A 72,089-nucleotide genomic window follows, 5' to 3' on the forward strand; every position below is an offset into this window, starting at 1 on the left:
GCGAGCCATAGCGATACTTATATATACATCCACCATAAACATTAGCGCATGCTACTGCTAGCGTAAGCAGCATCCTCTCCCTGAGAGGGGCGTGTAGCATGCAAGGCTCTCCAAGTAGGCGTTGACAGACGGAGCTCATTAGCATTTAAAGGTGCAGGCACAGAAACAGCCTGCTCTCAGTAGAACTCACTTGAGCGACTTTTAGACAGCTGAAATTCAGGACCACGGATGGGTTTGGGGCGATGCATATCAAATACAGAGTTGTTGGACCTCTGACAGCTGTGTGAAATTGATGAAAAACAGTATAATATGGGACCAGAGTGAATGAATGTTAGCAAAAACCTAAAAAAGGTGAACACTTCACTCAGATCAATAAAAGCAGATATCATATCAGAGTTAGCTCTGCATCCACTCTCAGACAGAACACGTGGAGATGGTTGTTTCCTGTTTTTCTGTAGTGATGGATGGGCTGATGAGGAGCACCAAGCATGGTGAGCAGGTTTCCAGGAGAAAGTAAGTATAATGGAAGTGCACAATTTGCTTTTTTAAAACAGTTCCATTAAATGCACGAACGTACATTTGTCTCAGTGATGTAAAAAACAAGATTAGAACAGGAGGGATTTTCATATTGGCCAGAGACTGTATGGTGACACAAGGACTAGACTATTTCCAATGCATATTGTAGAGACCAGGTTTACAGGAGCAGACAATGAAGCTAGAGGGCTCCTCTCCCCTGCCGTGCACAGACATGTTCAGTAGTCCATCCATGATTCTATACACATGGTTATGATGGTAACTATATAGGGTTGTGTTCTGGTTGATAATATGCAATATAAATAGTGCAGTAGTGCACTAAGAAAGGAAAGATGTTGTATAGAAGTGTCAGTGGAAGACAAACAGCTCTGACTGGTTACATACAGAGAGAGAAACACAGGTGAATCTCTGTCCGAGCAGACGCTGGAGAGTAACTTTTGATTTTTATTTATTTATTTTTGGATTTGAAGACAAAAAACATAATCCAAAGGATAACATGTTAAAATGATGACACTTATTTCCAACATGGTCCTCGGTGTCAACACATAAGACACAAAGACACAGAAACAAGAACACTGACATAATATCAGCCAAAATTTCCACAAGTACCAGATAACATCATTTTGCATAACTTGCCATTTGTTTTTAAGCTTGACAGACAATCCACAGAACCGTGCAGAGCAAGCATATTCAAAGTGGCACTGTATCAGACATAAAACAAGCCTTGTGCTATGATACAAAAACTTTAATTTACTGGCACATTTAGCTCATATTTTGGCTGCAATAGATTTACACGTTAGTGATTGTTCTAATGTTAATCCTAGATATGTGACACTTGACTGAAACACTATTTCAGTACCATAACACATGAGCCTTGTGCATTGAGTTTTGACACCTTCCTTTTTGTTACAAAAAAAATGGATTCAGTTTTCCCAGATGTATTGAGAGCTTGTTGTCTATATGCCACTGGCTGACCGTCTCAAGCTCTTCGCTAAGAGTATTCTCTGTTTCATGCACATCACTCCCCGGGACGAGTAAGGCAGAGTCATCAGCATATAAAGAAGCCCACATGTCACTGCAGCCAGCATGTCATTTATGTACACTAAAAATAAAAGGCGGCCCAGGATAGAACCTTTGGGCACTCCACATGTTATATGCTCAGGATCAGATGTGTTCCCTTCCACATCACAGTCCTGAGTCCTTCCGTCCTTCCTGTGAAGTATGAAGAGAACCATTTATCTGCAGTACCACTAAACCCCATGCACTGCAGTATAGAAAGCAGTATTTCATGGTTTACTGTATCAAATGCTTTTTGCAAATTGAGAAGAACCATCCCAACATAATTTCCTTTATCAAAATTCTGGCAAATGTAATCAAAAAGATTAATAAGACAGGTTTCTGTAGAGTGTGCCGCGCTAAAGCCAGACTGAAGCTCATACAGCAGATTCTGTCTGATAAAATACTCCTCCACCTGCTTATACACAAGATGCTCAAACACTTTTGATATAGAGGTCAGAATGGATACTGGATATCTGGAAGCAATAAGATGCAGTCCAGTAGCCTTGTTCGTTGACAGGTTGGATAGGCCTGTTCTCACCTCTTCCTCTGATACAGGTTTATTTCAAATGTGTCAGTAATAACATGTTCGCCTTTATAAAAAGAACCTAAACATCAGTGATGTTCTGCAAACATAGCTGCTATACTTTAAATGTCTTGTAGCACTTCATCTTCCCACTCAGCCTATACCAGCTCCACATAAGCCGTGCAAACTTTTCTAAAGCCTGTCAAGTATGTGAGGAATGCCAAAAGCTCAGATCTTTTTTTACTCATAAATACAAACTGGCAGCTCTTGGCATCTCTCCTGCTTGGCACTTGAACACCTTTCTTCAGTCTCGGTTCTTGAACAAACTGGTAGGTGATTTGAAAAGAAATAGTTTCCCACATTCCTTCCTGACATGACATGCACTCCGATTAGCCTGTTAAATTCCCCTCTGACATTTGCTAAGCTCTGCAGCATTTGTGATGGACTGGCAGGGATGGGAGAAAGGAACATTTCATTCTCAGGATGTCTTCATTCTGCATCTACATGCTGCTGTCGTCTGGCTGCGCTCCACATCTCCTGACTGATTGTCATTAGCTGATAACTGTCGAGATGGTGTTTATTTGAAAAGTTTCAACTCAAGTGTTGTAAATAGCGTTCAAATGGCATCTGCTCTCTTTACAGTGCCTCGCCTCGGGCCCCGAAACCATCAGCGAGACACTGTGCTGCGCTGTGCTGCGTGTGTCGGGGTGTGTGTGCCTGTGAGATAGTGTTCAATTTGCATAAGCTACTGAGATGTAATGCAGCGCGTGTACGTGTGTGTGCACATTGTGGTTGGCGGAGCATAGCTGCATGCTTGTCTGCAGTCAGTGTGTCTCCATGCTGACAGGTCTATCTTAAATCACGCTGCTGTGAATCTCCTCCAAACACACTGACAGCGGCATTCAAACCGCAGAGAGAAAACAATAACCCACTGTTTTCTGTTGGGCTGCCTGTTTACCTGCACTTACACACACAACATCACTTTACCGTTTCCACCCAGCTCCATCCTTCCTCTGTATTTCCATTGTGTTCAGGCCACACACCATGGTCACAGGGAGGAAATGGGACTGGATATAAAAGCTAGCTGAGTGTAATCAGTCTGACCACAGGACCTCTGGTGACCAGGTGCTGTGAGGACCAAAGTGTTGCCACAGTTTTCAGTTCAGGTTCAGGTCTCCTGGAACCACCACAGATAGAAAAGAACAGTACATATAGTTCAGAAAGCAAGTATTATCCTGTCACATCCAAAGTGCATTCAAACTGCTGACCAATGTGCATGCTATGACACCATCATACTCACAGTACTCATAAACAAGTAGTCGACCAGTGCTGATGTTATGTTAAAGACGTATATTGTGTCTTCTGAAGCTAGCATGCTAACCAGCTATCCCCAACCTGTCCTGCCTCATAACACCACTCTGTACTGCACGGTACAGTAGAGGTATAGGTGGACTGTTTGATGTCACAGACAGTTTCAGCTGGGAGATGTAGGCTGGTCTAATAAGTCAGATGAACTCCAGTGCCTGTTAACACATCCTAAAACACACTTTATTCTATCCTACAATTAGTCTGGTTGAAATTATTCTCCAATTCACCAACTAAGATATGAAACTATTCCGACTCTACATACCATTTGATACGACTTTCTGTATCGCCTGTCTTTAAACTGGCAGCTGTGGGTCTCAGCAGCTGTGTGAGGTCCCAGTCTGGTGTTCACTGGTAGACTGAGGAGCCCCGTTGCCGGCAATGACTCCGCCTGTGATCCGAGGTCGAACCACAGACAGCTAACACAGCCATTTAGCTCCAAGGACAACTGAGCTGCTTTCTAACTGCAGCTAGTCATTACAACCAAAGAAAGAGTATAGTGAGCAGCAGTTAGCAGTTATACTGCCCCCTATAGTTTTGGAACTGCCTTTGAATTCTGGCCATTTCTTTGAAGTTACACCATTGTTACCAACAAAAACACCTGTGTTGCAGAGAGGAGGCTCCTGATAGCATCTGAGATGGGCCTGTCTGACATGAGCAACACTAACTAACCAGGATTTATCTGTGTCATGATGTTGACTTCATAAACCTAATGAGATCACACTGAATCAAGACTTGTGAAGACAAAGCTACAGTGCTCGCAGCCACAGAGCAACACATTATACAGTTATTGAATAAAACAACTGCAATTAATAACACAGCAGAGAAGCTTTGGCAGCATGTTGCAGAGCAACTGTGAGCTCAGAGTGAGATGAACTAAACGTCTCCAACTCCTGTTGTAGCACAGTACTGTTGATGTAACCATCTTATCCTTATTCCAAAGTCATGTTTGAGATATGTGAATTTTCATTGTACCATTAAGAGTAAAAATGTGATTCTAAGATGTATCGGATGCGGCATGGCATTTAAATAACTTAGTACCTGATAGAACACCAGGTAATCTTATGAACTGATTAGTATTTCGGTAAATCCTCTATTAGTTAAAATTGCTCTACGTGGTTGTAAAATTTTCCCAACAGCTAATGTATGATGGGATATGACTTAGATAAAAAGATGACCCCGTGGCCACAAAAATCACAACATGAAGTCCAAAGAGCTCAATGCAAGTTTGTTCTGATGACTGGACGAACAGAAAACCTTCTGGAGGAGAGTTCAACACTGACATTCACCATTTAGATTTGGATTTAACATCATATTTAGATAAACTTTATCATAGGCAACTGTCCTCAAAGAACAGACGTGTCTCCCTCAGATGTGAGTGGACAGCAGAGTCTGCAGTCTTCCACAGGCCTCACTGTAAACACTCAGTATCTGTTCTACTTTGAGCAGCAATTAGTCTTTAGCTGAAATGAAACGCCTGTGAGCACTTTGAGACTGTACATGCTGAGTTTGAGAGGTCCTGACTGACTGACTGCCATTATAATTGATAATTACTAAGAACAGCTAATGTAGCGTGGCTGCATAAAACAGCATCAGTTCCTTGTTTCTCTGTCCGTCCCCAGAGCTTTAAGAGCTAATTGGCTGTGATTAATATCCCTCCTGACAGTAGACTTGTGGTTTCTGAAAAGAAACAATGCCTGGCCTGCTCACTTTGTTCTGACACCTGCTGTAAAGCTCCCACAGTCCTTTGCTCTCCTGACTGCTGCTCAGGCCCCCAATTACACCCAGTGTTACTGACTCCACCATCAGCGTCATTATGGTGCGGCTCTATAAGTAAATGTTTCCTTTTTAGCTACAGACCCAGACTAAGCTGACCACTGTCACATGTGGCACCATTCAAATGCTGCCCAAGTGGTCAAGTAGTGGTTCTGGTTCTGGCTCATCAGTCTCAATGGATGATGCACTGACTTACACACCATCTGGAGACAGAGTGGACCTGCCATGTGGGCTGGTACTTCAACCATGTCCTTTGTCACACTGTGCTGTGAGTGTGTGTGTGTGTGTGCGTGCGTATGTGCATGTGTGTGTGTTCTAGCTCTGTCCAGGCTAAGCAGACACCTGCATGGAAGCAGGTGTCTGAGCTGGCCTAACCAAACAGGGTCCAGTCCTCCTCCTGCTCCTCCTCTCCTCTTGCATAAACGGGTGACTGAGCGGCAAAATCCTTTGAAATCACACTGTACAAAGGCAGTCACTCACAATGTATGTGTTGTTCCCATCATCAGACATGAAAACACACCTTATGAAACTCAACACAGCCACATGGTCCAGTGTGGTGGAGGAGAGGCTCTTCAGTCTGAGCTGTTGTGCTGACTCTGAGGAGGAACAGGAGATTTAGGAGGCGACTCCTCAGGAGGTGTAACCACTGCTGAGAGATGAACACATCCAATCAGCTCAACGAGTCTTCTGTTACAAAGCCATGGTGTGTCTGAGTGTGTCTTAGTTTATTTGTCATTTAAACAGAGATGCCATGTGTGTACAGCAGGCACTGTGGTTGGTCAGCAGAGTCGGTCATGTCCTGTGTTCTCCATGACGAGTCACAGCGTGTTCTGATTGTGCCGCGGTCCCACACAGGGTGCAAAGTTAAAGCTCCGAGGTCCAAAGAATCAAAGTTCTCGTTGGCACCTGCTCAGTATGAAGCCGTCAGTCAGCATCAGCACACTTCTGTCTGACCAGGGCTGTAAGCACAGGCTGTGTGACGCATTCATGGGCTTTCATTGTAATTATAACTCTGTGTATAACGCTGCAACAGTAGAAAAAGTCATCGGCAAAAACATCAGCTGGTCTGGAGGTAATGATGCTACCTTGCTGTGATAGTTACTCATAGATTGCTGGCCCACCATGTCAGTGTATGTCATTTTAGGACAACACGTGGCTCTCTACATGTAAGTGCAGGACTAATGTGTCACACTTTAAAGACCACAATTAATGGCACTTAGCAGCTTCTTCTAGTCACAGCCCACACATTCTGTTTAAATGAGTGCTCTCTGTTTGCTCTCTAGCTCTACTTTTGGTTGCTCTCAGGAAATGAAAAGCCAATTTCATTTCCACCTTATTTACTTTCACACCATATGTATCTTTACAGCCGTGAGTTTTGATAACCTTTACTCTGCATTTCATATGGGTTTTGCAATTTTTGTCTTCCTTTTGGTATTTGAAAATGATATCTGAGTGCACTTGTAATAAATAACAGAGATATGGTCTGTGTGCGTGGGCTTCTAATGTCTACATCGACTCTGTTCCGGATTCAAGCTGCTGATAGCTGCAGCTCCACACTGCACATGATACCTCAAGATATAATACTTAAGAAATCTGCATTAAAATGTCTACGAAATGTTGTGAGAGCCAACAAGAGCAACATCATGCTCGGTAGGAGAGCAGAAGTTGTGGATGTGTTAAATATTAGAAATGTAAAGGCAGTGGTTATTGGTTGATTGTAGCTGCTTTGAACACATAAGACTTGAAAATCGTTAGAAGTCATCAGTCTGAATGTGTAGAGACTGAACAGAGTTGACGGGGTCAGAAAGGTGAGCAGACTTGTGGCTCCACCTGTGGACAAACACTCTGTCTCCGTCTCCGTCACTTACAGAAACAAACTCTCATTAGATTCACAGCCGCTTTATAAATGTCCTCCGCTCATTGTCAGTGTGTGATGCAGAGGAAAGAATGAGCTGCTGGTCTTCCACTGAGTCACATATATTTGTCTTCCCCTGTTGTTTATCTAAATCAGGAAAATGATGACTAAGAGACATTGTTATTGGTGTGTGTGACTGTTGAGAACAAAACAAAGAGAGAAACAGTGAGCCGGGCTCTATTGTGACGGTAAGCTGCTGAGTGCCAAGCTGCTATTTATGTAAAGCTACTTCCATTGCAGCATCTGCCTAACTTGGCTTTTATCTTATTATGCTAATACAAGAGACTGGGTTATAGCAATAAAAGCTGATTTACTGTCCCATTGTTGTCGACTGACTGATGGGGAAAAGTCGTCAGTTTTGAGAGGCGAGCGCACAGCCGCTGACATGGTGATGAAGATAAACAGCACTGAACCGACTTAAACGACCTTCCCGGTGTGTCTTCATGTTTCACGTCTGGTCCACATTTTCTGCATGAGTGGCGCCAGTGTGTGGTGCAAACAGTGTACACAGGTTATACCAGGAACCAGGGTTTCCCAGCAGAACATCACAGTGTACCCAGGATGATCAATGATGTTGACGTCATCTGCCAGTGCTGTTGATGTTTTGGCTGACAGCATGAGCCTCTCTGGGAGGTGGATGGCAGGCTTACAACTGCTCCATCAGAATCTAGGGCTGGCATCCAGTCGGTGTTCAGCGGCTCTCCACGTCCGTTGTTGTCCTGAGCTCTGTCGGCTCAGAACACAGTCCATCCGTTGAGCACAACAGTTTGATCAGAGATGCTGTGATGGAGCCAGCCTGAGTCCTATTTCTCTTTCTTTTTCCTGCATCCATTAATCAGGACTTCTAAGTGCTGTGTGCTATTCTCTCGTAGGCAACTGGACTTTCTTGAAAAGAAAGAAACTGAAATACAGTATTGTTTTCACATAGCAGCTAAAAGACGAGGTACTGCCTGAATGTGCCAATCATCACAAATACAGGATGAGTCACACCTGCACACACCTCAGAGCTGCATGGCAAAGGTGACAGAGCCTCATCAATGCTTTGCTAATTAGCTGTGCTACACAGTTACTCACAGCATTTATCTTATCCAGTTTGTGCTTCCCACCAAGGCAACACACACACACACACACACACGCACACACACACACACACACACACACACACACACACACACACACACACACACACACACACACCAGTGTATCAGGTTGAACTCTCACTGTTCCCTACAGGCTCTTCTGTTTACTCGTTAATGACAGATGAACTGAAGACACTTTATTCTGATGAATGTTTTGGCATCACTGTCAAAATCATATTTAAATCCAGATTACTTTTCACCCATAGTTGGCCTTAATACATGTGTTCATGCAGGAGGACTGACACACTGACTGCAGTGAAATACTTTAACTGTGACATGAGCGCTCAGGACTGCTGAGACTTCCCATCCGGAATCAAGAGACGGCTCTAAAAGAAGAATGTAAATATATTCTGCTTATGTTCAGTATATCCAGCTTGCTCTGATTCTTTCTGCTCGTTTGAATTGCAGATTTAAATCTCCTGAGTCACAACTACCACAGTGATGTCTGTGAGTGAGGAAACACAATTCCAATACTGCCATGTAAAAATATTGTGTTTGATTGTTAGATGGAGTATGTGGCTCCAACATGACTGTTCACACAGATATTTGATATGGCAAATGTTTCTCTTGATTTCAGCCTTTATTTTATCAGATAGCGTTCTTGAGATCACGAACTCTCGAGAACAGAAAACATCCATAAGAATAACAATGGGAGCAACAGAGCGCTTGAGTCTGATTACAGGAAGCAATAATATCATGAGCTGCACGTTAGAGCTGAAAGCTTTGTCTGCTGTTTCCCAACCGAGACATAGCATTAGGTCTTTATTCACAATCCAGCACTGTTTCTCACACTCTGTTTCTGTTTGCAAGCAGCCATTGGTTTGAATTCATCTCATATAAATATCCTAGAGTATGTATTAAAATGGAAAATATGCCCGTGTCTGCGCTCCCATGGTGTGAGGTGTTTCATTAATAATGCATGAGAAGCTGAAATAATGTGTTTTTGCTAATCTTCAGCAATCTGTCAGTTATCTTTGTTTTTTGATCAAAAGCTGAACTATACATATGCAAATGTATTAATTATTACAGCTGCTGTAACCAATTTTGAGTCATTTCTTGTTAGCATGGTTGTTCAGCAGCTGGATTGTCAGTGCAGGACACCTCAGTCAGTCAGCTATGAGTTCATCTTACCAGTAATAATAATAATAATAACACACTTAAACAGACACGTCTCTGATAACAGATATCACAGTTAATTGAACCGGCAACCATTCATATTAATTGTGTCTAACCTGACCTACCGTAAACTACACGTCACACAAATGCAATACTTTTGTTTTAGCTTTCAACCTTCAGTTAGTTAAGGTAAAATCCCTGTTAGTGAGCACTGGTACACTTGTACTGGTCACAATAAAAGACCATTCTGAAGTGTGTAGTCTTATGTCCAAACACAATGTCACAGATGTTATAGTTTATAGTTTTACACGTGTGCTGTTGGCTGCAGACTGAAGCAGTGTCTACCAGAGCAGCTGCACTGTCTTATGAAGTCCATCAGGCCAGTTCTCCTCAATGGCTCTTTGAAGATGTTGGATATTAAATAAGTAAAACATGTTGATCCAAAACATCAGTGACAGGTGTGGAGAGTGTGCAGGACCTGCAGAACTGGGATGTTCTTATTTGTTCAGGAATTGGATACATATTGTTGCAGCATGGTCTCATGGGACATCGTGCTGCTCCATGAAGTGACCCTGGTGGATAAATGGAACAACAGACCCTGCATGGTGCCTCAGCTGTCCCAGCGGCTGGTCTTGCAGGTGAAGAAGGTGGATGGGGGGTCCTGGGCTTACACCGTGGGGTGTTATGCCAAATTCTCAGAAACAAAATCGGACACTTTAATGAAATTAACATTTAATTAATAGTCAGCAGCCGACTGCACGTCCCCTTGAAACACATGACACACTGTGTGTTATCAAACTGCACATTTCAGAGAAGCCTTTTGTGAGCAGTGCAGAGCACATCTGTGCACTAATCAGCATCACTGTATGACACACCTGTCACACAGAAAGTGCTCACTAACATGGATTTCTACAAAAAGACTAAAAGGAAATTCAGTTCATGATCAGCTGACTGTTTCTCTGTCAGCACCTCTGCAGCTCTCCTCAGCTCTAAAGAACCTTTTAGCACCTTTGGCTCATTGTATTGGGTTTTCCGCCCACAAACTTTTCTTCCATTCACCAGCTGCAGCAGGGAGCCGTCTCCAGTATAAAAGTCAGAAAACAGCAGGTAGTTAGATAGAAACTAGCTTGTGAACATAGTGGAGCTAACATGTTGTCATGGTAATCCTGAGTGCTGTTTTGTAGGCAACCGGACTTGTTTCAGTTTCTTGAAGATGTTTCACCTCTCATCCTCGAGGCTTTTCAGTTTTGCCACTTTTCAACCAAAGTTGTGTTTTTTTTAAACACGGGTACAACCGCTAAAAATCTACTCAACCACACTGCTACTTCCTGCAGGCAAGGCAGCCCATCTGTGATGTTCATCTGAAGTTATTTCACTGACACGTTTCACATCACAAATGTGCTGGAAACTGTTGGAACAAAAGAGAAAACAACAGACCACTGTGAAAGAAGAGTCTGTAAAATGGTGGATACATTATTTTGAGCGTCACACCCACCATGTGATGACTCGTCTTACTGACATAGTTTGAGCTATTAGGACCAATAACATTTGGAAAGTCTAGAAGAGCTGCAGGATTACATTTTATTCTCATTCAAGTTAACTGGGCACTAAATCAGAAGTTCAGTTGGCGATCCAGGTAACTTGAGATTCGGGAAGTCCGCGAAGTTGATAACGCCTCATCACTTTGCGTGGTGGAGTTTAGCACGCTCATCCGGTCGTATGTTTAGATTAAATACAAACTTACCGCAGAGTGAACTGACCCGGGTGTAAATGCCGAGTTTACACATTCCCGTTGCACATAAAGCCTGATCTCTGTGTTCAGGTGGCCTCTTTGTCTCTTTGGCTTCACTAATTCTTTTTTCACTGGTCAAATATTTTCCTCAGGTGTTAGAGACCGACACTTGGAATTCTTCACTACATTTTACACTGACTTCATAAAAATGAGCAGTTGTTAATGAACATAACATTTGAAGAATAAAACCTCTTGGCTGATGGATGACCTTTTAGAAGTTGTACCATTTCTCTGACCATGTGTCAGAGCTCAGTGTGAGGCAGACAGTCACACTTCTCCAGCAGCTGGCATAAATGAATGCCAACTTGTTCTTCAGTGTCAGTTTGAAGCCAGTCTACATGTGAGGCAGACCAGAAGCTTCAGATGTAGACTGTCAAAGTGCTGGAGTAACTGGCCTGCTGCCAGCCCCCGGTCCCTGCCTCCAGATAAACCGGTCTCCAGTCCAGCATCCTGCCCTCCACCGTCCCAGCTGGGACCCTCCTTGACTGGGTCTCTTTAAGCAGACTCTTCAGATACAGTTTCTCCTCAGGCACTGACAGAGTGTGGAACAACCCCAAAGTACTGCACACCACTTCATGTGTGTGTTAAGTGCAGTCGTCTTATGTGATGCAGGAAGCAGCATTGGTTGCAGTCGCCACAGTTTTGATCCGTCACCTCCTGACCTGAGCTTTCAGATGTTTGCCTTTTATATTTCTGATGGCAATTTAACACGCCAGTCTGAAGACTGAACAAGAACCCTGGTTACTTTTCTATGGAAGTCACAAGAGCAGTGTTGAGGTCTGAAGTGAAGATAACATACAGACTACTGCAGATTAACATGGAAGAGGCAGTTTAACATCCACGTCATCCGTTTTACAACTCATTAAGATGAAAAGAGCAAAAGAGCAGTGTTCAAATCATTTTTAATGTTCCTTTTCATGTTGTGACTAGATATTTTTATGATGAAATATTTCTTGTTATGGCTACAATACCAGTGCCAAAATAATGGCTAATGTTTAAATGTTTTCAAAACGACACTGTTCAATTATAAACCAGTGTTTAACAGAGAAAGGCCATTCAGACAGATGCTGACATAAGATGATAGCCGGTTACTTGTCATCAGTGTCTCCCTCTAAAATGTCCATGTGGAAACATGCACACAATCCTATTATCCCATATTCTGCATTAATTAGCCATAATCCAGATACCCTCATGAAATCACTATGCAGAACAGTCTGACAACAAATAGCATGTAAGTAGCTACTAACAGAAATGTAATTCTACAGTCTGACCCTACAGAACATAGAGTGACTTAACATTTTTATCTGTTACGTTGAGGTTGTTTTTAAGACCCAAATGCAGAGAACGGAGACTGGAGGTTAGTGTGTAAGGATTTACTGGTACAACCTAGCTCTCCTTGAGGGAAACACAGATGAGATGACCGGGTAGGCGGGCAGGGTGGACCGGAGCCGGTGTGGAGGAACCAATGAGAGCAGGCGAGCAGAGCAGAATGACACAGGAGGTTTCTGCAGATGAGCCAACAAAGATATAAGCATGAGTGCAAAGGCAGAAACACAAAATACTCTGAGCATCAGACAACAGTGGCACTCTGAAGTCACCACATGGGACATAATAATCTAGCACCGCAGTGGTGGAGAGACAAGGTAGATACAGCTGGAGGGGGATGAGTTGGTCACACACAGGTGTGCACTCTGCTGCCACAGACACTCACACAGGTAAGGAGCAGGTGAGGGAGAAGGAAGGGAGGAAACAGAGGAGCAAACCAACAACCAGGCTGCCACAGCAGCACCAGGACAGTATCCTGGTTTCTGGGTCTGCAATGTGTTGTGACTGTGACAGTATAGGAAAATGAATGTTCATAGAATTGAGTAAATATTTTATAGGTTTATTTTTTAATGGGAGAAGAAATGAGTAACAGGGCAGACTTTGTGTTCACCATGATACAGAAGAGGAAATGACCTTATTCTGTCATCCTAAGGAATCTTATGTTTTCAGCTACACTTGCATGGACGCAATGGGAGCAAGGAAGAGAAAAAAAAGCTGTTCAGCCCCACACTAAAATGAATCATCGGGTCATGAAGCGAAAGGCTAAATTTGATTGGACTTCTACGTTGGCAGGTTCATAATCGCATACTGTCTTGTTTCCTGTCCTTGTCTGACAGGTCTAAAAACATGTCTGTGTGTAGGCTTTGCAGAAGGCTCTGCTACAGAGGACATGTGTAAGTGTGAGGATTCTGAGGGTACGTATCCGACTCATAAATATTCTACTTAGGCTTGTAAAAGCATCATTTTACCCAATCTATTCCAAATATCAGACATATGGTGCAAGACGATTGGAACTTTTTTCTGCAGTATTTGTATTGGAAACTTGGCACAGACCTCGTCTCCGGCAGTCTGTTAGTTCTGAACACATTAGAATATCTAGTAATGACTTTCCCCCTCCAGGCTGTGACAAATGCAGCCGACTGCTGTCTCCATATGGTTATTAGTGACAGTGCTGAAATGTGCATGTGGAGCCGATCTCCTTCTCCTTCTCAGGTGAGTTTGAAGAACTTCAGCTATGTAAGGAAACACGTTTCCACTCTGACTGCAATATAGTAAAGACATCCTGTGTTCTGCATTGTGAGTGCTGCACTGCCTGTCATGTGTCAGGGTTGAAACATTTTAAATCATCATTACAGAAAATTAAAAGATCCAATGCATTTTTACAGTATATGCTTGTGGCAAGGTTGATTAATGACTGAGAACAAATTGAGAGACATTTGTTTAAAAGATGAATAAAAACTGTGAGCTGTCATGGTCACAGGGTCTCATCTGTTGACTGGTCGTCACATTTAGGTGGCTGGATCTTAGCTAGCATTGGCCAGATAGAGGACAGGTGGATATCTTTAGCACTTTGTTAAAGTATAAATCTTAAAAAAATAATTGGATATCTACCTCAGCATCTGTGGAGGATACAGATGTATAATGTTAAACTCCTTGTGGCAGCCAGGCTACTCTGAATATACGTGTGTCATTAACAGCAGATGTGGCTCCGTCAATATTCATGAGAAGAGGCAGTGACCACTTATATTCTAAATACGATGGCACACAGTTGGCCTAAGAGGATCCAACCTGAGTGCCAATAGCTTTTGTCTTCATTAGGATGAACGGTGAGTTCAGTGTTAATGCAGCATATGTTTTGGTGAAAGTGGAATTTCCCTCCACCACGTCCTCTACATACGACAACATCAAATTAGTGGACCTGACCTGAGAACCTAAATGACAATGGCTCTATAACATTGTTCAGAGCCGTTAGTCAGGACATGCAGAGAAGCTGAAGTAAGCCCCAGTCCTCCTGGTGATGTCATACCCAGTGTGGCCCTTGTGCTCCACTCCATTTAAAAACTGTCTGTGAGCCAAATGTCAGGAAGGCAAGTGTCGTCATGAAAAACAGAGCCGGGTCCATTCATCAGAGCCTCCGCAGCACCAGAGGATGTTTCTTCACCTGACGTCAGACCTCCTTCAGCAGCTGAAGGCACTCAGCCTGCTGCTCCGGAGAGAAGGGTTCACAGTACAGCTGGTGCCTGGTCGTCTGCACAGAGCACCACTGTCACTGGCTGCTCTGCTGGCAAGGTCAGGAATGCTTCTTACTGAAATAAAGTCTGCTCTTTTTTAATATAAATTGATAAAAGTGGTATGTTGATGATGTCTTTACACAGTTACCTAGAAGCTTGAATGTTCCTGAATTGTAAACAATGCCTGTAATGAGTGATGTTTTTTAATTCAGGTCAAAACATGTTTTCAGTACGTGCTCACACTGTGTAGTTTGGAAGGTACCATTCTGAAAAGTATTTTTAAAAATAAGAATAAAAAGAACTATAAAAAACTGACGCTTTGGGATTTTATTATATTTTTGTTTGTTTATATTTATTTTATTTATATCCCAAAGCATCTTTTTTTGTTGTTGTTGTTTTTCTTAATATTTTCTTCCCTTTTCTGGGTTTTATTGAAAGGACAGGTTGGGCTGCGGTGGCGAGGGCAGGGCCTCTGTGCAGGGGCAGAACTGAGCTACTGAGGGAGGATGTCATGGTTCCACTTATGGAGATTATATTGCAGACTTATGTGGATTTATGTCCTTCAGCTTTGGCAGGATGGAGACAGAAGTCCTGAGGGCTGCTTCCCCCCTCTCCGCTCCGTGCAGTTGGCGAGGTGGCCATGTTTGGTATCTCAGAACTCCACCTTCATGGAGCTTTCCCAACACATCCCGCTGCTGACTTCTCTTCTGTGAAAGAAGCCAACAGGACATAGCTCGGACTGATACTGCCAAGCAAATGTCTGAATCACAAGTGCTCTGGAGGCAACTCCTCAGACCCTGCTGGAAAAACCAGCAGAGACCAGCACCAAAACCCAACATATACTGGTTTTGGTGCTGGTCTATGCTGGTTTTTCCAGCAGGAGAGGTGAAGTAGGAAGGGAGGACCACACACACACACACACACACACACACACACACACACACACAAAACAGATGTTACAATAAAACTCATTTAATTACACGAGTATGATTTGAATGAACTCTATATACAAGTGAACTTATTTATACTCTGGTCATTCACTCTGTCTGAAGTAATGAGAAAACATAAATAGTTGAATAACAATTAAAATGCATTCAATTGTTCTAAAACACACAATGAATAAAACATGTTGACATAAAGACGCACAGGATCCAAACCGGATATCCGGTTCCGCCGGAAGCCCGGCTGCTCTCCGTCCTGCAGAAATGGCCGCTCTCTCTCTCACAATGCATTAGCGACAAACCCTGACGGACAGAGCGCGGTATGTCACACGGGCGGAGCTGCTGCAGGCAGACCGGACTCCGCACGGTGTTGTGGTGCTGAACGACGTGTTGTGAGGTTGTGTGAGTGTGTTATCTTCAGGAGGACTGAGTCTTGTTGTTAGCTAGCTCGTTAGCCGCACAGCCACCTGTCATTGAGCGCCGCTGTGAAAGTCTGTCGATGGGACAGAAGTAGCAGCTCACACCGGGAGAACTGCCTTTGTTTCCAACAGCGGCTCATTTACTGGTACACCCGCGCCTAGATGCCCGAGCAAGGTCCCAGGATGAATGGTTTTTCTCTTGGTGAACTGTGCTGGCTGTTCTGTTGTCCGCCCTGTCCGAGTCGCATCGCGGCCAAGCTAGCCTTCCTCCCGCCGGAGCCCACGTACTCGGTGCACGCCGATGCTAACGGGGCGACGAGCCTCCACCTCACGGAGCGGGCGGACTGGCAGTACTCCCAGCGGGAGCTCGATGCTGTGGAGGTGTTCAGCACCAGGAGCAGCCGGGGTAACCGGGTGGGATGCATGTTTGTGCGCTGCGCCCCGAACAGCCGGTACACGCTGCTCTTCTCCCACGGTAACGCCGTGGACCTGGGGCAGATGTGCAGCTTCTACATCGGCCTCGGCTCCAGGATCAACTGCAACGTGTTCTCCTACGACTACTCGGGCTACGGAGTCAGCACCGGCAAGCCCTCCGAGAAGAACCTGTATGCGGACATCGAGGCGGCCTGGCAGGTCCTGAGGAACAAGTGAGTATGAGAGAAGTGGACCATGAAGTCTTGTAGCCCTCCAACATGCACACACTGCAGGAGACACACACACACACACACCTGTGATGTTTAACTCACTACACAGGTGTCCAAACACACAGGCACTGTGCAGGTGCACAGCGTCACACACATGGAGGTGGTGGAAACATGAAAACATGTTTTAATCTGTAAACAATCATGGATTAATACGAGACGGTAAACCTTTCACACAGCAGTTTCTGTGGTTTAGTGCTGCTGTAATAATCTGTGTTCATGTTAAAGATGATGTCCGACCAGTTCAGTTCACTTAGTTTGTTTTATTTTGCACACGTGCAGTAGACACATTGCCAGATGTGCAATTTCAAGGAAGGCCAATCCACTCAAACACGTCAACTGCAACTTTATTTGCTGTAAGATTGGTATTTCTGCAGATTAGGAGAGAAGTCTGTCTTGATTTAGTCCAGTTGAAAGGTTCTTGGCTACACTGGGTTTTGTGTGACATTCAGGATCTCCATACACAGCGAACCACCATTCACAGCCATTGTTGGTTCACTTCTGTTGACTCATCAAACAAAGCAGGGCCTACTTTGGTTATTTGACTTAATCAAACTTTATGAAATTACAATGTACATAGCAGAAACCAAAATATTGCAATGACTCTTCTTTTTGACTGACTCAATATTAAATTAAATTCTAGTTTGCAGTGTCACAATTTGATTTGATTAAGTATCTTGACCACTATTCGATGGACTGCTGTAAAATGGTGTACATTCAGTGGTCCTGAGAGGATGAATCGTAATCACTTAAACGACCAAATACCTGCAGGACTCATGACATTCCCATCAGCCACAGTTAGTAAATGTTAGCCTGCATGGCTCTTGGACTCCAGTGTCCTCGTCAGCATCAGCTCCCCGGTCAGGTGCAAGTTAAAGTGTTACTTTTTAATCTGTTGTCCGTCTTATTGCCTGACCTTCAGAGTGTCTGTGCAGATACATTGTTTGGGTGTCTAGGCTACAGAAATGGTGCATTTAACACATCCAGTGTGATCACCATGTGAGGGTGTTGAGTCTGCTGTCAGTGGGAATGATATTGACTCAGTTATAGTTAAATTCTAATTTCAAAACCAGACTTTGAGCTTTCGAGTTTAAACAATAAAGGTAGAGGAAACTCAAAATTCAGATTTTGAGCTTGTCTTATGTTAATGTTCCTAATTTCCTAATGATTTTTTCCTTGTTGTGAAGCTGGGTTTTAAGCCTGTTTGGCTCAATGTTGTCACAAGTAAAAACGAGTATGAAACACCGCTCCAGCTGGGTGTCTAATGTGTGTTTGACAGTCAGTGTTATAACCACATCAGGTGACTTCTCAACCAGTGTGAAGCGTTGGATTTTGCATCTAGTGGATCCCTCTCCATAAACCTTCCACAGAGTGTATTACAAGTACCAGGAAACAGAGAGATTTGTGTGCAGCAGTGTTGCTCTCATACTGAGCTGTGAAATGTTAAATTTAGGAGGCAGTACTGCAGCCTTGGACATCTGGTGCCCTGCAACAGGTGAATTGTTATCTAAAACAACAGTAGATGTGTGTTGCTCAGCAGCTTGTTGGATCGGTGACCATTCTCTCTGAGACTCTTCTCTGTGCAAGGAAGAGTTTGTCGTCTTTGTAGGTTGTTGAGGCTGTTTGGGTATTCTGATGTTAGGAGCTCATCTTGGTCTCTGATACAGTTTAGAGCTGACCTTTGTGCTGTGGGCTGTGTTCGTCAAAGCAAACTACAGTGTGTCGCTTTTTATTGTGGTTATCACTTTATATATCGACCTTTATTTGTTTTTCATTGTAGCAGCCAGTGGAACACCCATACTGTACTGGTATCTGGACTTCCACCCGAGAAGCTGTAAACATCACTGTCTTTAGTAACATCCAGTGCTTCAAACAGTGCATCACATCTAGACGTGTATACTGTAACTTCGATTAGGCAATTAGCCTGTTTTGAAAACAGCAGCAGAGGAGTGAGTGAGCAGCTACATAGTCTCTGACATGCAGCAGAGACTGACTGACCACTGCTCAGTATAGCATGAACCGCAACAGTGCTGCTCTCCTGTAAAGACATGGCCGGGTGGAGCCGGGTGGAGCCGGGTGGAGCCGGGGCATTGGGTCACCAGAGGACCCTTTACAAGAGTGTGTGATTAACTAACTACATTTAGGAATCCAAACAGACGAGTGCTGTCAGGGGATTTTTAAATCTATCTAATTAGATAAACCATTAATTATTTGTGATTGATTCATCTAAATTAGTTGCACACACCACTATTTTCCATAAGCATTTAAAAGTAGAGGTCGATGTTTTATCAGCTCCAATATTTTATTAGTTTATTCTCAGGTTCAGCTGCTATGTTTTATTTTGAATTCCTGTTTGCAGGACTTTGCACTTAATATATTTTTTACATGTTTACAATGTCTGGTTACTGTTTGATTGCTACTAGGGCTGAACGATATGGACAAAATTTCATATCTCGATATTCATGCCAGGTATCTCGATATCGATACGATATGACTACGGGTTCGGTGAAAACCAAGCATTTTTCAGAAAAATAGAGATTATTTTAAGCCATATACAAATGGTTGATAGAGAAATCTTTACCAAATAATCACAAACTCGCTACAGAGACAAATATATTTGAAGTAACATCAGTAAAGGGAGGGAGAAGATCAAACGAACTATGTGCATTTTTACAAGATGAACGATGACATCCTAATCTGGAGAGAAAGAGTGAGAGTGAAGATCGAGACTCAGCAGCTTCAGGTTATCACTGGTAAAGTACCAGTGGAATCTAGAAAGACTAAGAAGTCAGAGAATTAACGGATCAAAACAGACTATACGGTCTCAAATCCACAGAGCGAGCGGCCGCAGCGTCCGCTCCTGCTGCCCCAGCCAGCCCCCCCACATACACACCTGCCGCCTGCAGCCGTGTGAGAGGACAGAGAGCCGGCGCTGCTGCAGGGGAGCCGCAGACTGATGACTCTGAGCAGCAGGAGAATTACAATATCATATATTTCTCACCTTTCCCCTGATGATCTGAATAACAGTGTTTCCTCTACATTCATTTAGGAGTGGCGGCACGCAACTCCTAAATCCTAGCCGTCGCTCCTTCAGATTTTTTTTCTTCTTTTTTTTAAATTGTCGCAAATACAGCACCGCCGCATCATCCACCTTCACAGCAGAGTCCTGCACTGGGTCGGGTGTCGCGAGTGCTGAGGTAAACTAGATAACTATCTTGCTCAGTATCTACTCTTTGGAGTAGATCCCCTCCAAAGATCTTACTGGTGCCATCGACGTTAATTACTCGCGAGAGCGCGGCCTTGAAAGTGACATCACGTCGAGCACCCAGGCACCAGGTCGGAGAGTCAGAGGAGTGTCATCTTGAAAACAGGGCAACGACTCACCGGAGAAAAGGTAGACTTATTAGCTTAAGAAAACTTATCATAGATTTTATAAGTTCACTAGACATTCTCAAAATATTGATGGCCAGCTAAGGTTACGTAACGTATCGGTAGCTTAATTATTTGGCCCGGTGCCAACTCAACTCAGTGTCGCTAACGTGAGTAAACTAATTGATAGCATTAAGCGAATATATACACGCCATGGTGTAACTGCTGACTGCATTTTCTGATGAGCTTGTTCAAATATTTCTCAAAACCCAGAAAAATTGATTGTTCTGAGCCTGGGTGCAATCTTTGCCACTGATTCTACAGCCCCATCAAGAAATTATTATTCATTGTTTTATTCATTTTTTTATTTTATTGTTGTATTTTTGTTAGTATTTTTTATTTTTACATTCAGCCTTTAAAGAGCCCTTTTCCATGCCAGCCATTCAGTAAAAAGGGGGATTATGCTGGGCATAAAAGTAAAATCAGCAGTCAAGTGTCATTTGTTGACGCCTCCCCGGCTCCCCGGAGAGCTGCTGAAAGAAATCCTAGAGGAAACACTGGAATAAGTCGCTAAATTTGTTGCTAGTCGCTTTTTAGAAATAAAGTCGCTAAGACGGTCTGAAAAGTCGCTAAACTAGCTAGAAAGTCGCCAAGTTGTGTGTCCGTCTCCGTCTCCCTCACTCCCGCCCTCGTATGTTTGTCATTGGCTGGCTTCAGCTGTCGATCCACAGCAAGCATGAAATAAGCTTTGTGGTTGGCTGGCCTTAGCGGTGCATTCAAGGGCAATCGTAAAAAGGACGTTTGTTTTGACTGCCAGAGCTGTACGTGCAGGGCGAGCGGGGTAATCTGTATCGTTTATATCGTTGCTTTTTCGATATGAACATCTTGAATGTTCATATTTAGATTGGGGCTGGGCGATATGGCCTAAAAAAAAAATCTCTGATTTTTTTACAAAATATCAGATTCACGATTTAAATCGATTTTTTCCCCCCTCCACTTAAAATCAATTTGCAGATGACAGAGAAGTTGTTGAAAACAAGTTTTAATTTTATTTTATTTTGATTTTCCCTTCTGAGGTTAAAGGGAAATCATGAACAAGCCAAAAAAAAGAGATGGGAAGCCCTGCCTGCCATTGTAAACAGTGACAATGTAACTTTCAGTAAGCTTTATCTGTTTCAAACTGACTCAATACCCCCTCAAACTCACTTAGATAAATAAGTCACACATACAATTATAAGACCTTTTTTAGGTTGATAAAGTGCAAACAAAACATTTACCTGAACATGTTTTGCATAGTAAAAAGGTGCCTGAGGTATACAAAAGTATTTGGTCACTATTTTGACAAAGAGTTTTTTTATTGTTTAAAAATGTGTTTTATTATGCACGCGCACACACACACACACACACACACACACAGAGTATGGAGCATGTACTGTGTATAATTATGATTAATCATGTAGATTTTGTGGAAATATTGGTTTAGTATAATGCATCATTTACATCATGCAGCTCTTGATATCACTTGATTCTTACCTATAGCACAGTTCAATCTGTGCCCGAAGCACTGAAGGCTGGCTGGGCCACCCATTGTCTCTCAGGGCTTTGAGCATGTTGGTGCCACTGTCAGTCGTCATGCAGGTGGGTCGGTCCTCCGGAAGATTCCACGAGCTCAGGGCGTCTTTTAAGCCTTGGGCAATTATTTCGCCTTTGTGTTCATCGTGAAAGTATGCCGTTTGGAGTCAGACGCTTCGCAGAGTCCAGTCATCATTTATGAAATGCAGCGTTAAACTTAGATAAGGCTGCATCACTCTGCTGGACCACAGATCGGTTGTCGCAGAGTAGAACGACACCCCGTCCAGCTCCGCGGCGATCCTCTGGCGTGTACTGTTATACAGCTGAGGCAAGGCAACATCAGAAAAATATTTGCGGCTTGGTAGCACGTACCTGGGGTCCAAAACTTTCAGCAGGTGAATAAACCCCGGCTTTTCCACGTTGTATATGGGCACCATGTCCTTTGCAATATACATCGCGACTGCATCCGTGATCGCTTTCCACCGGGCACCCTTCTTATCATATGGGATACAGTTTGTAAATGTTTCCAAGACGCTCGGTTGTTTGTGGTGGCGGTGCTTGGGCTGCCGCGGTCTTGTTCCTTTCGTAGGGAGCAACACCTCTCCCACTCGGCAGCATGCCTCTGTTTGTTTGAGGTGCTGCAGTAAATTGGTCGTGCAGCTTCCTTTGGTAGCAACAGCCAAACAAACTTTGCAGCGAGGTGCTGTTTGTTCCATGTCCGACGCCACAAACCCGAACCAATTCCAAATAACTGAAGAAACGTTTCCTTTCTTGGGGATGAGATATTCACTGCTCGCCGCCATGTTGTTTGTTTATCAAGCGTGCCGCGCGCGCTCTGAACTACGGGAGCCCAGCAGGGGGGGAAATCGATTTTCACTAAAACAAATCAACGTAAAGTACAAATTCGAATTAATCGATAAAATCGATTTATCGCCCAGCCCTAATTTAGATATAGATACGATAACGATCTATCGTTCAGCCCTAATTGCTACTGTATGTTCAACCAACCACTGTTTTGTTTCTGCGGCTACATTTGATTTATTTTAATTTTAAGAAGTTTGATTACAATCTGTTTTAGATTTGAATGCATATTTGTTTTAGTTTTTTTACATATTTACTATGTTTGTTGACTGTTTGTTTTGTCTTGGGTAGGAAGGTCTGGTGCCTTTTAGTGTCTTCCACATGGTGGAAGGAAGGTAAAAGGTGGAAGGTATACAATTTATTATTAATTCAACAACGGTATCGGATCGGTATCAGGTATTGACAGATACACAAAGCCCAGGCATCAGTATTGGTATCAGGATTGAAAAAGTCGGATCGGTGCATCCCTACTGTAGTCTCTCTCTCATTTAAAGTCCCGCCCACAGCACTTTCTGATTGGGTACCCAGTTATACCACTGGAAATGCCCAATGAATGTGCTGTCTGCAAGTGACCGCTTGCCCGTATGAGTTGGTGGTTTTACATTTTAGATGTATCGTTAGCCGTTAGGGATGCAACAACATACTAAGTTTTACAATATACAATACAATATTTACAATATATTTACTTCCAAAAACACTGCACACATCAGACCAGTCTTGCTAACTTTTATTAACAATTTAGCTGTCTCTGCTCAGTGCCATGAGAAAATATTAAAGCTTGCTGTGCGGTAGCACATGCATTGTCTGTGACTAAAACAATGTCTTTGCCAGTAATGTTCTATTTGATGGTCACATTACAGTGTAGGTCTGCAAGATTAGCTCCTGCAGGACTCATTCAAGGCTCTAGTCTGCAGGACATGAGAGGATGGAGATGAGTCTTTTGCAATATAATGGGCCTCTATGGTGATGTAATCCTCTATGGCCTGTGAGCTCCACGAGTCCCAGGTAAGCGCTACTTGTTTGGCTCTGCTCAGCAGTTCTTTTACTTGTCACTTTACCTTGTTGTAGATTATGGGCATGGCTGACTCATGATGTGATAAGATCCACAATGAGTTGTTCTTGATAACGAGCGTATCGAGAATTGAGGAATGACGTGCAAGATTTGTTTGCATGACAGCAGGTTTCAGCTGTGGAAGGGTTTAGAAGTCAGTAGAGAGCAAAACTAAGGACTAATATCAACTCTCTCATGCAAGCTGCACTGATGTGATGATCACAGACAAATTGTAAAGCAGCATGAACCACTGAATCACATGATGCATGACACATTTCAAAGGAGATGAATTTACATGCATTACAAAACATCACCAGAATCTGTTGCTGATAAAAATGTCACTTGAAATTGATGTTTTCCATGCACTAAAAGAAACATGGTTTAATGTAAACCAACTTCACCCTGAGCTTTTCAGTAAGAGACTTGATGTGAAGTTTGAAAGACGGGTTCTCTTGGTGGATAATCCTCGCTATTTGTAAGTTTAGACTCGTTCAGTCACCTTTTTTGTCCAAATCCAGACCCCAAGGGCTTCTTGTTTATTTCCAAGCAGAACAGCAAACGTTTCGTATATTGACAAAGGTTTTAGATTTATTTCAAAGGACTGCAGAAAAGGTGATTTGTGTAGTTTTCATACTGCTGACATTTAGTTTCAGGTGTATTAAAACAACAGAAGTAGAGACTTGACTGCTCATCTGACATTGCAGGTTCGAGCTGGTCTGATCCCCAACTGCTGTTGGTTGTGTGACTTTTTTTCATGGATTAAATTCTTCTGAAGACTATACAGATTTATTGATGGAGAGACATCAATGTAATTATCACCTTGCTGCCATAATATAAGCCAAAGGCTGATCATGTTTTTATTTAGAATTTAACAGTCCAGTAGATTCTGAACATGCCTCTGATTAATGTTCCATTTGACAGATGATCTGAAAATCCCTGAAAGGAAAGTGTCTCTTCCCACCTAGTATTAGACACTTGATTGTTCGTTGACCCTTTGGAGAGCGATCTGCCCGAGCATGAAGCAGTGTTGATCATTAGGCCCTCCTTGGGGGAGAGCGCTAAACACCTGAGGAGGAGGTTTATGTTTATTCAATATGTTTTTAATTACATTTTGGAGAAAATCATTAAGAATATGCCCTTAAACAGCAATTTGATTTCATTGTGGTTTTCCTGTTGCTCTGCCTTCAGGGCTCTGCTGAATTGTAAAAGCACAAAATACATTGAAGATAAAGATTTGTTTGCACAAAGACCAGCTGGCTTAACATTTTGATAATTGCTAAATGAGTTTATCATTCTTGTCTTTCCTCCTTGAAATTACATTTCCCTGCACCAAGCTTTAAAGACACACTCCTTTGTGTTTTATATGTGTATAGACTCAAACATAATTAAACTCAGTTTATCTGTCTGCAGACACTGTCGGGCTAAAATAATGTTCAGAACTCTTTTTTCATTAGTTACTGGTACCATTTTTTTTAAACTTGTAGAAGATGCCAAAACTGCAGTTAAAAGAATCTCTTTAAATCTCTTCATCTGCTTTTTACCTTGTTCACTGTACATTTAGCAGAGTCTGAGAATACAGTGTATTTATTGGCTCTGTCCTTCCTTCTCCTTTGGGAGTAATGCTGAGCTGTTGGCTGTGTTTAGTAAATGGTTATGTTTTCAGGCAGGGTTGTTTAAAATCAATTTGCACTGGCATCATGTCTCAGAATGTTGTTTACATCCGTCATAATTTTGCCTCTGGCAATCCTCCTGAATGCCTCAGGCATTGTGTGGGCACACCCACCACAAAGGCCTATTTATTCACCTAAATAAATGTGATCTGTAATGCTGGTTGTCGCCGTTCTCATGAAGCCCTTTTATTTAATGCCCCACAAGGCTTTATTGAAGTAGCATCATTCAATCTGCATAACAATTATTTTTTATCTTCTCTGACCAGCAAACAAGGGGCATAATGTCTGCTGAATGAATTCTCACCTGAAATAACTATTTGTTTTTCATCGTTATTCAAAGGCTCTTTTGTTTCCTGTAAAAGTAGGGCTGTCACAATTCTCCACATCCACCACTTGATTGTCTATTTTCCATTTAATAAATGTTTTTGCACAGCAGCTATGCTACCGTTTAACTGTTGCATCTGGATCTGTAAAGAATTTTGTCAAGTTTTATATTTCCTTTCATGGGTTTTATAAAACAACGCTTTTTACGTGTTTGGTAAGTTCAAAGTATTTTCACCAAAAATAAATATTCCATAGTTGAAGAAAAATACCACCCTTTGGGTATTTAACAATACAAAACAAAAGATAGGAATTACATTTGCTACAAAGTATGGTTTTTCTTATCCGTCAAGAGTAAACCATCTTCTGAAACAAATCTTTGAAAGATATCCATAACTTGTGAGACTCATTTTGTCCTCTCACACGCTCTTATGTAGGTAGGGTTGAAGGAAAAAGTACTGGGAGACCAATCCTTCTTATTGCGATGATCAAAGCTGAAAGCTCATTTTGATTGATTTTTTATTCATAATCAAATAATGACTCCTCCTATTCCAGAGACACCTGCCAAAAATAATAAGTTGGACAAATTAAACTTTCCCCTTCTGATCTACACCTGAGGCTTTTTCTGTCAATATCTACAAGGTGTTGTTTACTGAAATGAAGCCAAAGCATTCATGTTCAGCTCCTGTTTGTTTCTATGTTCAGTTTGTTTGAAACATGATTTGATTGACCGTATTGGTACATGGCTAAGATGAAAATTATTTTCAGGATGAAGGAAATGATTATGCTAACAGCATCCATCTATCCGTCTTGGCTTAGTGGCTTGTCCTACAAAATGCATGTGATCCAATGCCTTGATGACGGGCTCTTTTAGTTTCAAATGCACTTAGAGGGTTCAGTGTATATTGTGCATGCACCTATTAATAAACATGTAAAACATGTAAGCTCAATGAGAAAATGTTAAATTTCAATTTGGAGACTGTTTTGGCCTCAAGGTTTTCATGCCAGTCCTCTTATTTCAATGAGGTTTCTATACAGTTTGTTTGGGTATGCCATTTTATATCGGCCCGAGTTTTGTGAATAGAAACATGGTTCTCTCTCCCATCTGTATCTCTATCTCTATGGAAGTAGTTTTTAATTCACATACTTATTTCTGTTTCCTCTTTCCAAATATTGATAAACCATTATCTCTTAATGAAACAGGAATTTCTTTGAGCTCCCCTTTTGAGCCTTTGAAAGTTGTACTAATGCGTGTTTGGCCTTTCACGCTCTTCTAGACAACAAGGACCCAAATACTTGGGTGCCATTTGTTTTGCACATGCATCAGAAGGGAATCAATATAGATTGATTGGCATCAGAATAAAGGAAATGGATAAGTCAAACAGGTTTGTGTGGATTGTTAGGTTACACTGTTTACATGTACAGACTCGGACACTGGAGACGCAAAAGCATGACCAAGGAAACGGGCCCTCGCAGTTCACGGATGTCGAGGAATGCCACATACCCGGCCCCATTGCCCTGTCATGCATACGCATCTCTTAACTGTCCGAGTTTCGAACAGTGCACGAAGGGGTTAAGTTTCTTGGGCTGCTGTAACTATGACGTTAAATTGGCCTATGTGTTCAGGGCTGTGACGTTTGGTCCAGATAGGAATGAGGAAGTTGTTCTTTTATAATTTGGTGGTCTGCTCCTGCCGGTATTAAATAATGTATGCTGAAGTCAGAAGAACTCCCTGCAGTCTACATAAAAACTAAATGGACTACAGATGAAATTGTACATTGTTTACATGTGTGATAAATTTGGTGTACATGAGAAATTTTATGTTGAAGTCATAAGGACTTGATGCTTTATGGCGAATAATATGGTGTTCAATCTTTAGGAGGAGTTCGTTAAAGTACAAGACATGGAAATGGACCCAAATGGGGGTGAAATGGGAACTTTGAATCAGAATGGCCGACTTCCTGGTGGAGTGACAGTTTCGTACCCTGATGTTTTTTGTGCGTCTGGTCATGATACATTTGCATACCGAAAGGCATTCATGTATGTGCATGTAGGAGGCAGGGCTAGGATTTTTAATATTCCAGGGAGTGTTATAGAGTCCCCTGGTAACAGCTTTAGTCAGCTCTCGTCAGGAGGGCATTGGCAATAATTGTACCGAGTTTAGTGTCAATCGGACCTACTGATGTGGAGATATAAAATCCTTCAATTTAAAGAGCGCAACCCAGTGGTCGTCGGCCAAAGTTTTGCACAGAGCCTCTGGAGCTCATGGGGAAGTAGTAACCTGAGTTTGATGTCATTTGGACACACCAATGTGGAGATATGCAACACTTCCAGTTTGGAACGAAATCTGCAGAAAGTTGTTATTTAATAACTTGAGTATTGTTTGAAAAATCCAAATTCTTAAGTTTTTAAACTTATGTGTGCAATGTTTCGTGCAAATCGGTGACAACGCCTGGGAGGAGTACGAAAAAGTAGGTTTGCGACATTTTGCAAATTTGTGCAATAAAATGGTAGGCGGAAATGGGCGTGGCCTATATGACGAGATTCAGCAGAGTTCACTGAATTGGATATAAGGTTTTTGAATGTGCGATAAAGTATTTGGAAGTTATAAGGCAAAACGCACTTTCCTTGACTATAGCGCCACCAAGTGGTGGAAATCCACAATTTGTGGTGTGACTCATATTCCAAGTTTGGTGATTTTTTTTTTGGGGGGGGGGATGTTCAGGCAGTGAAAAGTGCGATCATTTTGGACAAAAAAGTAATCATTACAAAAACAATAGGGATCTCTCAGTTCGAGACCTGCTTGGCCCTAATTAATTGTAACTACTTAGAGGTTTACTTTTAAGTAGCTATGGATTAAAAGGAAAGGCACATTATGCAAAATAAAGTGATGTTGCATATTAGAAATATGATCCCAAATGTAAGACAGTATTTTTTTCTAGAAATGATGTTTGGAAAAGCGTGGTATATATTTATATTTAAGAACTTGGCAATCAATTATTATTCACTTCATCAGATATTCTTTTAAATGGAAAGAGTGTCTCAGAGTGACATCATTGCATTGAGTCCTCCAGTCCTGCATTTTGGCTGTAGTGTTATGGACTGGAGGGGAAGCTGAAAGAAAAAATCCAGCAGCCGGCTGCAACAAAAACGTTGAAATGGACTCGAAACAGCCAAATGTCACATTGCTGCCACAAATCACGTGAGCTGGCAATCAGACTCGCCGCATGAATGACAGTGGAGTGTAACATTATGTGTGATGTGTATTCACTTGGTTTGAAACACTTGATTTTTCAAGGACCTGCATGCTTCACCTACTCTGGCAGAGGCATGATGGCAGAGTAGAACGGATCAGAAGCGGGCATGTTATTCAGCATGGCCACACATTTCTTTGTGTACTGTCATTTTTCACTTTTTAAGGTTTAAGTCATAGAGAGAAAGAGACGGAGTGAGATGTCAACCCTGCAAAAAGTCACAGTGAGTCAGGGCAGCTCTCACAAGTATGTGTAATAGGGGTGCAAAGATCCGATATTAAGATCGCAGCACATCCTCCGTTATTCGTCAGTGTGTCGCATGCTGGAAGAGCACAAGTTGTTGTTTGACCAACTTTTTATTAGTGTATTCTCAGATTCAGCTGCTATGTTTTATTTTGTATTCCTGTTTGCTGGACGTTGCACTTACTCGCGTCACATTTCTCCGCTGATTAGCTGGTAGCCCCGCCATCAGTTGTTAGCCTCACCGATCAGCTGTTAGCCTAGCAACGCTAACTTTCAAACCGACGTACTCAATACTACGTGGGTTGTCCATCGTTGCTCCGTTGGTCGTCCCTCCACCACAACCTCAGGGAGGGTTATTCACCGCCGGGCTGCTTTGTCGCTCTCCTCTGCTGCTGCAGTCTCCCCGGCTCGCAGCGATGCTGGATGGTCGCTACTTCGCCTTTGCTGGCGGGGTCTTCAGGTGTTCAGCACAGGAGCACCTGGACCTCTGCTGTCACTTCTCCCCAGGCTTCATCGCGTGGATTGGACCTCTTGGTCTCCTGCGTCGCCCCGCTGTGTGCACAGAGCCTCCAGACGCTAGTTTGTGTACGGACGGTGCTACTGACTTCAGTGCTAGTGTTCCCTCCGTGCTGACTGACAGGCGCTCCATTTATTCTTTGTTTTTGTTCCACTTTGTTAAGTGTCTTTGGGTACCCTGACAGGCACTATGTAAATTAAATGTATTATTATTATTATTATTATTATTATTATTGTTATTACCAATGTTACACATGTTTACAATGTTTGGTATATGTTTGATTATTTTGTCTTAGTTAGGAAAGTAATGTTTAGTTAGGAAAGTCTGGTGCCTTTAGTCTCTTCCACATGGTATAAGGTGGAAGGTATACAGTTTATCATTAATTGAACAACGTTATCGGATTGGTATCGAGTATCGACAGATACAAAGTCCAGGCATCGGTATCGGGACTGAAAAAGTCAGATCGGTGCATCCCTATTTGTAATGCAAAATACAGAGCTGAGAAAGTCCAACCTGAGGTAACACCTGGTCAAATATCATCTAGCCTAAAAGCTGAAGAGGGCGAGGTGTTTGATCACCTGAAAGCCAAGTCTGGAGCAAGGGCTACTTTCTTGCACGGCAGCCTCTCGCCTTGTGTTGATGCTAAACACACTTAATTGTGTACACTGACACTTGTCTTCCAGCAGCTTCTAATTTATTGCAAAGCAATGGAGACAGTTTATTTTACAGTTTAACCAAAATCTATATTTCCAATATGACAGCAGTGCACCAAAACTTAATTGGGTATTTGATGTGTATAAATCATCACAAGCATCTTTTTCTGCATTAGAATCTCTCAAATAATTTTGGTAAACATATAGACTGATATGTTATGTGATTTGGGTTTATACAAATAAACTTGACTTGAGGTTTAAAGATATTACTCTTTTTCAAACCATCTCATTACCAGAACAACTTGCACTGACTGTCCATCTGCTAGATCTCAGACTTGCAACCATGACGCCCAGTAATGGTTATAATCATCCTCAAAGTTGTGTAGTGTTTCCCCAGTCCTAGCAGTGTGCTGTAAGTGTGCTGTAAGATGCATTCAAAGTCCAGTGTTTTGTGAGTCAGCTGGCAGCCAGGGGGTACTTTGCCCGTTCATGCCTGGTGTCCTAATCTGCTATCAGGACAACTGCTCAGTTCGGTTGCTGCTTATCAGAGACAGGATTTGTCTAGGCCAACAGATTAGTCACACCCAAGCTGTTATCTGAAGAGCTGTTATGATGGCATCACTTCATAGGACACTTACAGCCCAGCACCTCTTGTCCAAATCCTTTGTCATGGTTGTCTGTAAAGCAAGGGTCTAATCCTTCTGTGCATGTGTGTTGTGGCAGAGGGCTGCTGAACATTTCTGCTCGGGCTCTCTCTGCATTCCCAGCACTGTCTGGAAATGGGAGGGTTTGCTTAAAACTTCCTCCCCACATTGTGAGTTCTGGCAGGGGAACATGCCGTCCCAGTCCTCCCTTCCCTGACAGGCCTGTTTTCTGTCAGTGCCGTCTTTCACCCAGCAGTACTTCAAAGGAGAAGCTGGGAAAAGCCATGCCATCACCCAGGTCCAAAATCAGACAGTTCTTTACCGTGCACCCCCCAGTGTATACCTGATTTTAATAGATGTTTTTCCTTCTTAAAAACAAACTACAAATGACAAAGAAATAATGAAAAGCATTGATTTCATTTGAATGCTATTATTGTAAACAAAAGTGCCCTGCCAATCCAAACAGTGCAGCTTCAAACTCACTTTTACTTTTGTAAACATAGATTTAACATCATATTGCAGGTTTTTATCAAAACAGATCAGTTTCCTGGTTGGGATGATAAAGTATGAACATAACTTTCATTAAATTTTTTGCAACAGGTACATTTTGTTTACAGTATTTTATATCCCTGCAGATATAAACATCATCATGTTGTAGATGAACAGGACGTGAGACTGTCTGCTTCCTCTGGCTCGAGGCTCCGTTGTGGCTTCGAAGCACAAACCTGGGTCGAAAGTTTTCAGCATGTGGATGAACCTCCGGCTTCTCCACTGTGTATACGGGCAGCATATCTTTAATGATATGCAACGTGACTGACACACACACACACGCACACACAGGGATGGCCTTTAAATACAGTTTCTGGGCAGGTTGGGGTCAGTAGTTAAAAAAGTTTGGGTTAGTGATTTATTGGTAATAATGTTCATTAATAGTGCAGTAAATACTCTGAACTCAATGACTGCTTCATTGCCTTGTCAGGTTTATATCATGAATAACAAATCTGCGTAAAGTGGTTTTACAATCTGAAAGGCAAACAAAACCCTTTATCCTTAGACCCCAGAATGGGGAAAAAATACTTCTTGAATCTAAACTCCTGTTCTCTTGCTGCTCCTCTTGGAGTCAGTTATCCTCCAGAGTTGCTCTTCACTTCAACTGCAGTGACTCTCGACTCGTAAGTTGGAGCAGACAGGTCAAATGGCAGAGCAGCATCAGGGAAGATTACATTAAAATTGCATTTAAGAGACAGAAAACCAATCCGCATCTCTGTGTGGAGTTGAGCTTTGGTGAACTTTGAGCGTCAAAGCCACAACCAATAGTAGACGTGTGTGGATGACTTCTCAAAAGAATGACCAAATAGGAAACAGAGTTCGCATCCTGCCCTGCCCACATTCAGCACTAGCCTGCATTTGCATATGTGTGACTACAGCCTGAAGCATTATGCCTGATCACTGTTGTCTGCTAAGCTGGTTCTGACGCATCCTGGGGGACTGCGCTGCTGTCATTGACCCTTCCTCTGTCTCTCTATTGGGCACCAGTCATATTTAGTCAGTATAAAGTTGAACCATTTTCAAACCTGGCTGTTTGATCGTTTTGTTTTGAAGTATTACAGTATAGGATATGATGGAGGCTCATGGTGGTCATGTCATCTGACCCCCCAACCACCTCAGCTCTTGATATGCTGTAAGGATGTTGGATCTGTAAGTAGGTAAGATAGGACTGTGTAGATACGGTATATCTTGTGATATCTTGTGATATCTTGTATACCTCTAAGCGGATTTGGTGCAGATTAGATTGTGTTCCTGGAGGGAAGAATAATCTTCTGTCTCCGATGGTTCATTGTTTTTGGGTTATAGAGGGATGTCTGTGAACATCTGCGGATTATCAGAGAGTATCATCTTCATCTTGATGCTGAAACAGTCCCATCGCTGCGATACAATCCTCATCCCTTTGGCACAGCCTTCATTGTCTATATCTTATCTGTCTGATGGCCTCTTCTTCTCCTTTCCCACCTTTCTGCTGATTGTTGTAGTACTGACATGGAGACAGCTCCACTAGAGTTTGATATCATGTAATCTGTGCTCTGGCATGAGCAGCCTCTGTGGTTATATAGATATCAGCGCTTAATTTAAAAAAGGATATTTAGCAGTGAGTGCAGTCCACATCTGATATTAACACCACCATGTGTGCTAACATCAAAATGAACAAGCACCACAGTACAAAGTATTGCAGTTAATTGCAGTGATTATGATTCATAAGATGAACCCTCGGTCTGAATTCATTGTAATGTAACGCTTAAATCAGATTTTATTACAGAGATAAATGTGCTACTCTCTGTGCTAGCTCTGATTTGTATTTAGGTAATGTGTGATAATGTGCACCTTCCAAAACCACTGAGTGGCAAGCAGATAGGTCAGAAACAAGAACTGAAAAAATCTATTAAGGGTATCATCATTATCTGGTGTCTGAAAACCACTTTCATGTTTTACCAGCATACAGTTGTTGGCTTGTGCTACTTTTCCCCCGAAATGTAAAATCACCTTATAAACAAAACTGACGTGTGTGTGTGTGTGTGTGTGTGTGTGTGTGTGTGTGTGTGTGTGTGTGTGTGTGTGTGTGTGTGTGTGTGTGTGTGTGTGTGTGTGTGTGTGTGTGTGTGTGTGTGTGTGTGTGTGTGTTGTACAGGTACGGTGTAACACCTGAGAACATCATCCTGTATGGTCAGAGCATCGGCACTGTGCCCACCATCGACTTGGCTGCTCGCTATGAATGTGCTGCTGTCATCCTGCACTCACCGCTCATGTCAGGGCTGAGGGTGGCCTTCCCTGATACACGGAAGACCTATTGCTTTGATGCCTTCCCCAGGTAAGTCTTAGACACATCATACATGCACACCACAACAACAGTTACCTGGGCAACGGAGGTCAACGTTTAACTGTTGAGAATAATTTTGTGTGGTCACGCATGTTGTTAATTTGCATACAGACACGCTGTCTTCTAACTGCATTGCTAGAGCAGTCTGAGAAAAAAGTTGAGTAACACAGTATGGAAACATTTCCTGCAGAAAGGACCTAATGTCAAATTTAAGTTAAAATGTACCACATCACATCACCACATCAAGTACAAAGACCCTGCTGCCTTGTCAGAGGATGGCTCCCAGCAAAAGATCAGGGTGGTAGATGGTAGAGGATTCAAAGACCTAGTTTAGCACTTCAAGCCTGAGTATGTTATGCCAACAAGAGCAACTGGGATTAAAGGATGAGCTCAAAGTCAAGCTAGGCTGGATAGACAAGCTAACGTTAGCTCTGATAAGCATTTTACTGGACAGCTCTCACAAACCAAAGTTAACTTAACAACCATCTGTAACTTCATCTGACACTGCCACTGTTGGCAACTAGACCAAAATACCATGCCCCTATCTCAGCATATCCATGACATCCTCCAATACTCTTATGTCATCTGTATCACTTTTTAAAATGTAGAATAAAGAATCAGTGCATCACTTTGCGCTCCAGAGTCCGTGCACCATGCCAAGATGTATGGAGTGAATTGCACAACATACTTTTGATTAGTATGTTCCAAGGCTATAGTTTTAGCCATTTGCATTATTATAAATATAAAAAGGATTTTGAATGAGATGGTCTTAATTTAGTTTAGTTACTAATTCACTGTTCTGTGCCACTCACCTTTGGCTAAGCAAGGCAGCCTATACGTCCTTCTTCCCACATCCTCCAGCTCCTCCTGGGGAATATTGAGGCATTCCCAAGTCAGATGGAATGTGTAATTCCTCCAGTGTTTATCTGGGTCTATCCTGAAGCCTCCTTCCGCGAGGATATGCCCTGAATATCTCCAAAGGGTGGCGTCCAGGAAGTATCCTTGTCAGATATCCAAATCACCCCAGCTGAGTCCTTTGGACATAAAAAAGCAGTGGTTCTCCAAGCTCTTTCTCCTGTCTGAGATCCTTGTCCCGTCTGTAAGGGTGAACCCAGACACCTTGGCTTTTGGCCACTTATACTGTATCCACCGTCTCAGTCAAATGACAAGTCATCATCACTAATAGAGATGTTCTAATCTGTCAGTACTGTTGGAAATGAGTAGATAGATAGATAGATAGATAGATAGATAGATAGATAGATAGATAGATAGATAGATAGATAGATAGATAGATAGATAGATAGATAGATCGCACTAGTAACAGCCTATCAACACTGAAAAATCTGAATCTGGAAAATAACTAGTAGCTATCAGATATATCTAGTGTAGTGTAGTGGTATAAAGCAGCAGTAGTCAAGTAAAGTACCTCAAACCCACTCTAACCCAAGATTTTCCTTTTTACACAAATGTCTTCTAGTTATAGTTTAATTGTCTAATAATGGCTATGGTATTGGCCCTGAAGGAAAAATAAATACATAAATAACCCTGAATGGATTTCACATTATGGATGTGCCTGAAGCATTCTAATCACAGAATACACTAGACACAAGCAGGGATATATAAAAAAAAGCTGTGATCTCGACCATAAAGTCTGTTTTCTAGTTGATTTTTCAAGTAGTGTTATTGTAGCTTGCATGCTTAATTTCTTGTGTGTTGCTGCACAATAATGTGATGGAATTTGAACAACTGTTTTCCTGTAATTTATTCAGATTTTTCCCACCCTACCATACTATGGCCAAACACAAAGTGCATTGCTTTATACTTGTTACCTTCACCAAGGAGGTAATGTTTTCACCCATTTCCCTTTGTTGATTGGTTGGTTTGTCAGCAGGATTAAACAAAAACTACTGAATTGATGCACCCCATTAACTTCTGGTTCAGATCTGGATAAAGGGACATTATAGACAGTACTTTATTCACACTGCAGGCTTGTGATTGATTTTTTTTAAGGGATGACAGAAAAAGTACCAACTTGCAGTTCTAGAATTTACAGCCACACGCGACAAAGTAATGGCTTTTAATATGCAGAGGTTTTAGTGGAACTGCTGCTCAATTAAATCCATCTTGCTGCAGATGGTCCATGTTATCACTCCTGCTTAGAAGTCAGAAAAGGGGGCATGCTGTTACTGCATATTAAGTGTTGTCAAAGCAGAATATTGAGGTGGATTGATCATTTTAATCAGTTACATCAGTTCAACCATCTGTGAAGTTAGTGCTGATAAAACGGTGGGAGTTGGACAACTTAATGTAGCATATTTTATAAGCGCCACACTGGACGAGAACAGCTATTACTACACATTATAATGGTTCAGTTGCTCTTAGTGCTGTATTTTAGGAAGTGTTATTAAAACTGAGCGGGGGCGTTTTAGCCAGCTAGTGAATGCAGAGCATAACAGATTAAACAAAGAATCAGAAATTAATTGGGTCTTATGAAACTAATAGTATCCATACAAAACGCCTAGATTTGCCATCAGTAATGCCCCTGATATAAAGCCCTAGCCAAAAATCCTCACTGAGACACAGTTTTAGTCTTGACTTTAAGACTAGGAGTAAAATGATTTTATCAACTTGCTCACCTCAGGAAATCACGTCTCTCATCCAGAATTTATGTTGAGCTCCAGTTGTTGAATGTTTTGGGATTGCTTGGTGACAAGCACTTGGTGACACTAAGTGCTTTGACTGACATTGTGCAATATGGAAAAGAGAATGCGTGTTTTTGCTGAAACCAATGGTCTCACAACGTTATTCTTTCTGAAACCGGGGAAATGCAGCAGCCCGCTAGTGATGATACTGTCAGAGCTTTGGCACAATTAATCAAACTTTGAACACACTAAAGGCATGGGTCACACACATCATGCCATCTCAAGAATATTTGTTTCCCAGATTGCTAATTAGGGTATCAGTAATAAAACACCCATACCATATACAATATCATTGTTGCAGTGTCTTGAAGAAACTGATGTTATTTGATAGACACATGTAGAATTACTAACTGGAGTAAATTATGAGGTAGGTGAAACAAGCAAGCATTAAACTGGAACACGGCATGTAACAAAACGCTGCATTCTTTAACTGTATTTAACATTCAAATACTAAAGCCATATCCAGCATAATTATTCATCCCAGCCATGTGTCAGTGCACTTCAGTGCAGTCAAACTGGTAAGTCACGTAATGAATGGTGTGAGCTTTTGTGTGTATTTGTTTATTGGTTTAAAAAAATTAATAACTTGCCAAAACCACCAAACAAACTCTTACTAGCCTCAATCTTGTGTTTGTGTTTGCACCGTGCACAAAATGAAAAGCTGTTGCTTCAGCACAAACTGTTTGACCAAAAACTTGTGCTTAGGCTACTTCAGAGCCAAGAAGTTGGATGTTATCGTCGTACCATGCCACCTCAGTGGGCTCATAATTTAGTCTCACAAGGCATTACAGCCTATGTAACCAAATAGTGAACAGTGTGACCATGTTAAAATTTAATGAGTCTTGGGTGTCTCCACAGATTTGTAGTCTGCAGTGTAGCATCGTGCGGAATATTAATTAATAAACAATTTCATTGTACTCTCCTGTACAATGACAGTAAAGACTATTCTATTCTATTAAGTGTCAGTTTCAGGCAAGTGTTGCAAGATTGGACCCATTGGCACATACATTTTGACATGCTTCTTTGTGTAAATTTGTGTATTAAGGTGTGCTAAATATTAATGATTTTGATATATCAGTCAAGCATCAGCCAAGGGATGTGTGTTTATCCCTTTCTGACAAGCTGATTCAGCTAAGATTTAGTTACACTTTGATGTTTTTTTAATTATACATGAATAAGACCTAATGGTGGTGTAGAATTTTGTTATACTGACATGTCTTTCTATTATTTTGTCCATCCCCTTAAATCAATTAGGTTAAAGAAAGGACTCTGTGTAATGCAATACAGATCAACAGCTGCACAAACTACTGACAAATGATCAACACCTCTGTTGTTTGATATATGAGGACAAAAACCTCAGTCATATTTAGTTTATCTGCTAGTTATTGCTGTACTTACTCTGACATTTGTTTTGATAGTCACCTATAATGAGGATTGTGAGTGCAGTTTATGTGGACCAGGGGCTTTACTTCAAAATGATCTTGCAGGATTGTATTGGTCGGACTAGATTCAATTCTGATCTGGAAATTGGGTGTTTCAAAGCAGATCAAAAGCTTTCTGATCCTGAGGATTCAGATTCAGATTTGGTAATCCAATTCTGCCTGAACTCTGGATAAAAAAGATTTAAGGTAGACAGTTAGGACAGTTTTCCTCTGCTTCACTTCTCACAGATATTTCTACCCAAGATGTCGATTACATTTTAACTCGGAATGTGCCCCTCAAATGTAAAAGTGTTTTAGTTTTAAGAGAACAAGTAGCCTAATTAAAGAAGGCACTTTTAAAAAATACTTAGGTCACTCACTGGCGTGTTTAAGTTCACAAAGGTTGCGTGTCACGCTTGAAGCACGTCTCAAGCATGCTATGTGAACGGTCTAACCTGTTAACATGGAAAGCAAGAGGTAACGCCATGCAGCAGTGCTGCACACGCGTCCTGTGTGTCAAGCCTGTTCGGACTGAGGATGGTACAGCATAGAGAAGCCTGAGTGAAAAGACAAGACATGGAGATGGATGTGGTTGTGGGATACAAGCAGAGGGTGAGAGAGATGCATTGGTTCTTGTCTTTCTCTCCCCTTGTTGTCCAGCAGAATACCAGGGCCAAGAAAACTGTAAAACATTTTACTAGCTAGTAAACACATTGCCGGGATGTTGCAGCTGCAGTAACTTTGGGCTTGTTGTGATCCCGATACTAGAAGCACTCATTCAGCAAAAAGCGTCTCACAAACAAAATAACCATGTAACAGATTGATAGATATCATCAAAGTCCCAGCATGTGTGTCTGTGTGGAACAACAAGATGTTGGTTGTCAAAGCTCCCCAGCTGGGTGTCTATAGAAACCAGCAGGAGAGCCCACTGTCAGCATATACCAGGGCTCCTCCAATCAAGTGTGATGCTGGGGTCTGGCCCACTTTTTATTCTACATCACACAGAAGTTGTACCGTTCTTCTGAGGGATTTTTTTTGGTCAAAGTTGATTTCTGGGGTTGAAAATTTATCACAAGTGTCAGTCCGGTTGTTTTTTCTTTTTTTGTGATTTATCTTGGAGTCAGATTATTTTCAATGTGAATAGCTGCAGGTTGTCAGAATCAGAAATTCCTTTAGTCCTGCAAATGGGGAAATGTGTGCATCACAGCCGCCAAAGGAAAGTTCAATAACACAATACACAAGAATAATAGTCAAAAATGAACAATATAGTAATAATGAATAATATTGGAAAATATTTGTAGCTTGTCTTACGCTGGGCACCCTACATTCCAAACAAGGCCCAAAATATGGCTGAGTAAATGAAGAGTTAATTTATAGAGCATCATAAAGTCTGTCAGGTGCTGATGATCGAAACTCTCGGCTCGGACAGTCAGGCATGTTTATTTCCCCTAATACAACCACCTCATTTCCCTTTCAGCTGTTCCCTGTAGGAGTCACCACGGCGGCTCATCTGTTCCGAACCGCAAAAACCTCTTCAGCCAGCAGAATGATCAGATGATCTAGTCACATTAAGTTACAGACCTAGTATCCCTCATTTAGCCAGTCAAACACATATCGCACCATCTCAGGTGTTACCAGTCAACTGTCTGCTGTTACTCTAATGTGTCAGATTCATAATCCATCATCACTTCATATTAACTGCTGCTGATGTTACAGGTTGTGACAGACTAGCCTGTTAGCCTGTTTCTGGCTAGTAGCGACAGTTAGATGTTATTGGATCATATGCAGGCTTTGGCAGGATTCAGATTATATTGAAATTGTTTAACAAAAAAATTAAACCCTGAGTTTAATGGTGTCTGTAAACCATTTGCCATTGTTAGAGTGGTAATTCACTCCTCTGTCAGAGTTGACTGTGTGTAGCTGTGAGCTCATATTTGTTCAAACGTTAGAGATAATGTGCATGTGTGACAGCCACGCCTGCCATAATTCAGTCTGTGCACCCCAGCTGTGAAGTCAGCAGTAATAGTTTTATCCCATCTGGAATGAAATTAGCTCACAATAATTTCCCCGTGCTAATCTTCCACCTAACCTCTATCTGAACAGCAGGGCAGTACAGAGGCTTAGCTGTCGCACCTAGTTATGGTCGAGGATGATGAGTAATGGATCTGTATGCATGGCAGGGACTGGACCTTTAAACAGTTCCATTCAAGCCACAACAGAGCTGATCATCATTTACCGAACTTGGTGAGAGTGTTTATACACAGACACATTTACACAACATGTTTTTCTCTTTGGAAAGAGACAATGTTTCCACACATCACGTTCACTAAACAGTTTGAATTAATGAACAACAGCTGAACAAGAGCTAGGGGAGTTCCAACAAGGACAAACATCAGCCTGAAAAGGCCACAGTGTTGTAGTGAATGATCACAGAGCAGCTTGAAAAATGGGGTGATTAAACTAACATTTGAACTTCTGTTTGACATGCCTGGAGATGACATCAATTCTGGCATCTTCACTAATTTGTCTGACCTTATCACAGTAATGGAGCCACACACAGTGCCACCGCTGTCTCCCCTGGTTTCACTGTTATGAGCTCAAAGTAATTGTAATTGCACACAGTGACTTTGATATGATGTTATTATAGACCTTTGTGGTTAGATTCGAGGTCTTTCTCATGTGTTCCTGATTGTACTTCTAATGGACTTAATCCATCATGGCCAAGAACTGGCCAAATTCAAACTGACATTCACATTGAAATTGCAAGGACGTGTTTCTTGTGCAGCCTGTTTAATCGAGCATGATTTCAGAGCCAGAGTATGTGTGATTATGTTTGATGGAATCCCACAGTTGTTTGGATTTTTGATCTAGAGTTGTCACTATGTTACTAAATGAAACAGTCACAACTCAGTGTCAAAGGTCCTCACTTGTTCCAGAGTTTCTGACCAGGTCAGCTGGTGAAGTTTGGTCAGTTGACAGTGACCTGTAGAGTTCCAAACTTCCAATACATGTATTTATGAATAGATATATGTACAGTGGTGTCCAAAAGCCTGAGACCACATTGAATATTATGATTTTATATTATCACTCTTGTAAACCTGGGTTAATCAGAACGTTTGAGGATTGAGAAAGTAAATGACAGTCCCAGAAGTCACTTATTCTATTATCTATTATATTATTATTATTCTGTTATTCTAAGCAAAGACAGGCTTTCTCATCGTGAACTTGTAGCTAGACTAGAAGTTCCTGTAGCATCAGTGAATGTAACTCAAGACAACTTTACAGAAACTGGATCAGTTGTATCCAAAGCATGATCAGACAGAGCCAAAGTGAGCAAACCATCAAAAAAGAAATACATCAAGCTTAGTTCACTGAGAGATAGAAAAGCAACTTCATCACAGATGCAGAATTCATTTAATAAACAACACAGGAGTCCAGTCAGCAGTCTGGCTGTCATTGTAGTGCCTCAGAGGACAAACAGCGTTAACCACCCCAGCAGGGAAACAAGGACAAACACTTCAGGAGGGCTAAGAAAGACCAGAATTTCACAGTTGGTGATGTAAAAAGTCTATTTGCTGATGAATCTGATGATCACAGTAGTAGGTAAGAGTCAGTAACAGAAGGGTGTATGTAAGGAGACGGACAGGAGAGAGAATGATGCCACAGTGAAACATGGTGGAGGAAGATTCAAGTCTGAGGCTGTTTTCAGACTGCTGCACGGAGCTGACTCCATCCTGACGGAGAAGCAGCAACACTCTGTGTTTCAGAGACGTGCTCCACCCGCTGGTGTGATCGTTCATACAACTATGCTGCTCAAAAGAATTAAGGGAACACTTTAATCACACATCAGATCTTGATGAACAAATCACTCAAGTTGAAAATCTTTACTGATGTACATTGTGTCATTTGTTGAGAACTAAATGATGTAACAACGGTCAGTGGAAACCAAAATCAACCCATTGAGGGCTGGATTCAAAGATTAAAATCACAGGCTGATCCAACTTGTATGAATTTTCTCACAGCAACTAATAATGTGACTCAGTAGTGTGTATGGCCCCTGCGTTCCTGTATGCACTCCTGACAACTTCTGGGCATGCTCCTGATGAGTCTGTGGATGATGTTCTGAATGGGGAAAAAAAGTATTAAAATCAAATAGAGAATAGAAGTATCTTGTGCCACCATTAGGTCAGTACTACCAAGAACCAGTTCACATGAAATAATTCAGTGCCAAATATCAGTACCTGAGAGTGCATCTTTATAGTTGCCATATAAAAAGAAAAAGGGTTGGACTTCTCCTCAAAACTAACAAAACTCAGCCACTGACTGTGACTGAAATTCCTTAACAACATCAACAGGATATTTTTTAGTATGAAACCAACAGTATGTGAACTGCAAACTGTCCATGTGGAAAAACTATACCAGACGTTATTCTATTCCCAAATCGATAACATAACAAGAACTTGCTAGCTCAATGCAAACACATAATGGGAATTCCCATTAATGCGTTAATGGAGGCTAGCATTGCGACCGCAATAAACGTTTGTTCACAAACAATACATTTTGATTCACATACTTAACATAAAATGACGTGTGCTGACATTTACAGGCATGTACAGAATTTCTGGTGCTCTGGAAATAAAATTATAACTGCTGACTTCACATTGTTGGCTAATTCAGTCTGTTCCTGCATAGTTTCAACACTGACCAGCTTCAGCTAATAAAAAAAAAAAACAACAGATTGTTTGATTTTAAATCTTGGTTTATCTGTTGTGTGTCACTGTAGAGTAAATGATGTGGTGTGGTACGACAACAAGGTCAGTGTTACCCACAGTCTCTTTCTGTCTCTTTCCTCTTCATAGTATTGACAAGGTGTCCAAGGTGGCGTCCCCGGTGCTAGTGATCCACGGTACGGAGGACGAGGTGATCGACTTCTCCCACGGTCTGGCAATGTACGAGCGCTGCCCCCGTGCTGTCGAGCCCCTGTGGGTGGAAGGAGCCGGCCACAACGACATTGAACTGTACGCTCAGTACCTGGACAGACTCAAGCAGTTCATCTCCTTCGAGCTTCCCACCTCCTGAAGGGAGCTCAGCACTCAGGCCAGGGTTCATCTCAACACACTCAAGAAGCCTCCTCCTTATCATGTCCCAACTTCCTCTCTTAGCAAATGGACGGGGCTGGGCTGAACTCTTCTCCTCCTCTCCATGGAACCATTTCAGGGTTGGAATATGTGGTGGACTGGAACAGGAGGTGGTTTTAGATTGTTGAGGTGCGGCCGAGGATAAGACCAGTATCAGTCAGGTGTTAAGCTTAGGCTTAACATGTAGTGTCCTCAAAACCTGGCTGGTGCTCGTACATGTGGACACAGTTTTCCAGTGAACCTGGGCCTAGACGGTGTTTGCACTTAATTTCCCACTCCAGCTTTCAGCCTCCTTCTCTTTCCACTCATTCTGTCTGCCACACCTCTCACTCTGAGCTTCAGTCTGTCACGTTTCCTTCTTCTTCCCTATGTTTCTCCCACAATCCCTTGTTTTTCTTTTGACTGACAGTCTTTCAATGTTCAAGCTTGATTTTTGTATTCTTTTATACCAGGTGAAGAAGTATCAATTTTGCGCCTCAGGATGCAAATGAAGTTTTTTACTTTTTCTGTATTTTTAAGTTACCATTCAGGGTTGATTAAACAATTGCACTTTTAATGTGCAGATATTTTCAGGTAATGATTTTTTCTGTGTTTGGATATGTAAATGTTGTTTTCTTTTTTTTTAATCTGCATTCCATGTTTTTCTTAATTGCAGGTAGAAGTTTCTGTTCAATGGGTGTATGTGCTTATAAGCTGTTAACCAGAGTGCCCCCCTGCACATCTGGCCTTTGTAGTCCTGATGCATGCTACTTTCTCATGCAGGGAGCCGTTTACACCAAACTTTATTAAGAAGCTTGCTTTGGCAAACACATACAATTCTGGGGGAAAATACTGAAGTTACTTTACTTTGGAGCCATTGGTAAATTCAGCACACAAATAGCAGTACTTGTGTCAATAAAATTCCAACATTTAGAATTGGTTTTCCTGTTCATAAATGTAAGAATGATACACAGTGACAAACAGGTGGCAGGTGGATCTTATGGATGAATCTAATGCTGAATTTACCACATGCCTAAATGATTTATAAAATGGCTCTTCAGATCGTTAAGTACACTGATTTAAATCAACCTGTGTTAGAGGAATACAAATACTGTAGATATCCCAGGACCTGGTGTGAAGCCACTGTTAGAGAAGTGATTTCTCTCCATAAACCATGGTCCAGTATAGTCCATATTCTCACAAAATTCTCACTCATTGTATCCGAGTTGTCACAGCAGTTGTGTCACCTTGTCACTAAGCAATGCAGCAATGGCTTTCCCACATTTTGTTTAATACAGAAGCTTACCTCAGTAGAAGAGAGCAGCATGTGTCCTGGCTAAGTGTTTGTTAACTGGAGATCATGTGTTAATAAGACTTGACAGCTGTTTGAGATGCACACTTGACTCAGTACTGTAAACCGAAGCCAGGGAGCATGGTGCTGGGTTTACCTGCAGACAGAACACACTCAACTGTGAACTCTGCTCCACTTGATGGTATTCAAGGTGAACATGCTGACCGTTGGTTTGTGTGTGCGTAATTTATCATTTCACGCGACAAATGAAGCCTTATGTTTGTGGACATTTCACCCGGTCCTGTCGACTACAGCAAGGCACTGGTGGTCTTCAGGGGGACTGATAACTGCTGCTATTCATCAGAGGAATCAATCAGTCAATCACTGTGAAAGTCGGACAGTTTGGAGAAGACAGAAATGACAGTGAAGGTACTAAAACCAAATTCAGCCCAACCACTGTCATCCTCCTCTGTCAGCCATGTGTTCCTGCCTGCAGTAGAGAGCAAGAGGAAGGCTTGCTGTCTTTTTCCAGCACATGTCTGTTGAACCCTGTGATGGTTTGCTCTCATCCCAGCTTGAACTCCAAAGACATCTGAAAGAACCCCGGTGGGGAAATGGAATGTGGAAGTAAACGACGCATGCAGATCACCTCTCATAGTTGTGGATATTTCAACTTGTATCAATTGTACTTGAATCATTTGTTCTTTTACCCTGCAAATGAAAACATGAACTTAAAACACTAAGTAAGAACTTGAGGATGAAGTTAAACAATCACATGAAGTTAGGAGTCGTATGACACTATTACATTGAAGTAAGTGCTGAAACTATTTTCAGAGAAGAACTGTATTTGAGGGATATTTGCATAGCAACTTGTGATGATCGTTTGATTGATCCGTGTATTGCTGTGAAGTGGTTTGTCAGTTGGGTATTAGTGTTTTCTCATTATAGCTAATGTCAGCTGATGTTTTTGGATAACGAGCCTCGATCATCTCTAGCATATTTCCTCTAGCTCCTCTTTTTAAAGGAAATGAAGACCCTGCTTTAGTCCTGATTATTGTTTTGATACTGACATTTTTATGAGGTTTTCCAGTAAATGTTGATAGATTTACACTGTCTCTGAAGCTGGTTTGTACGATAATCCTCTGTAATAATATTCTTCAATATCTTCTCTATACATATTAGCCCTTACACAGGGCACTCTAGTATCATTGATTTAACACTGGAATCACAATATGCAAATGAAAGGCAAATGAAGCTTGTAGAACCAGATTTTGGTAATAGTGTGTAAAACATAAAAAAAGCCTTAAACATGCCGTGAAACAGATTGTCATACATGTGGTTGTTGTTGCAAGAAAGCAGCACGAAGGATGTTTTAATGCTTATAATGGAATAAAGGATGCATGGAAGTGTGTGTCTGACTGAATTGTTTCTGTGTTCAAGAGCTGCATCCTTCCAACTCATCTTAAAGGGTCAGTTCACCTATCCTGACCTGTACCAATCTGTTGAAGAAGAGGCACTGGCAAAGTAGTTGGCACCAGGTGTGACAGTATAGAGCTCACGTCAATCAATCAATCAATCAATCAAACCAACAGTAGGAGAGCGCTACCACCAACCCTTACTGGAACCAGTCGAAAGAAGAGCAGAAACATGTTTTCCATTTATTAAAAATGACCTTCAGGGCTTTCAGTAGCGTTAGAGTACTTTTAATGAAATAACCTCTCCAATGCTGACAGAACTGATACTATAGCAGCTATGCCAGCCCCTTTAGGAGTTGCTACAACTGCAGCTGATGGTTATACCTCAACCACACCTGTAGCTGCCAGTAGTTCCTCCTGCGATGTGAAATGGTTCACTGGCCATGTTCAGCAACAGTGCATACAGTCTGCATACATCTATCTCGCCAACTGCACCAGCTGCCATGCAAGGTAACAGTTCTCTCTTTTTTTGAACAAATACAGAAAATTGTCACAAAGTACTGCTCAGGACGAATCCATTGGTGCCTCCATCATCTACCCACGCTTCCTGCACAAGTGGTGACGTCAGTGATGTCAACAACCATGACAAACTGGCTGCATTCACTACTAGATAAGCAATACATTAGCTGTGCCAGTGTCATCTCAACAGCACACATGACAGTATATATATGTGAGGTCATGGGCGTAGGAAGCGTTTACTGTGAAATGTGGTTTGAGGGTCTTTTTTTGTGTATTTGTATAAAGTGTATTAATTGTTCATTATATCCCGGTGCATTATAACAGGTGACACTTTATCTGGCAATAGTAGCATGAGAAAATAAAAAGAACTTTAAGCCCACAGTGCACTTTACACTTTCATCCACAAGAAAGTGCCCAGATCTTATATTTGAATACATTAAAAGCTTAAAGTATGTAAATTGATTCAATGAATAATTCCTAATAGCTTGAACAGTTTCTGAAACAAAAATGGCACTAAAATAAAACTTTTTCCTAATTGAAATGTCCACAGAATGAAGTTATGATTGTAATATGTCAACTTAAATGATGCAATGACACTTTATTTTGGAATTGAATGCAGTGACTTATTGAGTATTTGTTTTATATAAAAAGTGAAATTGTATTTAATTCCCATCAAATTATATCTTAATGAAAAAGTCAATATATTCAATTGGTCACTTTTCATTTTCAATTCATTTTTATGATGTCCAGCTGTCTTCAAACACATTTATTACTTCATTTATTACACCAGACAGCCACTTAACATACAGTTTGGAAATAGCACATGACACGTTGCTGAAGGTTCTCAGTCATAGAATCACATCAGATAACTCATTCTTGTCTCTTTTGTCGTCAGTAGCCCCATTCACACTGTCTTCTCAAGGCGTGAATCCTGCGGCAATACCCCGCCTCGCCGTCTGTGTGACAGTTACAGAGGTGGAATGGGAGGAAACATCGGTTACGCCTCTGATCCGCCAGCGGAGGTAGTAACTGAGCTGCAACAGAGGTGACAGAGTGTGATGTTCTGATGGCGTTCAGTCTGACAACAAACAGATCCTTCACTCATCAAAGTAAAATAAAAAAAACTTCAACCCTCAAAGCAACGTTACTGGACCAAACAGCAGGAATGTGGTAGCAGCATCTCCTGTGAGGACAAAAATACCACAGTTATATGTGGAAAAGTGTCTGTCCTCCTGTCTGTCCTGCCGACTCTTTGTCACATTTCCAACAGATATATAACTCACTATGTCTTTGTCTCCCATTGTGCTGTTGTAGTTACTGTCTCTGAAAAACAAAAAAATGTAAATCTAATGAGGAAAAGTCACCATGCCGGTCAGCCTTCCTGACCGAGCCTTGTGGTTCTTACCTGTTGATGTTCCACCCTGTTGATGTCCCACCACACCGGTATGCTGTATGAAATGACACCAGCGTGGCTCATGCTGGCACAGCTTGGTTTGGTCAGAGCACAAAAAACGTACATCCTCACCTATTTTCATCCAATATCTGTGCTTCCTGATATGACAGCTGCAATTTGAGTAATCAGTGACATTGTCCCCACTGTGGGTAAAAAAACATTCCATGCTGCTTTCTAGTGAATTCTAAAAAGCACTGAGTTGATCAGTTCTTCAGTGTTTAGGTGTAGATGATGTCACACTCAATGCTGATAGTACTGAATCAGAGTGCCACAGAGGTCCAATCCCGACCCATTACTAATTCTATTGTGAAATTATTTTCTCTATTCGGCACTTAAGCTTTCATTTTTTAGCAGAATTTCTTAAGGCCCAGGATCCACTCCAACCCAGGCTCTGATCATCTTCTGCTGTCTTTGATCCTTTCAAATGACCACTTGTTAATCATAGATGTACAATATTTGAAATGCAGATAAATGGTCTTGCATTTTTTATAGTGCTTTTTCAGTCTACTGACTGCTCAAAGCGCTATATTATACATGCCACATTCACCAATTCACACACACATTCATACACTGATGGCCCGACTGCAGAATACTGCCACTGATTTCCTCAGTAAAAGCAAGTTAGAGCAGTGAAAATTAAAAACACTACACAACAAGAGAGTTCATCACTGTTAGAGAAGCAGTATTTGTTTTGTTTTCCTTCCAGGCCTAGTAAGATTACCTTAGCCTGAACTTCATTTTGTACAGTTATTGATTATTTCAATCCTGAATAAAAAGTCTAATATTACAAACCATTTTTTATAGATTTGCCTGTTTGATTACTGCTATAAGCTCAGGAGCTGCTGCATTCAGCTTGATAAACAGGAGTGAAGATTTTTTTTACACTTTTCTTGCATGGCCATACAAGGCTCATTGCTCATCAGGAGCAATTTGGGGTTCAGTATCTTGCTCAAGGACACTTCGACATGCAGCTGGGGGGAGCCGGGGTTCGAGCCAATGACCTTCCAATTACTAGACGACCCGCTCTATCTCCTGAGCTACAGCCGCCCATGTACATAGATAAGACTATGTACATAGGATTCTCTACATCTACCAGTGGCCCTGCCTATCCAGACATTAACACTTTAAATGTTACCCAGATCCCTTTTGCTGTGTGCTGAGTCATGCAAAAGCTTATGAAGAAGTTGAACCCTCCACAGATAATGATGTCGGCCACTGTCTTAGCATAACCCTCCTCCCAATCCTCTGCAGACACTGAAGCCTGGTTGTAGTCCCACTGTCACTCACTTTGGTGTGCGTGGTTATGATATAAATCTGCAGACGGTCGATTGTTTTTCCAGCTGTTTGAGCAGTTCTGTCAAAGCATTTTTTGTGCTGAGAATGTAGAACCACCCATAGATATTTGATACCAAAATCCCCCTACCAGACTGCAGAATACTGCCACTGATTTCCTCAGTAAAAGCAAGTTAGAGCAGTGAAAATTAAAAACACTACACAACATCCTGAATTAAAAGTCTAATATTACAAACCGTTTTTTATAGATTTGCCTGTTTGATTTGATCACTGCTATTAGCTCAGGAGCTGCTGCTGCTGCTGCTGGATTTAGCTTGATAAACAGGAGTGAAGATTTTTTTTACACTTTTCTGTCCCAAAAGTTCAAAAGTAATCACTCCTCCTGTTAGTGAAGAGCTGCAGATCAGAGCAGCATCTCATGTGACTGTGGGTGTTTATTCTTCCAGCAGGTTTGGCTCTGCCGTGGACTTGCTGAGACAGAGCTGGAGGCTCAGGAGGCAACAGAGGTTTCATATTGTGTGTTGAACTCATACTACATAATCAGGCCTTTATCAAATACTGCCTCAACATGCTCACACTGAACAAGCCCCTGGTTTTATAGGAGATGGCTGTTTCCTCAATGTTGACAAAAAGAGACAAATGCAGTGCTGCTGTCATTACTGTTATTGCTGTTATCAGTTCTAAAAGGAGTTGGAGGCAGCCCATTCAGGGCTAAAATAAGTCTGGATCCATTCAGAATCTTTACAGGCCACACATATGTATCTTAAAGGTCCCATATTATACTGTTTTTCATCAATTTCACACAGCTGTCAGAGGTCCAACAACACTTAGTGCATTTACATGACACTTGAGAAAACCTAATTATTTGGTTAGTCCGACTATGATCGGATTTCTAAGATGCATGTATACACTTGAGTCTGACTGAAATCAGACCGGATTGGATTTCCCATAGTCAGATTAAAACACCTAGATTATTCAATTGAAAGTCGCATTACTCCTGCATGTATACGCTCTATCAGATCGGATCAGATTTTGCGCTCTACGCAGGCTTGAGACTTTTTTCCCGGGGCCGTGACCCGGAAGTAGAAGGACGGCGGCTGCTCCTTTCCTCCGAAATAACCGCAAGCAAGAGCGCCATTATGCATCTAGTTTGTGTAATTATCATGTACACCATATATGAAATGTAGAAAGATGTAGCTTTGTCTCGCTCTTCGTACACCATCTTTCTCGAATGCTGAGTCAGAATTTGTTGTTGCTGTTGACGTGAAGAGGTCAGCCGAGGTGGCTCTGTTACCACTAGTTGAAATGGGTACAGCGCCACCTATCGTACCGGGGTATGGCATGCTCCGGCCAATAATACGATTTTCTCACAGGCATGTATACTCAGACAATTACAATTGTCTGATTGAGTAGCATAGTCGAACTACGGCTGTAATCTGACTAAGCTGTGCATGTAAACGTACTGACTGTATTTGATATGCATTGCCCCAAACCCATCTGTGGTCCTGCATTCCAGCTGTCTAAAAGTTGCTCTACTGAGCTCTACTGAAAGCAGGCTGTTTCTGTGCCTGCACCTTTAAATGCTAATGAGCTCCGTCTGTCAACGCCTGCCTTGCTTGCAACATGTCACTCTCAGGGAGAATATGCCGCTTACGCTAGCGGTAGCATGCGTTAATGTTTACGGTGGATGTATCGCTATGGCTCGCAGAGATGCTGTCGTTCAGCCCAACCAGTTTGACCCAGAATCAGACCCAGAAGGAGAGGCTCCTGAAGTAGTACAGACTCTTCGGCTGCAGCAGGACGTTTCAGAATGGTTAGTGTGTCTGAATAATGTTAGTTTGTTCGTATGTGTTGTTACAGTTACTACCATGTAGCTAATGGCTAACAGCTAGCGAAAGCTGTGTTTGTCTCCAACACAGTCTCCAAACGCTTGAACACTGTTCACATCGTCATCACATCACACATCACATCACATCGTCTCTATCTCCAGTTTGCACGTTTTAAAGTCTTTTTACTGTGACAACCAAGCTCCCTTGTAATAAATTAACATCAAACTCGCTTCAAACACCATTGCATAGTGGACTGAAGTGGAGCTAACTAGTTAGCCAATCTCAAGCTGACTTCCCCATACTCGTAGGCAACTGTAAATACTATCAAAACATGGCGACACTTACCTGTGGCTCAGGTGCAGTTGCTGGGTCCCGTATGGTTGGACGGATCCTTTTACGAGGATCAGTGTCGAGGCAAAGCCAGCTTTGTACTGACCCTCGTTACTGAACCAGTCTGATGTGAAGTGGTTAGCACACACATACAAGCTAACAGGAACCGCAACCATTTCAGCCACAATATCTGGCAGAGCTCGAAATGGGACAGTGGATGTTCTCTGCATTGAGAAGTGATGAACTTCCTTAAAATCTCTTCTTGCCACTTCATGTGACGGTTATGTAATTTCACATACTGTACAGACAGTAATTATAACTGATTTCTGATGTGATGTGTATAGCAGATGTTGAAATAGACTTAATATATAGGCATCTATCATTTAATAATGTGTTGTGGTCTTTCTTTGATCAGAACCAGTTATATTATGTAGTGTGTGTGCTGTGTGCCTCACTGGAGCTCAGATGCTTGATGAACTGTCAAACAAATTGACCTCTGAGAAGTATATTTGAAGTTTGATGAATAATTCTGTCAGACGGCAAAGATAGTTAGCACTGCATACTGTATTTCACTGTTGCCCATGTAGCACTGGGTCGAACTGTTATGTCATTGGATTGGGTTGTTTCAGTTGGTTGATGAGACTCTCACATCCCGATTTTGAGTAGCACATCTACCGGTGTATTTGCTGTCTCTGACAGTTAGGTACAGTAACACCACTCGGACAAACCAAACAGACATATGCCAGAAACAAAATTGAAGGTTTTTAGCCAATATGGTTAGCCAATATATGATTATGGTTACATTTGCTATTGATTATTTTAACTGTGTCTGCTCTGGATTACCTAACTTCACCCACAGGACCTATCTCTAGCACTAAAATGCTTTGTGAATTACACTTAGATCAAAACCTCAGGAACACATTTCTTTACCAACCATACTTTTTGGCAAAAACATAATTGTGGTCACCGAAAAGGTATGAAAAATTAGAGAATCGAAAGGCTTCAAATTTGTTAAGCACTACTAATACTGGATTCAGATTTGATGAAATGATAAATAATCCCACCGACTAACCCATCATTATAGTTTTTTTATGCTGGCGACACCTGTATACGTCTGAACGTAATTTGGCTGTCTGTCTGTCCCAATATTGTGAACGCAATATCTCAAGAACACTTGAGGGAATTTCTTCAAATTTGGCAGAACTGTCCACTAGATTTGTCAAAGTTCAAAGGTCAAAGTCAATGTGAACTCATGGTGCAAACAAACAAAACAAAGCCAAGAAAAACAGTGAGTCTGTGCAGCGATGAGCCAGGAGGAGTCACATTACTATTGATGCTTTTCCCTGAAATCTGCTCTATATGGGTTGATAAAGTCAATCCATCCTTTCCAGCATTTATCAACAATGTCTGTCTTGAGTCTAAAAAAAAATGTCTTTCCAGCCTCTCCAGCATGCCGTCTGCCTCAGCCTGAACTGTTGAACCGGTGTTGTAAAGTATCTGATCATATTTTTCCAATTAAATTCTCTCCAAGACAGTGAGTTGGTTGATTTCCATTGCTTTTCGTGTACGTTTTCCCATTCCTCTGTTGTTAATACAAAGTTTCCCTCATGTTCCCATGTTTCCTTAATGTAGGATGTGCTCACCCCACTTAGTTCTTGAAGGCCCTTCTACAGCTTAGAAATAGTTTTGATGCTGAAATAAAAACTCCTGTCCCAGATCCTAATTTTTCCGTAAGAATCTGAAGAAATCCTGTCTAGCCAGGTCATGTTGTTCCCTCAGGACATGGAAGCTTTTAAGCGAGGATTTCACAAAGAAGTCAAAATAAATGTTAAGACTCCTGTCATGACTTAAAGTTTGCATGCAGCCTATTTGGAGTAAAACCTGTGACATAGGTGGATCAGCGGGTCGAGCTCCTTGGACCCAAAGGATTTAGCCACTTTAAACCAGGTTGTGAGTGATAGATCCAGCCATGGGTTGGGTTTGTCCCCCAGGTGATATTTCAGATTGCTATCTCCAGTAACAGCCTGCAGGTGAACTGTAGCTGGATATTTGCATTCAATCGACTTCCCTATTACTGAGTAATCTGGGTTGCATCAGGGGTTTGATCTGAGCTGCTTGGTAATGTGTTTTGAGGCAAGGGAGGGCCAAGCCCCCTTTGTCCCTCGGCACCTGGAAGGTTTTGTATCTGACTCTTGGTTTTTTGCCATGCCACAGGAATCTCGAAATCCACTTGTCCCATTCTGCAAATGTCTTATCTGAGACCTCCACTAGCAGTGATTGAAATAAATACGGAACCCTTGGGAGAACGTTCATTTGAAATATTTCAACACGTTGGATCAATCCCAGGAAGGTCAACAGATTCCACCTGGCTAGGTCTTGTCTAATGTTAGAAAGCAAGGTGGTCATAGTTTTCTGAGGCTAGTCTTGTTAGGTCCTTTGGTAACTGCAAACCCAAATACTTCATACTGTCTACCTCCCTAATGATATAATTGTCTCTGAATTGCTGACTGGTTATATATTTAAATGTTAATAGCTGAGATTTACGAGAGTTCAATTTGTACCCTGATACTGATCCAAACTCTGTGAGTGTTTGCATTAAAGCAGGAAGAGAATGGGCCGGACACGTCAAGTAGACCAGGACGTCATCTGCAACCAGCGCTATCTTGTGGTCACCTGGCAGTGGGACTCCATGTATTTGATCATTTTGCCTGATCAGTTGACCCAGAGGCTCTATGAAGAGCGCAAACAGGAGGGGACTGATGGGGCACCCCTGGCTCCAATTCGAAGGACCCTGAGAGGGAGCCATTTTTTTTATTCTCACTGTCGGTTTGTTAAGAAAGCGCTTGAATTGTCCATATGAAATTGTCATGGAATTGAAACTTATGCAGGGTTTTATATAGAAATGACCAATTTACTGATTCAAAAGATTTTTCTGCATCCCATTATGGGCTGCTTCAATTTGCCTCTGGTTTATCTGATGAATTGTAGAGTACGTCTGATGTTGTCTTGGGTTTGCTGTTGTTTTATGAAGCCGGTTTGATTTTGGTGTATGATCTCAGGCTGAATCTGCTCCAGTCTAGTATTGAGGAAAACATCTTATAGTCTTGGTTCAAGAGACGCACAGGTCTGTTAGTGAAACAGTCCTGCCCATCTCCTCCCTGGTTGAGCATAACTGTTACAACCACCTCCCGCCAGGAGAGGGGTTCTCCCCTCTTTGTAGCACCCAAATAACTCAGCTGTGTACCCGTCTGGTCCTAGGATTTTATTGGTCTTAAGCCTAGAAATTGCCCTATTCAGCCTTAAGGGCATCATTCTGGGTATCAGACACTGTTGGGAGGTCCAGCCCCCCAAGCACAGATGTCGCTTGTTCATCATTGTTTAATTTTGTCTGAGTGTATACATTTCTGTAAAAACATCTCGAAACTCCTGCTGATGTCATCCAAATCATATTTTATTCCATTGTCCTGGGGATCTCTTACCTTATAAATGGTCCTCTTAGCTTGCTGCTTCTTTAGCCTACAGGCCAATAATTTTGTTGATTTACGACCCACCTTGTAATGTCTCTGTTGCACGAACAGCAAGTTTTTTAGTATGTCTTTTGATTGGATATTGTTTAATTGAGTTTTAACCTGTTGCATTCTTTTGGTTAGATTTGGGTCCAGAGTTCTCTTGTGTTCCCTTTGTAACCTTTTTAATTTTACTTCTAAATTAATTAGTTCCTGTTTTTTTTTCTTTTTTCAGTGTAGTTGTTTTAGCAATCATTTTCCCTCGTAGCACTGCTTTGCAAGTTTTCATCCAGATATTTTACTGTTTTCTCCTTTATCGCTTCCTTCATCTTCCCATTGATATAGAGGTGTTTAGCCTCCGTAACGAAATCTTCTTTTTAAAATGTAATTCTATTTCCATCTGAACTGGGCAGTGATCTGATATGTCCACAAGTCCTCTACTGCATGATTTGACCACATCCATCCACATTTGTACGTCCTTGTGGAACATTAAAAAGTGATCCGTTTTTGAGTAGGAGGAATCGGGTTAAGAATAATAAGTAAAATCTTTTAATGAGGGATGGAGCTCCCTCCACACATCAACTATACCTGAGTCTTGCAATACACTGTTGATTTTTCTGCTTTGGGGACTGGACCCCTGAGATGAGTCCATTTTGGGATTCAGTCTGACATTTAGGTCTCCTCCCCCTCGCCCTAGGCTTTAGTTAACCTTAAATCAAAAATGATCCTAAAAAAAATGACCAGTTTGCTCCAGGTGGTGCATAGACATTCAGAAAGGTGACTTCAATCCCCTAAAAACTTCCCCCACCATAATATACCTTCCCTCCTTGTCTTTGATTTCAAACTGACACCCCTCTTCTCGGCCCAGATTTATATGAGGCTGAGAAGACTCGGTTGAACCCCCTTTTTTAAGTTTAGCATGGTCTGGTTAAGAAAGATGTGTTTCTTGAAGAAAACAATTCCCGCCTTTTCCTTTTCCATTTTACTCAAGATTTTACTCCTCTTCATGGGATTGAGAATGCCATTCACATTGTGTGATTCTACCTTAACTAATCCTGTTGTCATTATACTTCTTTAATGTTATCTGTCATCCTGTCTCAAAGGTAACCTAGGAGAAATAAGCACAACACGTGTTAATAATCACATTATTGATGAACAGTTGTTTTAGAGAATATAATATTATATCTTACATTTGAACCCATTATTCAGTCTTCGTGTCTTTCAGCAACAAAAACTTGCCCTGAAGTTGAGCATAGAAAAGCATGTTTCTGCTTCTGTTTATCACTCAGAGTCGTTTAGTTTCTCCTAAAAGTGTCCAGCTTCTCCTTGTATCCTGTGTTGTGCGGCCCAGTTGTCTCCGGCTCGTTCCCCCGAGGAGATGTGCACCAGATCAACCGCTTAATCCTCTCTGCCCACGTGTCCGGAGGCTTGAACACCTTCACCGGTAACACCCTTGCTGCCATACCTTTGGTTGCCTCCTCCACCGAGTAATAGATTTGGATCTCGTCTTGAAAAAAGACTCAACTTTGCTGGGAAAGGTGTCTGCAATTGTATTTTTTTCTCCCTCAGCACTGTTTTGGCCTCTGCATACTCTTTGCATTTTGAAGTATTTCTGTAGCCTAGTCATGGTTCTAAATTCTTCTTGTTCTGCCAGGCTGTCTTCACGATGTCCTCTTTAATACGGTAACTTGAAAATTTGACCACAAACGATCTTGGCGGTGCGTCTTTCAGTGGTCGGGGACCCAATGCCCAGCGAGCTCTTCCTATTTGCAGGTCCAAGGAGGGCGAAAGATCCAAGTTTTCGATCTAACTTCTCAACAAAAGAGATCTCTTTTCCTCCGCTGACTCTCTGTGGTTAGCTGGCACAAGCTGGCTCTGCCCTCGTCCACCGGAGATTTGTTGGTCGAGGGGCTCTGTCTGGACTCTTTGCTGAGGATTGACTTCTTCTGTTGTGGCTTAGGCATATTATGTGCCCCTACTATAACTTTATTAGACTTGAAATGAAAAGTGGCCAAGTTAATGGGGCTTTATAAATTAGCTGTTAAATTTGGCTGCTACCTGCATGGCCGCTCTCTGTGACGGTTCTTTTGATGTGAGTTTGTATGAGGTACCTATCTCCCCACACAGGGGGAGAGCTGAGGGTCACCTACTGCAGGTTACACACTGACCAGGGATAACTACCTTATACAGTCTCACATTAAAATACCCCAACTATCCCTTTAACCAAGACCTATTGCCCTCATTCATGGACACCTGTTTCTGCCATCTAGTGGTTGCAATAGCACAATACATTAAGTGGTGCAAAAGTAAGATGGCGGCCATCTTCTAAAGCCATTCCTGCTTTTCATTTCATTTTACTTTTCTATGTGTGGTGATGTGTGATGACCATATGTTCTCAGTGATGGTAATTCCAAGGAACCTAAAACTGTTCACCTGCTCCAGTGATGTAGACAGGCTGAATGTCTTCAACCCATAACCAGCTCTTTGGTTGTGTTAACGCTAGTCTGAACTCTGCCCACCATCGTTCACATATATAATTTATACATTACTTTACATACTGCTTGTGAATTTTCCTCCGACGGACCAATAAAGCCTTTTTGCTCGACATTAAGGCCTGACTGGGGCAACTGACTCTGGATAAAGTAAAATGCCTGGAGCAGATGTTTAAGTAGGCAAATGAAAAAGGATGTGACGTCTGATGTAAAGTTATCTGAAACTGAAGTGTTACGGTATCACTGAAGCAGAGCTTGTCCAGCTGAGCTGCGTGTGTGAGTTTGTTTCACCACCGAGTGTTGAACAGATGAGAGGACATGCTAACATACTGAACACTCTGGAGGTTAACTATGGGATTGACGATGATGTATATGTCAGTCACTGATTGTACAGATCTCTGGAACGCCAAGAAGCTGGGCTAATGGATGCACTGTTCACGGCTGTGTCTTTTGAATGATTTTGTAAAAGAAATCTATGAAAACTAAATACAACACTGAATGTCTTCTGTGATTAATTATCCATTTTACTTTGTTAAAAAACGTTGTTTCAGAACCCGGGACAATCATTACTTAGCAAATCACTTGAGCAAATAAAGTGCCAATTCTTGACATTACAAGTTCAACAATGTTCATTAATTGTAGCTACACACATTACACATTTATATATCATGGTCTCCCACATTCCCAGTGTGTCTCTGCAGTTTATCCCTCCCTTGGGTATCTTGTTTGTTTCCTCTTTGTCCTCTCGGTCTCTCTGTGTTGTCTGTCGGGGTGTGGAGCTTCAGCTACCTTCAGTCATTTACCTCCTACTACCATTCAGCCTGCCCGCCTGCAACCCATCCAGTAATTAAGCTCCTACAGAATATACACCCAGCTCTTCACTCCAGTCTTTGCCAGCTCCTTCAGATCGACAGTGTGGTAATAACACTTCAATTCTAGTTTCCAAGTCTAGTTAATATTCTTCATGTGTGTTTGTGATCCCCATATGCCTGCCTCGCCAGTCTGCCTTCCAGCCCACAATTTAGCCGTCTCTGCCTCCCCACTCCCCCGTTTGACCTGGATTAGCTCTCCAAACCTCCACCTTCACATCAAGTGCAGCTTCCAACCTATAATAATTACAATTTTCTCCACTTCAGTAAAATATCCATCCACCAACCAATCTATTCTAAATGTTTTTACAGAGGGGTTTGATCATATCTGATGCATAGCCTTATTCATAGAATGTTTTATTTTTGAAAACATGGCAAAAATTTCCTTTTTTATGGCTGTTGATAGTGTTTTCTGATTTACGGAGTGATAAAAAGAGAAAAATTCCCTCTGTAACACTCTAACGTCCATATATCAACAAAATTAAACAATCATTTTGGACCTGGTTTCATACAATGTTCAGATTTCTGCTCAGGAGAGGGTATAAGTATATATTGCCTCATTTGTAATGTATTTGGCCCTGTGGTGGAAGAAAGAGATCCAGAAAGTTAAAAGTCTTCACCTAGAACTTTGTTTTATCGTAGCCAGCAGCCAAGTGCAGAGTGCAGTTGGACAGACATAAATTGTATTAATAAATGGAAAATGGAAGAAATACAAAGAATTGAAAGCTAAATGCAAAGACTTGAGGAAACATGTCAGGCTAGAGCACTCAGAACAGGCTTCAGACTGAATCAGGCATTGCAGCGATACGCTTCAGCATTGTGCAGCGGTGTGGGAGTGTCACTCCGTGGCCCATTTGTGGGCCGTGTTGATGTGAACTTTAACCCCTGCTGATCCAGATGGTGGCATCAGTGCACCTCAAAGCAGTTTATTCACCACCATTAAAGAACAAAGAAGAAGCTGCTACATTGCTCTGCAACTGGCATGTTGTTTCTACTGCATAGACTGATTAAAAAATAATAGTGAACAACCAAGATGCTAGCCAGGTCATTATAAATGTGATTTAAATTGGTGTTTAAACTGAGGAATACAAGTGAGATTACTGAGACATGTCCAGTCTGTTCCCATTATAGCATGTAGCTACGCTTCTTGTACTCCCACAACTTCCCTGTGCTGCTGCCTGTGCTCTTCGGGTCTGTAGGAGGACTCGTAGATTAGCATGCCAGTCCAATAGTGACTGTCCACGTCACCAGATGGAGAAAAAAATGTTGGTGTGCAAGGTCAAACTGAGTGACTGCACATGAATGATGTTACACAACACTGTTTTTGGACAGTCAGTTCTGCTAGCATGATCACGGGCTTATACGATTGGTCACTGCATTGTGATTTGGCTGATGCTAACGGACCGCATCGCTGTCGTACCTTTCAGTCTCCAAAACTCACCTGTAGTATTGCTTCATTTGAAGGCAAAGGGCAACCCCATGACCTGCGTGTGCTAACAGAATGTTTCAGAAAACTTGTAATACAAATAATAATTGTCTTAATCAACTTGTGATATCTATTTACACGTATTTGTACCCTGTTCCCCTGTGGTGTCTTGTGGTTGAATGAGTCTCAGTGTGTCACACTGCAGATGCTCCCAGTGAGCCGGTGCTGCAGAGTCCAGCTCCCCTGTGCAACAGACACTGTTTATGAATAAAAGGGAGGAATTATCAGCATGGTTTGGCAGTTCACCCAATAAAGCTGGTCACCCTGGCATGCTTGAGTTAATGAAGTGGAAAAAAATGACACCCATGCAAAGCTGATTTCCATTAAATTGCACTCGCTGTGCCACTGGCATTTTTCCAATATCATCACACTACAGTGAAGTCAAACAGGCTTTGTGGATGGATGTTTGTAGAATAGGCTGATCCAAACATTTCAGATCATTCTGCCGTCGTCAACTTATCGTCCTTCATAGCCTGTCAACACTGTGGCTTTGTGAGGAGTTGGTTGAAGAGTGAAGTTAGACCACGATAAAACCTTTTTTCATAATACCACCTCATTACCAAAGTTAGGTTGTATATGCAGGTCATTTAAGGTAAATCAGTTCAATCTATACGATTGACGAAATTGTCATTGTCAGGAGACATGTTTGTTTTGTTGTATGCCTCATCAATGCACTGGAAACATGACCCATCATTAGTTGGCATTTCATATGGAGTCCCTCAGGGGTCAATTCTCGGTCCTTTGTTGTTCAACTTGTACATGCTTCCACTTGGGTCCATCATACAGCAACATAATATTTCATATCAATCATATGCCGACAACACACAGTCATACATTTCTGTTTCTATCAATAATCTAAGCCCAATAAATGATCTCATCCAGTGCATCACAGACATCAGATGCTGGATGGTCAAAAATGTTTACAACTTAATGAGGACAAAACAGAGATTCTTTTGGTAGGTCCTTAAAGCTCTGAGGCAAAATATTCAATCCTTGTTAACTCCCCTGTCTGTAAAACCATGTGAGCATGTCAATAACGTGGGTGTGATTTTAGATGCTGATCTTACCTTCCAAAGGCATATCTCTAATATTTCTAAGACTGCTTTTTAACATCTTAGAAACATATCAAAAGTTAGATGTTTCCTGTCTCAGTCAGACTCTGAAAAGCTGGTTCATGCCTTTATTTCCAGTAGACTGGACTACTGCAATGCTCTTTTTGCTGGACTGAAAAAGCAGAATTTACATAAACTCCAGCGTATTCAAAATGTTGCAGCCAGAGTAACGACAACCACAAGGTTTGAGCACATCACTCCTATTTTATCATCTCTTCATTGGCTCCCAGTAAAACAAAGAATTGATTTTAAAATACTTCTTATTGTTTTTAAATGTTGTAATGGCTTGGCTCCCTCTTACGTTGCTGACATGCTCACCAAATACACACCAGGGAGATCCCTCAGATCATCAGATAAAGAGCTCCTCACCCAGAATCAACTCCGAATCAGCTCATGGTGCTTTCAGCCACTATGGTCCCACTCTCTGGAATTCTCTTCCACATGAATTACTTATTTTTTATGCATGTAATATTTTTATTTTATTATTGTTATCCTATATGCTATTTTATGTTCCACAATGTATCTTTGTGAGTTTACGCTTGCCGTATGAAATGTGCTATATAAATACATTTGACTTGACTTGACTTACATCCAGAAGTATTTATCACGAACATTTCAAAGTAGACATGTCATTTTTCCAAGAGCTGATGATGAGAACTGTACATGTGCAGCACATGAGACAGAAGTCTGAATATTAAACACAGAATATTAAACTATAATCCTGTAACTTCTAACCTGACGCGGGGGCGAATGTGGCTCAGGAGTAGAGCCAGCATCTTGTTATCAGAACATCGCTGGTTCAATCTCCCCTGGTCTGCATGTCAAAGTGTCCTTGAACCCCAAACTGCTCCTGATGTGCTGGTCGGCACCTTGCACGGCAGCCACCGCCATCAGTGTATGCATGTATGAATAGTTGTAAGTCGCTTTGTACAAAAGTGTTTGATAAATGCCAATAAAGGTTTGTTGCACCTTGCCATCAAAGAAGGCTTTGCTACAAACTGTTTTTTTCATCATGCAGTTCCAGGAAAAACTAAAAATATTGAGAATAAAGTTGAAATACAATTTTGTTAATAAAGTTGAAATGTGGAAAATAAAGTCAACTCTTCTGGTCCTTCAAATCCAGTTAGGGGAGCAACTGAAAGCTACGCAAGCTGCCTGAGCCAACAGTCTCTACCATTACTACATCCTTGGAGCGTGACATTTTGTGTGTAGAGTAACAATCTCTTCAAAGTCCTTACGCTGACACCTACACTGTGATTATGAGCTAAAAGGCAAATATTTTCTATGGTGCTAAAGCGGATTCTGAAGTACAGTTTCATCAGTTCATCTACAAAAGGCATTTTGTCGAGGCCGTCATATGTGCTATTTGGTGTCATTTTAAAAGGTTGACTTTAATCTTGAAAACTTTTTCTCAATATTTCAACTTTTACATAATTAAAAACTTCCTCTTGTAATTTTTTTCCTCACCCGTGGACTTTATACTCTTCCATAGTTTGTGGACTTCAGCTCAGCATTCAACACAATCTCACCATGAAACTTAACGCTCTGACTGGATAATGGACTTCTTCACTAAAAGACCCCAGAGAGTTCTGATTGGCAGTCACCACCTTCAACACTGGAGCCCCCCAGGGCTGTGTGCTCAGCCCCCTCCTGTTCACACTGTACACCCATGACTGCACTCCCAGACATCAGGAGGTCTTAACTGTGAAGTACGAGGATAACACCACCATCATCATCTGCATTATAAACAACAATTCATATCAGGAGGAGATCAACAGTCTTGCAGAGTGGTGCACAGAGAACAATCTACTGCTGTACATCAGCAAATCCATGGAGCTGATGTTGATTTTATAAAGGAGGAGACAACGACACACAATCCTGTCTACATCAGTGGAGCTGAGGTGGATCAGGTGAACAGTTAAAGGTTCCTTGAAATTACCATCAATGAGAATATATCACACATCAACCCTCCGGTAAAAAAGGAAAGGAAAGGCTCTACTTCCTATTGACATTTAGGGAGCGAGATTCTGGTCAACTTTTACAGAGATATAGAACACATCCTGACTGGAAACATCACAAATCAGCATGGTTCATCCCGGCCCAGGACAGGAAGCCTCTACAGAGGGTGATTCAAACCACCAGAACATCACTGGTACCATCTACAGAGCACCAGTGACATCAGTGAAGTGAGATGTCTGCACAAAGCTCAAAGATACTAAAAGACAACAAAGACAAAAGACAGGGTGTTCACCCTGCTGCCATCTGACAACAGGTACAGAAGTACCTGCTGCTGTAACACCAGACTACACAGCAGCTTCTTCACACTGAGACTGATCCTCAGCACTCTGTTTTCTATACTAGAAGTAGAACAAATGACTCTACTATAGTTTTAAGCCCTTGTGTGTTAAAAAATGACAATACAGTTGTTGTGTACCCATGGAAATTAGTAATGTATTTATCATGGTTTCAGAACAATGACCGATCAAAAGATTTTAGTCCGATGGCACAACTTGCTCCAAGGTGGAGCTAAAATTAGCAGAGTCACACACAGGAAGTGTGTTTGTGTGTGTGATGAGCCATTGAATTAAAGATGATGAGGAACTTCCAGTTTTTGTTGATTCTATGCCCCCTTTTGAAAAAAGTTGTATGACACCATCGTCTGCTGTTCTAAAGATCGTTGCTAGCATGTGCATTTGTTTTTTTGCATTTGAGAGACTGCAGAATGGATCGTGATGAGATAATGTATTTACATGTGATATATGTAATCGCACAAGTACAGGCATTGATAATTACTATATAAGAACAGGCAGTCTTTTCGCTGATGGTCTTGTTTGCTGTTACAGGTGGCAGCCAATGTTGATATTGTGGAGGACCGCCACAAATAAATGAATGTGTGGGAAACACTGGTTTGGTATTTGTATTTTGTTGACTCACCTTACTGTAAGCTAGCTCATGGAGAACCAGTAGCTGTGCTGCTTTATCTGACTGGTTCTTTTCTTATGTCCATCATTCAAGCTAGTAACTGTCACATTTATGCTCCTGCCGTGAGATAAATGTCTTTATTTTGTCACTGAAGAGCCATATGACAGTAGGAATATGTTACTTAAAAACACATACTGTGCACTTAATTCATTGTTTAAATAATATGTTAGTTAAAAAGATAATTTAAATAATTTAAAGTAAGTTAAAAAGGTACATTTGTAATGGTATCTGTGCTCCTGATGGTGTTTTCATATTGGTTTTTAAATGTAACTCGATACAGACGAGTGGAGTGTTTTCCTCATTCCTCTCCTATTACTGTTCCCCTCTTTTAAGAGCACGACATTCACATATTAACATTAGCAGATTTCAGCTAATGTTACTTCCATGAGTTTGACAGCTTTATGGTTTATTTACCTCCAACAGCCAGAACACCTTGTACACTGGCCACAAGACATCAGGAAACAACTGGCACTGAGGATGAACGTGTGTTTGTCTACGTTCAATCTGATCAAAGTAAACGTTCTCCAGACATGAATTTCTTTCTGTCTTTCTTTTAATCCTCTCTCTGTGCGTTGATGAAGTAAAGTACATGAGCAGCGACAGTCGGCTGAGCTCAGAGCAGACAGCTGTTAGCCACCACAGCAGATGGAAAGTTTAACAGTGAAGTTGTCCAGTAGCAGTAAATGTATGTTACAGGTTACAGTTTGATTATGAACAAACTCTGCAGCTCTCCACTACACAAGAAGACATCATGTTAGAGTAACAGCTACCACTATCCCTGCTAATATCCATGCTTTTGCTATCCATGCACGTTAATACAGACAATACAGTACAGATACGGTACAGACGATGTTACGGTGTGACAACCAGCACCATGTGTAGCACTGCCTGAGTCCCGCTCCACCACAGCTTTTCTCACCAAGTAAACATTATTTTGCGATTCCTTTTTGATGCTGCTCCTTCTCACTGTTGCCAACTCCTCAGAGGAAAGTCGCTATTGGCTGTCCTAGAAGTCGCTAAATGACATCATCACCTGATCTGCATAACTGGCCATGTGCATTTAATTGTAATGAGGCTGGAGTCATTAGAGGAGTCTGAAAACTCGCTAAATATAGCGGCTAGTAACTAACTTGGCAACACTGCTCCTTCCAGCAGGTCTACACATGACCTCAGTATTTATAAAATCCTGGCTACAGCTGATCCTATCCCTGCAAGCAACAAATGATTCCACTTTAAAACATGCTGGTAGTTTTTTAGTATTGTGTGAATTAATCCGCACCTCGTTCATAGCTTGCTACAATTAAGTAGCAACAGTTTTGCATGCCAGTGCCCATCGCATGGGCGAGTGCACGTGCATGTGCATGTGCACGTGCGTATGTGCACTGTGGTACCTTAACAAACAGCAGTGCAGCCCTGGTGACAACCAGAGAGAGAAGTGAGTACACAGCCACAGCAAGATGCTGCAGGAGGCCATCATCAGATGATCAGGAGGCACAATCAGCACAATCAGCCAGTGATTGGCAGCATTTAAACAACTGAATATTATTTGAATTCTTCATTAACTGATGCTGAACACAACCCCACAACATTTCTGAAAATAGTGAACTCATTAAAAACCACTCCTGCTCCATCTTCCCTCCAGTACATCTCGCCTGCTAATGACCCGTTTTTTGACAATCAAGAAATAGCTAATATTTTTAAGTGCCATTTCATAGCAGCAGGAAATATCTCTGTGAACACAGATGATGCTGCAGGTCCCAATCAATACATGTTCTTTTGCTGGCATCAACAAATGTATTCTTTTTTTTATTAACTGGATGTTATATGTTTGTTTCGCTGTGTGACTTCCTGTCTGCTCTGCGCTGAGTTCAGCTGAACTGCTGTGTCGTGCTCTGGCATCCAGCACAAATAGAAGCACTGTGTAGGAGCCTGTACGCAACGCAGCCGTGACAGAGCGGAGCCCCACCAGACCGGACCGGACCGGACAACGTATCAGATGGAATCTAGCTGTAACTATGCTCACCAGAAAGAAGACAGGCCAGTACTGGACTATCACTGGTCTACGGAGACACACCTAATTTCAAACCCATCACTTGTGTTCCGTATAGAACTGCTGGTTGTCGTCTCTGACTCAGCAGAGGAGGGAGTATTGTTGCAGCTTAAGCCAATTAGGAAAGAGTATGTGTTGAGTTATGGGTTTGCATGAATGTGTGTACATACATGTGTATGTAAATGTCATGAACTGTTATATTTGTAAATTGTATATTTTGTATGTTGTTGCAAAATAGAGACTTTGGTCTCAGTTGGTCCTTCTGCTAAAATAAAGGATAAATACAACAATTAATCCTGCTCAAACAGCTGTCTGTTCAGGTAAACTGTCTGACTATTCATTCAGTAGGTCTACACTCAGCAGTCATCTGTCTCCATCACACTCACACACTCCAGCCCGTCATACTGTCAGATAAACTAGAGGATTGTAGATTCACATTACACACTTGTTCTGGCTCATACACATGAGCGTCTCTATCTTTTCCTGTGCTGCCAGTCTGTCTCACACTTTTTTTCTAGCAGTTGATGTGTTTGATGTGTGAGGATGCTGCAGCCCCTCAGCACTCCTTCCCAAGTCTATGTGCATATACCTTAAAATGTTTCCTTCTTCTGGGTTTACGTCCTTGTTGTGCGGGCCACTGAATATGTGCAGTAAAGGTTTTTCTTGTCTGGCACACAGACTTTACATTGTGATGGCTTTTCTCAGCTCGAGGAAAGTTTTATACATATAAAACCTCGATGGATCCTGTATTTGTAATAACAACATTAACCTTGCTTGCAGTTTGAGGTGTCATGTTTTACAGACGTCTCTGCTCTGTGGGAGAAATACTTTTTGGGTCTCGGGCGAATTTTTCACTGTAATACTGCAAGTGGCCACTGGGCAAACTGGAAGCAGGACTGAGGTTCTGTGTTGTATTCAGGTCTAAAGAGTAGATTCATGTTCCAGCTACCAGTAATTCTTCATAGGACGCAGATTAATCCAGCCCTTGTTGAGAGACCGCTCCTCAGCTTGAAGCCTGCCAATTGGGTTTACTAGATCACATGATTGCATGATCTTGAGAATCTAGTTGCCTTGCACAGCAACTGCCTCTTATGACTTGACAACACATGGTGCATATATTTAGTTGAGTTGCATTGATTCTGAGTCAGGATACTGCACTGTTATCCTGACTCGTGACAGCCCTGTTGTTTGGGTCGTAAATGTTGTTAGTTTGGGGAGCGACGCTCTTCAACAAAGTGACAGTGTTTTGTTGACCCATCCATCCACAGTGACCTCCCTCCTACACAGACATGTACTGTAAGAATGTCACATGCCTGCCTCCCTCCTCCTATCATAGTAACTGTGGATGCTACAGGATTGTGTCACTTGTAAAGAGAGCACAGAGGAGGAAAGAGCTGCAGAGCCTGCAGTTAGCTGATGGGAATACACCGCGTGCAGACACCTTCAGTCTTTTTTGTTTGACCAAGATTAGAAGGAACACGGTGAGCCTGTATGCTGACTGTATGTCTGGGTTGTTAGACTGAACTTTCACAGTAAAATGTCCTCAGTGAGTTCTGCTGCAGTGAAGGGAGCCGAGCAGTTTGTTACAGTTGCCGTATGTCTCGGTTGGAAATGTCTTGATTATACAACAAGTCTTTCCGACCAAGCAATCTGATTGGTCAACAAGACATTTAGACCGTGCTCAAATCAGCAAGACAGCACGCCTGACTCATTACTCAAAATATTACTCCGCCAAGTCTGTGGAAATAGTGTATCCATCTCCATGGCAACATAGTAACTGTCAGAGCTGGAGCAAAAAAATAAGAAGGAGAGGAAAAGTCGGGAGAAGCAGCTGCTAAACGTTTCCCTGCCGACCCCAAGAGAGTGAGAGATTGGCGAAAAAATAAAACGGAGCTGTCCGAGGAGGACAGCAGCAGGGCCAGGCTGCCTGCTGGAGGGAGGAAGAAGGCTAGCGAGGAGCCTGAGATAAACATGCGGGGATGAGTTATCAGCAAACGGCCACGCCACGAGAGAGTGTCCCCCGAAATGATCAGGGCGATGGAGAAACAAATGTCCGCCACCGTGAGTGACAGCAGAGATGAGGAGTTCGCAGCGAGTGCTGGTTGGCTGAATCGTTTCCTCCGCAGCAACAACTTCACTGGCTGAAGACAACTATTGCCCAGCAGGATGCCAGAGAATTCACCGAGAAGCTGGAGAAGTTTGTGACATTTTCATCCCGGATTTTTGTGAGGAGGGAATTAAACGCCTGTCCCAAATAAACACCTGGTCTGTTAAGTGACTTAAACAAATAAACGCCCGGCTATTATTTGGTACATTAACGTCAGCTCAGAGTTCATCATCTGGGACTAGAACATCCTTTCTGTTGCTAGGTCGTTACTAAGGGTTGGATTATTTGCTGGAATGGTAAACTACGTTCCATTACACATATGAGTCAACTGACGTGACTGATTTTGTTTCAGTTATTAGTCAGACCCCATGTGTTTCCATGGAAATGCGACGCACACTCACAAAAACCTTTAAAATTTGAGAGCAAATTGTCCATCAACATGAATATATATTTTGATTATACATTGTATTTGTGTTGGTATTAGTTGTATAATCACAATATTACCCTCTAGGGTGTGCTTTAACGTCATTTGAGCCCTTCAGTGCTGCTCCTGACCGCATCACTGTCGTGCTCACATGACGTTAAAGCAAACCCTCGAGGGTAATATTGCTTAATTTAGCCATACTGTATGTCATTTCAGATTAGTCCCATTTAAGATGGCCAGGAACTACAAAGCCTCGTGCAGCACAGACGCCTGTCTGAACTCTGTTAGTTTGATCTGAAGATCCTAGTTAAAGTCTGACGTCCCGAAGCCCCAGACTCTATGGACCGGTCCTGACCTCAGTCCTGCTCTCCAGCTCAGGACATGTAGATCCTCGTCCACTTTGGTTTAAAGCCAGCGTTACTTCCTGTCTAACCACTCGTGTTCTTTGTCAAACATAGAGTGGAGGCGTGGCTGATAGTTGGATGTAATCCATTACTATAGCAACCAGACTACAGTTTAGCAGTTCTACAGCATTATGATGGAAAGTGATTGAGAGTTTATTCACTGACAAACTGTATCCTGCTCTGTACAGTTAGTGGACAACTTCACTGCTAAACTTCCCTCTGCTCCAATCAGCACCTGTCTGCTTCGGGAGGAGTCACAGTTACACTCTCTTGTTCTGCCACGAACAGTGTGGCTCATCAACTGTGTCAGGAAATAACAAAGAATGGAAAAACTTGCAGAGCGGTGCAGTGGTCAGCGCTGTTACCTTACACCAACAAGGTCCTGGGTTTGAAACCTGGCTGGGGTAGGCCTCTGTGCTGAGTGTGTTCTCCTCTTTCTGTGTGAGTTCTCTCAGGTCACATGGGCTTCCTCCTCCAATCCAAAGACAAAAACAGGTATGCTGTTCACCCATAGGTGCAAATGTGACTGTGAATCATCTTTGCCTTGAACTAGCTGTATCCAAGGCTGTGCAGAACACAGCCACAGGACATTTTGGCTCCATCCCAGTCTGACTCAGTAAAGCCAGCCTGAGAATCCAACAAGCACACACTCACACACACTCACACACACACACACACACACACACACTCACACACACACACACACACACACACACACACACACACACACACACACACACACAATTGATGAGAAAACTAAAGTTCACAGTCGTCAGGATCATTGGCCTTTGTAATGCAACAAATCAAAAGTTCCCACTCAGCTCTTCAGCAATTACTTGATTAATTTAAATATTGCTAATGGTTGATAATCATCACTGTTAATGAAAGTCATTGTTAAACACAGCACTTTAATGGGTTTGTTGTTGTTTTTGTGCTCTAGGGAACATCTGTAGATAAGATCTAATCAGTTCAGACGCAGCGAGTTAAACGATTGTAGATATTTGTACACACAGAGAAAAAGTCAGCTTCACCATCTGCGGTGTTAGAATAAGAAATGGATGGTCCACAGTCTCAGTGGAGCATGGGGGGTTTAGAGGTTTGCTTTTATTATTTCCAATAATTAGATTTTCCAGCAATATTTCTCACCCCACATACATACCAGTGAAATGAAATATAATGAAAATGCAATGAAATGTCACACAGGGACAGAATACAAAGTCCCACAAAACAAAGAGTACCAGTTCCATCCTGCTGAGGGCTCTCCACTGCAGCCGTGTCCCTCTCAGAAGCTTTGTCATCCTGCTTTAAGCTGCAGCGTCTTTTTGGAGACTATTATTGGAAAAAGTCCATAATGCCAAATCATACACTTGATGCCGGTCTACCCTGTTTATCCAGTTGTCCATGTTGAAAACAATAGTTTTTGTCATGGGTCATCTGGCTATGAACCAATGAATCGCTCCTAAGATATATGTTTAATTGCCACATGAAATGTCCATGCAAAGATAAAGATAAGTGCATGAGTGATGAAGCTGCTGCAGTGCAGCCAATGCTGGTGTTAGCCAGCTAGGTAGCTGAGTAGCAGAGAGAAATACCGCTCATCTTGCTTGGAGACGTCTAATGGATTTGGAACCTGGTGGTAGTTCCAAGGAGCAGATCCTGAAGTAGATTCTGGTGGTGTTCTCCACCTAGCTTCACTGACGGTGTAAACTGTGTGACTGCCATCAGTCAGTGATGGTGCCGTCTTCTGTCAGGCAGCAGCTCTGTGGGAGAGAGGCATTAGCTGGCCTCAACCAACCCGCTGCCTGCCTGGCCTCCAGTCTGTTTACCTCATGATTTAGGTTATAAAAACATGTTTTGATTATTTGTCTTATTTCACGGAAATTATGATAAAATGTATGTTTAGAGAGGCGTGCACGAGTGGAAAAGGGATATTATCATGATTTGAAATTCAACACATTTGTAACATGGAATTATTGTCAAATACTTTGACACCTATGACATATTATTCCCAGGTACTTGGTTTTAGTCTTTTTTGTGAGGATATCCAAAAGCAGCACACAAGTTTTTCTTCTCTGTTAACAACACATGTAGAGACTCTCAGGCTCAAAGACAACGTCAAGAGCCACAAAGTATTTTCAGAACAACTTTCAAAACTGCTTTAAGGCCAACAGAATATAAATATTCACTTTACAACACCGCACGCACACACACACGCGCGCGCACAGACGCACAGACGCGCACACACACACACACACACACACACACACACACACACACACACACACACACAGTGGGCGTGTCTTTCCTCCAGCTGGAGTAAATAGAGGCGGCGCTGCACCGTGCGCCCCGCACAGGGAATGGCCGTGTCTCTGCGCTCAGACACCGGCTGACACACTCTCAGCGCTCCGCTCCATCACTGAACTGCTCCGGGCTGCGCGGCTCCCAGGCTCCGGGACTGGACGTGGATTATATGCTCCAGGTCGGTAGGTCTCCGTGGACTCTTCCACATCTTTTTTGGGGAGTGGGGATGTTGTGTGTGTGTGTTGACATTGGGGCGCATCCACAGTGGGTACTTCGGGGCGTAATTTGGCCGCTGCGAGCCACAGGTGTGCTGGAAAATCCCCCTGTCGTTAAATTGCGGTTTCTATGCGGGCGATGCGTGCTGCTGGAAGGAAGCACCCTGCTGTCAGTGCCGTGGCGCGGGGCTGAAGACGGTCGCGGTCCGTACATCTAATCAGCTTGTGCGCGCCGGCTGGACTATTGAACGCACGCCGCGTGTCCTGCCACGACTCCAGAGGCGAAGGTAAGTGGACTGTGGTCAGTGCGCGCAGATAGCACCGCTCCGTTTCCAGCACACGGCTGTGCCCAACACACAGCTGAGCTCGCACTGTGTGTGCAGCCGGGGCTGAAGTGTAGATGACAGAGTGAGGGACAGCTGGATGATCTGCGGAGCAGCGCAGTCTCCAGCAGGAGAGAGTGAGGGCAGCACCGGTGTCCTGCTGTGGCTTCACCTCAAGATGCTGCCCAAACCGTGCGCGTTGGAGAGGTGAGCCACAAGCGGGCTGGTAGACCTTTAAGAATAACTCGGGAGGAAGAGCTTGTGGTGTTCAACAACAACACAAAACGACGCTTTTGTGAGAATACAACATGTTCAGATCGGCGCCCGTTCAGCCAGCAGCCGCCGGCGGGTCTCCGCTCTCCTCCGCTGTGTGAACGCTGCGCTCAGACTCCGCGCTGCTGTTCGGCTCCGGAGGAAACAAGTGCACCGAGCTCTTCAGTCTCCTTCCAGCAGGTTAGTGAACCATTTTCCTCCTTAATACCTGCAGGGATGATGCTCATCAGCTTTGTTGTCTGTAGATCTGTGTACGTCAGATACTGATGGAGAGTCCAAACTCCCCCGATGCAGCCCGTTACTACACCTGC

At 42.2% G+C, this 72,089-nt stretch overlaps 1 protein-coding gene across 1 annotated transcript; it reads left to right on the plus strand.

The window, feature by feature from the left end:
* Nucleotides 1-15,930: 15,930 nt before the first annotated feature.
* Nucleotides 15,931-45,806, plus strand: abhd17c (abhydrolase domain containing 17C, depalmitoylase). The gene is made up of 3 exons (XM_030415289.1): nt 15,931-16,783; nt 33,676-33,855; nt 42,847-45,806. The coding sequence occupies exons 1-3, from the start codon at nt 16,299-16,301 to the stop codon at nt 43,064-43,066; spliced, it is 885 nt and encodes a 294-aa protein (XP_030271149.1). The 5' UTR covers nt 15,931-16,298; the 3' UTR covers nt 43,067-45,806.
* Nucleotides 45,807-72,089: the final 26,283 nt, after the last annotated feature.

The sequence above is a fragment of the Sparus aurata genome, chromosome 4, assembly GCF_900880675.1.
Source record: "Sparus aurata chromosome 4, fSpaAur1.1, whole genome shotgun sequence".
In the NCBI taxonomy this organism is placed as follows: Eukaryota; Metazoa; Chordata; class Actinopteri; order Spariformes; family Sparidae; genus Sparus; species Sparus aurata.

Coding starts and splice junctions, on each gene's coding strand:
- abhd17c (XM_030415289.1), top strand. CDS start 16,299: ATGCCCGAGCAAGGTCCCAGGATGAATGGTTTTTCTCTTGGTGAACTG. Junction 16,784..33,675: donor TGGCAGGTCCTGAGGAACAA/GTGAGTATGAGA, acceptor TGTGTTGTACAG/GTACGGTGTAACACCTGAGA. Junction 33,856..42,846: donor TGCTTTGATGCCTTCCCCAG/GTAAGTCTTAGA, acceptor TCCTCTTCATAG/TATTGACAAGGTGTCCAAGG.